Source organism: Mugil cephalus, chromosome 3 (genome assembly GCF_022458985.1).
Source record: "Mugil cephalus isolate CIBA_MC_2020 chromosome 3, CIBA_Mcephalus_1.1, whole genome shotgun sequence".
Lineage (NCBI taxonomy): Eukaryota > Metazoa > Chordata > Actinopteri > Mugiliformes > Mugilidae > Mugil > Mugil cephalus.
The window spans coordinates 19734236-19805171 of NC_061772.1; the positions used below are offsets into that span (position 1 = coordinate 19734236).

Consider the following 70936-nt stretch of genomic DNA (forward strand, 5'->3'; position numbering starts at 1 on the left):
ATTTGTTGAAGCATTATATAAAAGTTGTTACACTAATCGTCACTATTCAACTACATAATGTATGTTTGCAAGTTATTTATAAGCAAAAGTGATGCGTTGCCACCTGTTTGAGCTGCACATCCGTAAAGGCCTGCTGTTATCCATTGGTGGAAATCATAGTAAAACCACACAGAGGAATCTGTGCTGTTGCTGTTTTATCAAAAAAAAAAAGATGCATTTTTCAGCTTTGAAATACTGAGGTACATACTAGACACCAAGTGGTGTAATCCTGAGGTTCACTCCAGCCTGACTTAGGGTTTACATTTTGATTTAATTTATTGGGATTGTATTGTGAGTACAATATTTTAAAGACAGTACTATGTTTTTCATTACATGGGTCTGAACACCCTTGATCTGTAGTAACCAGACCAGACAAACTGGTATGAAACGGCACTCTCTATGATTGATGTCACTGTGGGCACCGTGTTCACACTCAACTCTTATGTTCTTTGCTCTTCAAATCTGCACGGTTTGTTGTAAGGCATTAGATATTCATTGGCTGTCTGAGGATTTTTAAAATGAGTCTCGAGATGTTCTTATAACAACCTTTAAAGCAACACAAGGTTGAGGATTTGCTTCTATCTTTGATAAGCCACAGCGTAGTCTGATATCCTCAAATGGGCCAACGTTATTCAAGTGAGAAATCAGGTCACGCAACCTCAAGGGTAATTTGAAAACTTGTATTGTACATTACGTAGCGTATTATTATATGAAAACTACCCAGCGTATTATAGGAACTCCAGTCCCTACCATTGAGGACGCCCAGAAAAAGCACTTTAAATAATTTGTTTGCACAGTACTATGTACCAAATACGCACGAGTTTAGTAACAGTAGGTAGCTGCTGTTTATTATTTATGCACTGTTTAATTCTCACTTTAACTGTATTTTGTATCGTCTCATTTATCATATAACAGAATACTGATTTATAAGATGGGCACCGTAGACTCTAAGCACTGACTGTGAGATGATACTGTCTCTTTAAATTAAAAAAGGGTCGAAAAAACAAGGAAGTAGTTAACTTCCGTGAGTGTTCCGTCTTCCGGTTTACACCTTCAAAATAAGTTATTTCTTTTTTGCATTTGAAAACCCATTACTGAAAGAGACACTAATGAGATGACGACAAATTTTAATGTGTTCAGTTTTTTTTTCTGTTAAAGTCAAAGTTAAGCTGTTTATATAAAAACACATTATTCAGTAAGAGTAATGCATATGGATACAAATCAGCGATTCTGATTTGGTTCGCTTATTGTGCTTATAAAAAGTACGAATTATTGGCCTTATTAATAAACTAAATGCAAAATATGCGATGGTGGTGGAAAATCAGAAATGCTTGTGATATTAAAGGTGAAACAGAGTTAAAACAACCTCTGATATCTCAAGCATTTTCTGGTTTGCCGTGTCTTGTCATATGTGCTGACGGCTGCAGTAGCTGAGGTCAGTGCGCGTACATTTTGAATTATTTGTTGTTTTTTTGGAAACTATCCATGATAAATATGTGACTGTGTGTAAAACAAGGAAACTTTGCAGGGAATAAACATAGTCATTGCACGTAGAAATGTGTAGAGGGATACTTACAGAGTTCGTTGATATGAATAGTTTTGTTTTAAATGAGGTTTGGATTTTGCTTTATTTTGAGAAACTCAGATCGGAAGTGTGACTGTTGATGCCGATGGCGGAAGACGACAGTCATGTTTGATTCCTGCAGTCAAACAACTGGTCCTTGGCTTCATTTCAGCTAATGTGGCTGCTCCAGTTTTTACCCAGACAGCTGTTGTTCCCTTAACCATGAACAGGACACCGCTGAAGCGGTCCGGTATCTTGTCGATGGCTCTGACCGGCTCCATGGACGGACGCGGAGAGACTTTCATTCTCCGAGCGGTCAGAATAGCGGCGGTGGTTGCTCTGTACTGGTTCGTTTCAATAACAATGGTCTTCCTCAACAATCACCTGCTGGACAATCGGGACTTGGACGCGCCGCTGTTTGTCACTTTCTACCAGTGTCTGGTGACCGTGGGGCTGTGCTGGCTCATGCAGCTGTTGTCCAAAGCGTGCCCGGGACTCATCGACTTCCCTGTGGTCAGATTCGATTTGAAGACGTCCCGGGAAGTCCTGCCTCTGTCCATCGTCTTCATCTGCATGATCACCTTCAACAACCTGTGCTTGAAATACGTCGGGGTGGCTTTCTACACTGTCGGTCGTTCCCTCAGCACCGTTTTCAATGTGCTGTTTTCATATTTTATCCTGAAACAGACCACGTCTTTCAGAGCCCTGGTGTGCTGTGGGATCATACTGGGTAGGTCTGCTTCACTTTTCCAGGACGAGACAATAAGTTGTTAAGACTATCTACGATTTGCACCTGAAAGTTATTCTTGGTATATTTTGTGGAACGGACACTAGAGCCATTACCTCACCTGAGCATCAGCCTCCACACACCTGAGGTTTTGGACCCTGCAGGAATTTGATGCCACAAAAACATTCATGATACTGTACTGAAACATCTCTTTACATAGCTATCTAAAGAATTGTGCAAAAAACAAAACAAAGCAAATGGTCTTATTAACTCTATTTTTTTGAGCACGGTAAAACTTGAGGGCCTTATATTTTATTATTTTGTAGTTTTCATTTAAAAGTAGTCCCACTTAGATTCTTTGATAATGTTTATATACAATTTATATGTAAAGGGGAAAAAAGACATAAGAGGAACTTTAATAGTTATTGAACACAAGTTACGACAAAATTTTGTTTGGCAGCAGTTTCCAGTAGAAACTTGATGTCAGGTGATTTAAAGGTAATAAAATGTATTAAATATAAAATACATTATACAGTCTCTGCCTGAAACAGGAGAGGGGAGGGGAAATCTGAAAAACGCATTTAATATGGCTTTTGGCCATTGTCCAGTAGCAGCAGCTTGACAGATTGTGTCAAAGACGCACAAGTCATGTACACAAAATCCCGGGTGTTTTTGAGGTTCGTGAAGTAGCATCACCTCTAAGTGTGAAAACGCTGTTGCTAGGCAAATGTTGCCACCTGGTTACCATCATGTCCACCAGTTTAGCGAATATTAACATCTGAAAACTCGACAGGACTTGATCATAATATATGAACTTAAACTTAAAACTCTAGAAGACACGTCATCACTACGGAACCGGGAGCTACCATAAGGTGAGCTCATGTTCACAGGCAGACCCCCGGGGCAGCATGTGTTCACAGGAAGTATGTTGTTGGAAGCTGCGTTCACACTATGAGTCCCAAAAGTGTTGTTCGAGCGACTGTTGAGGTTGTTGTTGTCCCTTTAGATGTAAACTGGGGAAACTGGTTGTCAACATTATACATAGACACAGTTGTCTACGTTGAGATATGAGTACTAAAATTCAGTAAACGGTAATGCAAATAATAAAAAAGAGCACTTTTCAAGACAAAATCAACCAAACACAAAACAATACAGAAACAATAAAGGAAAAAAAAAGAAAAAGAACCTCCAAAACAGGTCTGTACTGCACCGTTCTTGACGTATTCTTGCCCCTCAGGTGGTTTCTGGCTCGGCGTGGACCAGGAAGGCATGACCGGCGCCCTGTCCTGGTCAGGCGTCTTCTTTGGGGTCCTCGCTAGCGCCTGTGTCTCCCTCAACGCCATCTACACCAAGAAGGTGATGCCCGCAGTGGACGGAAACATTTGGAAACTGTCCTACTACAACAACATTAACGCCTGCGTCCTCTTCATCCCGCTCATCCTCGTGTTCGGAGAGCTGGGCCGCCTCGTAAGCTTCAGCCGCCTCGCCGACCTCGGCTTCTGGGGGATGATGACGCTCGGAGGGGTGTTCGGTTTCGCCATCGGCTACGTCACAGGCCTCCAGATCAAGTTCACCAGCCCGCTCACGCACAACGTCTCGGGGACGGCCAAGGCCTGTGCGCAGACTGTGATTGCGGTGGTGTACAACTCTTCCAGTAAAAGCCTGCTGTGGTGGACCAGTAACATGTTGGTCCTCGGTGGCTCGTCGGCGTACACTTGGGTCAAAAGTCTAGAAATGCAGAAGTCTCCCCGCAGGGACCCTCAGAACTCGGCCAAGGAGAAACTGCTGCCAGGAGAGCGGAGCAACATGGGGGTGTGAGCTCTGTAACTGGGCAGCTTTTTATCCATATGGCGTGAGAATGTAAAATAATGTAGCATTTATGAGTGCTCAGCTAGTTAAGTTAGAGCTAATTTACATTCTTTGTGGGGCCTTTTTTTTTTTACAGGGATTTTTAAAATGAAGTGTCTTTTATGGTCTCGTCTACAAATGAAGGAAAATGTGTTTTCTCTCCCACGTTTGCTCAGACTGAGGTCAGTGGAGTCATAACGAGATAGAAACCTTTTTAATGCCTTGTCTTTCATTTTGATAATAAGAGACTTATTATAATATTTTAGTTTTCATTTCACTGTTTCAAATCACAGCCGTTTTATAGAGCTAGGTCACTATTTCAATGTTTTACAGGAATCTTCTGGCTTTTAATCATACAAAACCTTGTGTCAGCGGCAAGCTGATATACAGTAGGGCTTTTATCTGCGGAGAAAACACCATTTTTCCTACACCATTTCACAACTATTGCTGCTATCAACTGGATGTTATTTGCTACTGAGTCAGATTATAAATTAAGATCATCCAGCCAGTGACCTCCGGTCTATGAAAATGGATTTGCATTTCAAAGCAAATGTGGGGCAGACTGAAAGCAAGTCCTGTTGGAATATTCATGAAAAGGTCTTTGGTTTCACGTGTTGTTTGTGACGTCGGAGTGGGACTGACAGTTTATGTTTGTGTGTCACAGCAATCTATGACTGCACCTGAGGTCAGGGATGGGAATTAAGGACTGAGCCCAGATGGCATGCATGTTTTGCTTATTTATTTTTTGTGTGTGTGTGTGTGTGTAACAGTGACGCATTTCAGCTCAGACGCATGCAGAGATAAGTCATTCTATCCAATCTGCACCACGTCTTCCATTGGTTTTCGGTGCCATTGCTCAGGTTGAATTTTCAAAATTGAACCAAAATCCAGCGCGATGATTCGATATCACTAAGTTGAAGCAGACTAGTTTTAAATAAACATTTGGCTGAACCAAAAATTCTCTCTTTTTTTTTTTTTTTGGTAAAATGAAAATGACAACGGGTGTTTCCATCATCTTGATGGTGGATGTAGTTGGCTAAGATTCTCCTCACTGATGATGTATGGTGTGATTGCAGCCACCTGCATCCGGCTGTTAATCAAAATGTTAATTTTTATAATTTACCACTTCCAGCCAGTGCATAAACCACAGTCCCCGCGTGTAAATTCTGCCGGGGTAGAGGAAGAAAGGAAGAAATGTTGTGGTTCATCTAAATAAATGCAACAGTAATGCTCATGGTAAGGCTTGTAAAAGGATAAAATCAAATAATATGCTAAAACGTGGTTAAGAACGGGGCTTAAATTTCAGCAATGCCATGTATAACACTACGTTGTTACACATCAGTTACTGAAGATAAATGTTCTGCGCTATGGCGACCGCTTTCAGCGTTCAGGTTTTCTTAGTCAAAGAAAAACATCTGACACTACAAACGTTGAACAGATATTCTCTCATTTCATCCGTTTTTAGCTCCAAATAGACTGTTACTACAGCTCACTCTCGAACTCCCAGCCAGCAATGAACATGATCAGTGAGGCTGAGAACCAGTTCCAAATTAAACATCAATTAAAAAGTCAAGTCACCTTTATTTATAGAGTGCACTGAAAAAGAACAGACGTTCGCCCCAAAGTGCTTTCCATTGAAGACACACAGTGAAGCTTAGGCACACATACGTCTTTTATTACACTTTGTCCAGACTCCAGAGATTTAAATAAAAACTGCTGCGGAAATGTAGAAATTCAGTGTAGCCGTATTTCTTTGACACATAACAGGACTGATAACCAGCATCAATGAAGGCATTAACATCCAGGTAATAACATCTCAACAGTTCCCATACCTTCCTGTCACTGATGGGATGAGAGGGAGGTTTTATGCCGTGGTATAAAATGTTGTTAAATCGTCGCAACACATCGGTTCATCACTTTTTCCTTATCTCTTAAGGAAGGATTGTACTTTTAAGTTTTCATTGTTAAATAGGGAAATTACTGTTTTTGTTTGAATTTATGTGACATTTTGACTTTGTTGTCACAATCTAAAAAAAAAAAAACGTTTTCTGTCAAACTCTAGAGACTGTAGACAATTAATAAAATCCTGAACAAAAGTATCTCAGTCTGAGCTTTACATTATTATGTGTTTCAAACTCCTGGAGAAACTTTCCCAGAAGTTTCCTTACATCCAAATACCTTTGCGGTCAAACATTGTACATTGTTGTGCAGTTTTTCATGTTTTTTCGAGTCGTTTTTAAACAGTTTTTGAGTGTGTGTCTGTGTCTGGGGGTGGTTGCTTTCATCAAGGAGTGTCACTGCTATGGGGTGGGGGTGCCTGGTCTGGTCTAGGTGGGTGGTACATGTTCCACAAGTGTCCCAGCAGAACATTGCATTGTCACCAGATGGTCAATGTTATTTACTTCTCCTGTCAGTGGTTTTAATGATATACGTTCTCTCCATTTTTAGGTCATTTAAGGGGATGAGGTGTGTTTCATTGAGTTCCCTCTTATCTGTTAAAATGTTACCGGGTTGGTGATGGTCACTGGATGGAGGTGTGGTACTTCAGTAGATGTTGGAGCACGTTTGGATGAGACAGTCTCTGGGCTCCAAAGGGAACAGTTCTCTGAGCAACAGTGGAGCTAAAAATAGCTGACGGAGCACTGTGGATAATTACATGAACCAAAAAAAATTAAATAAATAACACACACACCAGGTCTCCGATGTAAAGGGCTCATTCCAAAAGTGAATTTGGCCCTGTGACACCAATAAAAGTTTCATAACTGTGTCCTAATGTGCACTAGATAATCCCCCACCCCTCGTCTTCCTCTCCCATGTCTGGCTGGGTCAGGTTCAACGTGACGGGACGAGGGGAAAAAAATCTTCCGTCGTGATTGACAGTTCAAAGGGTGTAAGTACGAGAAGTAGTCGCTCGTGTTTTCTTGATGTCTGTCAGATCAAAGTGGTGGTCAAAATGTGGGTGTCACTTCATCGATTGGAGAGTTAATTACTGCTGTGATGCTGTCGCTTCAGAACTATGATCACGATATCGTGATCTCGTCCTAAGTAGTTCCTTAGACCTACATTAAGTGGTTTCTCCACTTGAGGAGATCAGAAGAATCTGTAAACACAACCAACACATGCATTCGGCCCTGTTAATATGTCAGTCTCTTCTATTAGATCTTCATTTTTAGTTATTCGCCCTGTTGTGCTTTTCATCATACACAAATTCAGTCATAAAAGTTTACAACATGTATTGTATTTTCTTCTTTTTTTTTTTTTTTTTTTTTTTGCAGCCTATAATTTCCTATTGGTAATTGTTTTTGGTATTTACATAAATCAGAACATTAAAATAAACTATATAAATCAAATAAATGTAAATGCAAAAACAATTTAAAGGTGATAAATTACAATATAGAAAATATAAGTAATTACACCAACATATTATCACCATCACCAACAACATAAATACAGATAAAGACAAGCGTGTGAAGTGAAACATGTACTAATTGAGTGTTATTTTTTTAATCTCAGCACAAAACCAAGCATGTGAATACAGAAACATTGTTCTTTGTCAGCTTCATGTGTAAATAGACATTTATGTTGTCGTATATAGATCCGAATAATACGTTGTATTAGTTCAAGACTGCACAGATAGTTTAACGTCATATAATATAAGGAGCTTTTGAGGAAAAAAGTGAACCCTTCAGTTAATGCTCAATCTGAGGCATATGAGCAAGAAAAAATCTATCCGTCCACTGTACGTTAGTGCCACATAATGTAATGCTTAGTATTAAAATATATGCATAGCAAGGATTATAAAATCTAATTCCTGAAGTCGCTGGGTTGCGTCTTCTACATCTTTCATCGGGGAGCAAAAACAGATGATGAGAACAGGTATCAAACCATGGAAACATCTGAGGTAATGGAAAAGAAATCCTGGACATGAACTGCGTTGTGATGAACCGCCTGCATCATTGCTCCTGGCATATCTGTGGAGACTAACATCATAAAGATTTAATGGCGTCATCGGAGAGGACATCTGTTATCTGTCTTCCAAGACATTGTAAATTTGCCGTGTCCTGTGCGACAGCTGGTGTCCAATGATGTGTCAGTAAACACAGTTTGGCACTGTTGGTGCACATTCAGGTGTGCTTTTTTAGTATATATATATACCTTGTGAAGTTTTTTTTGATATTCTAAAGCGATTTATTTTGAATATCTGCCTTGCAGCTTTGGAGAGATTACTTTCCCTGAACCCTCTCACTAACCTGACAGATGGATTTTCCTCCTCATCACTCGCCTGTTTTTCCCATTAGCATGTCTTTATTTCCGTCCAGTGCATTTTCCACTTCCTTTGCCAGGGTTTTTTCCTCGTTACGGTTTAGCACTCGGCGCAACGGGTGCAGGGAACCAGTTGAGGATCCGGTGCTGATGTGAACTGGACCATCGGAAAGCACACACAGGCTTTCACATAACCTAACGGAAGGAATGGGTTAAAGATCTGTGTCCTTTTTGCTGACACAACAAACAACCCCCCCCCCCCCACACGCGTAGCCATGCTGTGTCTAAAGCAGAGCAGAAGATTGTAGATAACGGCCGAGCTCGTGCTGCTGTCTTGGGAATTCTTTGAAAGTTTCTTGCTGTGGGTTTGGCAGCCAACGTGTTCACTTTTCCCACAAGCAACATGCCCAGGCTCATTCTTCCAGACCCAATACTCCTCTACCTCCTGCTAAACCTCTGCCTCTCTTTACCAGGGTGGGCACATGGTAAGTGATATGCATTTATTGTTTTGTTTATATAATGTTTTTCCTGCCATCATATTTTTATGTCCACGATACGGTAGAGCGACAGTGGAGTCCTGGTGAAAAGGTTTTAACAAATATGCCTGTTGACTTGGTTGCTGACTAACCGTGGAGTTATTCCTCGACGGTGAGTCATTTCTTCTGCCCATTGAGGCTTTTCTCACTTTGTGCCACATGTTCTCAGACACACATTAGACACTGGACACATCAGAGCACATTTAATGCAGTTTGTGTTTTCTTTAGCACAGACGTCTCTGATTGCATCCAAGTAGAATTAAAAGGTGAAAGCAGAAGTCGTTAGGAGCTTCAGCCCGAGGAAACTAGCATGCACTGTGCTCCCTAACGGAGACAATCTGGCATTTTCCGTGGTGTTTTGGGACATTTTCAAATTTGTCTCTTCGTCACAAGCTGCTCAAAACGGTGCATAATTGTGGGTTTTACAAAGTTCACCGTTATTGAGCTGAAGGCCAGATATTCGGTTTTCAGGATTGTATGCATTCCAGCTTGGCTCAGCTCAGTAGCTTCACCTGCCACAAAATAACCTGGCAAGAATAGTTTCACCGCAGCAGCTTGTTCAGTCACGACAAAACGCTGTGAAGTTTAATATGCATCATCAGGTGACATTAATAACCCACGATCAGCACTTTCCACTAAACGTGTTAGTGTCAGCTGCGATTGATACACTGCAATTATTTACAACCTAGGGTGCCAATAGTTTTCTTTTTTCCCGTTATTGAGTTAAAAGCTTTTGCTTTGGTTCTATAGCTCTGACAGGAGGCAACTGCCCGAGCTCTAAGTGGAACGTCATGTGTCGTCCGTGTTGCGAGTACCACCTCATCCAGTGTCGGTGCCCCTCTAAAGGCTCCAGGGTAGGCTACACTGTTCCCTGCTGCCGCAACGCTCTGGATCAGTGTGACCCTTGTATCATTCACCCAGGTACTGCACACGCTCAACTGTAGCTACAGTTCATCCTCTGGTTATGCTCAAAGAGCAGCTGCTGCTTCCATTGAGCAGAAATTGCATAACTTATTGGAAAACCCAGATCAAAATGTTCTGTATAGGCTGAACTGTAAAATAAATGATGTTTCAAATGAGAAAGAGTTGCAAAAGTTCTTAATCTAATGTTGAATTAGTTTAACCTTCTCTCTGCCTTTGTCCTGGCCAGGCTGCAGTCTGTTTGAGAATTGTAAAACCTGCCACAATGGAACATGGAAAGCTAATGATGACTTCTTTGTCGATGGAAAGTATTGCACGGAGTGTCGTCAAGGCTGGAGCGGAGGAGACTGTAAAAGTGAGATTGCTTTAATGCAGCATTGCATCTCGGCCTGATACCGCTACAGAATGAGCCCGATTTTCTGGCTCTTATTGCTGATGAAAAATCATGGATTATATTGAACTGAACAGCTGCACTCCATCATAGCTGAGCGCTGAAGTGTCCTTATATGTGATTTATACAGTCTCTGGCTGAAACCTTGATTGTTGTTGTGTGGAGATTTTAATTTTAGATTGCATTTGTCTGTTATCTACTTAGGCACTGTGTTAAAAAAAAGGAAGAAAGAAAGAAAGAAAATGACACAAAATGAGTTATTTCACAGTGATTAATAGGTCTCTCTTGGAGACTGGCAAACGTGAAGTGTCTTTCTGTATTGTAAAAACAAGGTTTTTTATTTTATCAGTTTTGGACATAATCATCGTGCAATTTAAATTCATGAGGAAATGTATTAATTTATGCAGAAAACATTAAGGGACTTTAATCATAATCAGTTTTCGGCGCCATCCTCTACTTGTAATACATATTCAAGACACTTGGGGGCGACAATGTGTTGTGTGTTATGATCTTTGTGTAGTTCATTTTCACTTGTAGTACTGGTCAATAGCACTGCAACATGAAACCAAAACTGAGGAAACAGGCTTCCCTAGTTGCCTTTATTGTTATTCACTCCTAAGGTATTGTGAGTTTTTTTTTTTTTTTTTTTTTATGGCCCTTGGGAATTGCCCCCGAAACTGTTCTTTTATGCACTGTCAATTGAACATAACACACACCAGAAGGCTTAGCCATAACCTCTTAATAGTGTGTAATAGACAAACAAATTTAAATTAAATTGGATATTTTTATGATTGGATTTTTTTAAAACCTTTGAAATGTAGTGCTTTTAACGAGTAAAGACTCAAATTGGAGCACAGTCAGCCTTTAGTTTTGTTTTTCTTAGTCATCTGAAGAACACATGTCGGCATGTAAACCAGCATGATGCTAATAATTATTATGATTGTAACGGCTGGTTGGTTCCCATCAAGTCATATTTTTGGGGGGATATTATCTTCAAGCACAATGCTGTTACTGCTCCCAACTGTTACTCAGTGATGAATGTGCGTTCACTAAGCCAAAGTAATTACAATTCTCGTGTGGGCAGCATGTGGAGGAGTTATTCACCGAGCTCAGGGTCACATAATCGTGGAGAGCTACCCAACAAACGCCCGATGTGAATGGACTGTGCAAGTGGAGAGGGACAGCAGCGTTGAGCTCAGGTAGGTGACTTTTCCAAGGCACTGAAAATATCGAACAGAAAAGATTTACTGAGTTTGAAAACTTCAGGGGTGATCCATGTGACCTCAAGTAATAATGAGTTATTACAAAAGCTTCAGGTGATAATAATAGTGTCTCAAGCAAGTGTGGGAAATGTTACAGTCTGCTTAGAATTTGTAGCTGAAAGTACCTGGGGCTCAGGATTGACACAGATATATGAGGACAGGGAATTAACCGTAATTATGTTGCACATCAGATTATTTTGCTGATTAGCTTCACTTTTCTATTTGCAACTGAAAACACCTGGTAAAGGGTTTGTGTGGCATACTTTCATTCACACACACGCAGTCTTTATCACATGCATATCATAACAAGACCTGTTTTTCACAAGTACTGTAAAAGAATAATCCTAGATAAATTTATTGTTTCCTCAATGTGCAAGTGATGAAGTGATGGAGATCTATAGAGATCAAGTCCTGAGTGAGGAGACAGCCCTGCATGACTGTCTTTACACTTGGAAGACAACAGTTCTAAAGTACACCAATATTCACGTCGTTTCTGTTTTTGTGACTCTGCAGCTTCTTACAACTCAGTTTGGAGTCTGACCACAGCTGTCGTTACGACTACATCGAGGTACGTGACGGTGACTATCTGGGCTCTCCTGTGATTGGGCGGTTCTGTGGGGACCGGCTGCCTCCTCCAATAAAAAGTTCCGGGAACTCCTTGCACATTCTGTTCTCCTCGGATGGCTACAATAACTTTGATGGATTTGTTCTTGCCTTTCAGGAGATTTCAGGCAGGTATAATTACTGTTATAAATGCAGTCTCCTAATACTCATGCTATTCATTCATGCAGTATGGATGCAAGCTTCGCAATGTAACAGAAGCACCTAACAGTGTAATGCAGTACTCTTGCTCTCGTAGCAGTAGCGCTGTATTATATTTCATTATAATGTGTAGTGTTGCTCTCATTTTGCTGTCACTACAATGTATATGAATGTGTACGGAGAGGGTTCTCTGTGGAAACCTCATACAAAGACTAATAACATATCAGTTGAATATAATCATATTCATGACATTCTGCAAGTGTCTACTTCAAATATCATGAATACATAATATAGATAACACTCTACTTCGCACTATTTGCATTCTGCACATTTGCTCCTGGACCTTTTTCTTTTATTCTTCTGTGCACTGATGTGAGACGGACAGTCAATGACACAGATTTATCATACCGGCTTGTCTCCTCCCCATTTGCTGTCTTTGAAGCAAATTGTGCATGTAGCATGCAGGCCATTCATCCAGTCTTTCGCTTCTTTTGGCACCAACTCTTGCTTACCTGAACATATCTAAGTGGCAAAATGTGAGTGAGGGTTAAGGAAGTCCTCTGCTGTATATGTGTAAAGCAGGACAAGCTTACAGTGTTCCTCAGGGCAGTATCCTGGGGCCCTTACATCTTTTTAAAAGCAGTCTCCTTAAGCGACTTTTTTGTTTATGCAGATGACACTCTATTATAAGTATCACGTAAAAATTCAATTTTAGCCCAAAATACAGTATTAATATTCATGGTCCTGCAAAGATGTTCTTTTTTAAAGCTCAACAGATATAAAAGGTAAACATACGATATTACCCAAATATATAATGCTGTAGGCAAATTACGCCCACAGCCATCAAATGAGCTTTTCAATGTCAAAAAATATTTCCACAGTTTCCACCATCAAGAATGCAGCATGCACACTCCCAGAAAACCCAAGTAATGGATATTTGCTGCCAGTATATGGTCCAAATGAGGAGCTTGTCTTTGTAAACTACTGGTGTCATGCACCTTTCACACTGACGGGTGCCCAGAAGAGGACCTGTCTGTCGAATGGCACATGGAGCGGCTCAACCCCTTCATGTGTAAAAGGTACTTTTTGGTACTGTTTTTTGTTTTGTTTTGTTTTTTGCTGTTTGTCAAAGATAAATGGAGTTGTTTCTGTTCTGTTTCAACCACATACAGGCCAAACAAGCCCAGTTCGGTGTGCCCCTCCAAGGAATTTGCTCCATGGTTACCACAGACCTTTTCCTGACGCAGCTGGAGGTTCACAGACGATAGAGTTTTTCTGTAAAAACTCCTACATTTTAAGTGGAAGCCACCTGAGTACCTGCCTGTCTAATGGATCTTGGAGTAGCAGGCCGCCAAAGTGTGTCAGAGGTAGCTGTTTTCAAAAACACATCAGCGTTGAGATCACGCTGTTAGCCACAAAGTAGCCTGTTTCCAGCTTAATTTCTGTGCGAGGGCAGCGTGGAAAATGATGCCGCTGCTTAAGTGGAAATGTACATATTATGACTTCAGTCAATTAGGGCCCTGTGATGTGTGTATAGGAAACATATTTGAGCAAAGGAGGCTCAGGAAGGCATTCATATGCTCTGACAGTTACATGCTTAATTTTTCCCTACAGCTTGTCAAGAACCCAAAGTGTCTGGACTGGTGCGTCAAACTGTTGTGAAGCCACATCAATTTTCAAGGTATCATTTGTGAAGCTTATGTGTGTGTGTGTGTTTGCCTAATTTTAGTGCAACCACTCTGTAGGTTTTGATTTTGGCATTCTGCCACCTTGTTATTTATTCGGATGTGGGGAGGATTTAGTTTAAAAGAAAAATTTTCCCAAAAACTGATGGATGGATGGATGGATGGATGGATGGATGGATGGGTGGATGGGTGGATGGATGGATGGATGGATGGATGGATGGATGGATGGATGGATGGATGGATGGGCGGTGCCTTTAAAGAACACAGTTTGCGGTGTTTCAGTGCCTCTGGCAGATTGAGGCTTTTGGATAAATAAGTCCAGCATATGCGAAAGAAATATGGCTATCATCACTTGAGAACAGAAGCAATTCATATTCCTGAATGTTTGCCAAAAGATGCATGGATGACAGGATCTGTTTATATGACTGCAATAGATTATGTATTTTTTGTTGTTGTTTTAATAATACAATGCATAATAAATCCCAACAGTTCATCAAATGTCACAAATTTCCTCCTAGGAAATGTTCACTAACACGAGAATCATGCAACACATCTAAAGTTGAGAGTTTCGGAGGATGGGGAAATAAATAACATAAACACAAGCTGCGTCTCTTTCCCACAGAAAGAGTTCAGACCAAAGGCTCCCCCTCTCCTCCAGATACAACGTGCCCGATTTGTTGTCGGCTGGCTTCATTCCGCTGATGCAGGGCAAACAGCCCAAAGAGGAGCGAGACGACATCGCCCCGGAGGCAATTCCTCGAGGCTTACACCCGCTTTTCACGAGCATCGATTACAAGTGTGCTTCGCCTCTCTACCAGCACACAGGAAGTTCCCGACGCACCTGTCTGAAGACTGGCAGGTGGAGCGGGCGCCATGTTTCCTGCTCACCAGGTGAGACCCATTTAAACGTACCTTGCTAAGTGAAAGATGGGAAACAGGTTTGGTTTCCTTCAAGGCAATGTGACATCAAGAATAGTCCTCCTCTAAGAAATAGTAAGCTGCATTCATATACAGTACACGACATTATACTCAAGTGTACGTTAATTGAGTTAACGCAAGTTCCACAATTTAAAATAAAAATTAAATGAAAATATCAACGCTCTTATCTTCTTTCACCTGGTTGTCAACTTCCCGCAGTTTGTGGCAAATTGGACACTTTCAGCCGACACAACCTGTCCGAGACTCAGTGGCCGTGGCACGCGGCCATTTTTATCCGCTCGCCCCCTGATCATACTGCGAGCAGCATGTCCCATGAAGGGACCGTGTTGGGCCAGCAGGGGGCCTCAGAGGAGTCCACATTCTGGTACCTGGCATGCAGCGGGGCTCTGGTTGCCCAGCGGAGGGTCCTGGTTTCAGCTCAGTGTGTGGTGGACGAGGACAAGCCGCTCCACCCCGCCCATGTGAAGGTTGTCATAGGGATGCAGCATCATGCATCCAGGCATCAGTTGAAAAGCCAGCACCATCTCAGGGTAAAGCACTAGTATCAATAACTAAATGTTTTCAGTTAAGATTTGTCATTCTGATATATTTAAGCCTTTATACATCGGGTATCTTTTTGTTGCAGTGATGTATGAGAGTCCATCTACAGAGTGGTATTCATTCTCCAGTATGCACACATTCCTACATTTGTTTTTTACAAATGTCTTTTGCTGGCCAAAGAACATTTATTAAAATGAAATGAAAATGTTTAGCTTGCATATTACTAAAATTGCACTTTTTATAGTCGATGCACAGGTTTTATAGGTTTTTGCTTCCAGGTAATGGAGCACATGAAGGTTTCTCACGATGGCAAAATATACCCAACAGCAGTGACAAAGTATTAAGCAGTGAATCCTCATTAAATCGTCTGGATAGGTTTTTGTTTTTAAATGGCACACAACGAAATCCCTTGGCATCGACCGACAATGAGATATGCACTTAAGACTTAAGGGATACGACTGTATTTAGTTTGAAATATTTGCGCATCTTGACGCATGTCATCCGATCTTGACACCTATTCCAAAATCAACAACGACTCCTTTGAGCGCACTTTGAGTCGAATCTGGCGTTTTTCAGGTGTTTTGAGTTAACTCGCTCTCTTTTTGCACCAACAGGTTTCGGAGATTTTAGTCCATCCGCATTTTTACACGGCGTCGGACTACAATGTGGCCGTGCTCAAGCTGCAAGACAAGGCCAAGATCAGCGAGCGCGTGCTGCCAGTGTGTCTACCCAAAATGCAAGGCGGGGAGGTGACGGCTCAGGAGGCTTACACTGTGAGGTGGAATTTACCCAGCGATCACAGGCAACCCAGGCCCTACGCAGCTCCAAGCCAGACGACACTCGTTGAGCTGAGCGACGTTTCACGATGTGAAAGGGAATTTGCTGGAGGAGGAGCACACGGCACGGTGATCAGTGACAATACGCTGTGTGTCATTACTAAGCCGTCCAGTCCTCAAAGCCCTTGTCCCAGTGTTATTCCAGGCATCACAACCGTGCCAGCTGTGTTTTTATCCACAAGTGGTGCTTTGTCGGGTCACGAGGAGACTCGGGGAGCTTCTAACGCAGGCTGGCAGCTGCTTGGTTTAGAGAGTTTGATCCGCGGGAAAAACAACTGCCACCGGCAGCTTCACACCGTTCAGACACGAATTGCGAACTTTCGCGATTGGATAGAGGAAAACATGAAGTAGACTATTTTCTTCCCATTATTTAAAGCAGCTGTTCAGACATGTCAATATTCATTTCTCTTCAATTTAGTCAGCCACGCAGTTGACAGAAATGGTGTTGAATGGAATGTGGATGCAGCTTCTAGGTTCACCTCTGTGTCAAACAACTCAAACAGCGAGGTGAATAAGAACACCTCCTGATCATTTGTTTTGTTTTCAGAATAAAGCACTTTTTACAGATACCATCTTTGTTTTCCGGTATCTCAGTTCTGCATCCCACATTTAATATATCATTTTCCTCCTATTATACACTAGAAATAATAGTTTGATAATAGTTCTATCCTGTGGAGGTTATTGAATCTCAGCCAGCTTCAGGGACACATTTGTACAAGTGTGCATAATTGTTTTCTGCCTTGCGCGCACAGTTTCAAATTACCCCCCAAAAAACAACAACAACAGCAAAAAAAATGTTTTATTTGGTAAAAGGCGCTGAGGTACAACCAGCTCATTATTTAAAATTCATTGAGAAACAAGCTCCCCCTATTTGCATGCATTTAGAAGCTGTGCATGCTTGCTTCACATGCATGGCAGTACACTGTGTACAGACATCAGCCTCGGCAAATGCCTGTGTGTCTGCTGCGTGTGTGCATGTGAGGTTATGCGTTCGTGAGTTTCTCTGCGGACTGTCCAACATGTGCTGTCATTGAGAAACACCACTGAGAGGATTTGCTAAACTTAGCTCTTACTCCTGAGACGCAGACGCCCGCTGTGCTCTCTGCGGCTTTGTGCAGGACACCTTTTAAGCCCGGCCAATTAAACTGCAAGCAGCTCTGCCGTCGGCCTCTGCAACTTGCGAAGTGAATTGCCAGGAAATAAAAAAATTGGTGACTGGCAGTTCAAGATGCGAGGTTCTGATCACAGATGGAACAAAGGCAGAAGCCAAAACTGAAATCCATTGCACAGTGGATCTGCTGGCCGTTCAAAAGCTGTAGACAGACCCACATGAGCAAACAAATCATGCAACCTAATGCATGTGCATTCACAATCATTTGTGGTTTTTGCATTCGAGTTAACACAATGGGCCCGAGCCTTGATGTTTTGCAAAGGCAGCGGTCCTCACAATGCTAAAAATGTGGCGAAAGTCTCCTAATCTATTACTCTTTAATTCAGGGAACACCCCACCCTCACCTGAGAGAGGCAGGTACTGACATCCCAACTCAAATCCCCACCCGTCTGTGTGCGCATCTACGTGTGCACTGCGCAGTTGCAGAGTGTTCGTTTGGCATTGCTTAGATTTCTATACCATAGACCGGGAGAGACCTGCTGCAGCGAGTAATTTCTCAGTGAAGAAGACTGAAAATCTTATGCTGATTTAATTTTACACTCGCTTACGAGGACAATAATTAGGGAACACCCTCCAGTTTGAAGAAGAGAAGACTTTCACAGGTGAGCACTCATTGTTTAAGAATGCTAGAGGTGAACAGCTTCCTTATGAGAACATATGAGGCTGAATGTCAGGACGGTTGTGATATGCCTGTGAGGGATTTTTACATTGTTAGCGCTGTGACCCAATTCATAGCGCACCTGAATGTAATGCTTGGTTGTGTTTCCACTCTTACTGTGGAGTGAATGGCTCATTGTAGGTCAAGTCAGGATACTGGCACTGTGCCGGTCGCTGAAAATCATCAGTGCACAAAGTCTTGAAATGAGCTGGGTTGGCTCTGATCCACCTAAAATGATAGAAACACATAAGCTGTTAGAGAATTACAAAGTTAATGACTTTACAAGATTAATGGCTATGCATCCCAAGTCAGGGACAAGTCAACTAATGCATTTTATGGACAGTGACAGTTTCGTAAAGTAATGCAAAACTGCCTGCCCAGGGCCACGTGTGCATCATTAAAGATACAGTTCTCTGTGAGATTGTCTCCCACCACGCTCCCCAACTCGAGACAAGTCTGCAAGAAGACGAAGTTCAAAAGGATTGCTTGAAGGGGTTCAGTCTAAATCCTAAGAAAATTAACTAGACGTGCTGCAGAGCAGACAATTTCTTTTTCTGTGCTCCTTGTTCTGGAGCATAACCAGAAGTGACTGACCAGTAAATGGCGCAAGGTCAGTAACCTCCCCAAGCAAATGCTTTTTTAAATATACATATTTTGAAACAATTTTTTATTTTTTTTTTAAATGTCGTTATTAGTGGTGGTTGTGGGATGCTGCACTAGCTTTCTGTTTGTTCACTGGCTCTATGTAGTTCGTTGGTCAGACGCGTAATCGCAAACTGAACATATGTAAACAACCATTTGATGTAAAACCCAAGCACAAAATAATCAATCAGCAGTGGTGATGCTCGTTGTTACTGAACACAGGACCGAATCATCTCTCCTATTTTAGCTAAATCCATCCTCTAACATTGCTTCTAGAAGAGAACTTCGGTAGTATAGAGCTGGATGAAGTCATGCAAATATTTAATTTAATTTTCTATTTACTGAGCATGCATCAGTGCATGTTCCGACTACAGACAGAGAGCCTGAACCTGCCAGGCAAGCTGGGCCCGTTCTTTGCCTCCACTGGTTTTCTGCAAGTCTCCCATCATTTTCCTGTCGTACTCCAAAGACTTTGATTGGCGACCTCGAAACGTGAATGTGAGCGCGAAGGGTCGTCAGTCGCTATGCGTCAGCCCTGTGATTGACTGGCGACCTGTTGTGGCCGATCTCCCGCTTAGTGTCAGCTGGAATTGGCTTTAGCTCCGTGCATAGCTTCTAGAAGGATAACTGAGTACAGCTGAGGAGATGGATGAACAAATATTACAGTTATTTGTTGCATAACAGAAAACAAACAGAACTAGTTTACTTAAATATTAACTGTACTTAAGATTAGAGACAAAGAGCAAAACCTTTGTCTCAAAACTAAAACAAGTGTCCAGATTCAAGCTGCACAAGATTACAAAGTAATGTACACGGCCAGCTTGAGTTTAGCTACGTGGCATCCTGAAATTTCCTAGAAACAAATGGCACGTGTACGGATAATTGGATGATTGTAAATCAGGATTTAAAAGCAAATGCAGCGCTGCTAGCTCCAGTAATTAACCGGCCTATTATTTTTCATTTCATCAGGTGTTGTTTGCAGAGGTGGTGACGAGGAAAAAAAAAAAAAAAAAAAAAAAAAAAAAAAAAACATACATCAGCTTGTTTTTCTTCAGAGAAATCCTCTTTTTTTTGATTTTTCATTACACCTTAAGCATTAATATTCAAAAACAGATTGCAAGATGGAACAACATTATGCATAATTATCAGAACTTCCATTATCATGACGGCATCAACACCTACTTTCAACGTTGGACACATTTCACCCGCAGGTGAAACTTCACTATAGTTAACTGTAATAAAGTGCTAATTATATTCCATATATTGTATGTCTCATAAAGTCTAGGACATGTATACTTGGGCGAAGGGGGGCGGGTATTCTAGCGAGTGAGACAACGAGACTGACTGAATAAATCACATAAAGTTATTGTGAAATATGTCTGTGAATACTCCATTTGCGAACGGGTGAAATTCTTCATTATGCTGTACAATTTAATCAGTGCCTCCTCTCCAATTTGTGTCCATTGAAAATGTTTTTTTTTTTTTTATGACATTCCACATCCATTTGCTAATTCAGGGCCCTGGGCCTGAGGCAAATTATTAACCTTTAAATGTGTAATTAGTCACAGCGGGTAAAGAAAAAAGTCACAGAAGCAACTAGAGGAACCTTGACGTGTCATGTAACTATTTTTTTTTTTTTTTTTTAAACTTTGCAGTAGGTGACAGTCACTGCAAAGACAGATGCCACGTAAAAACTGACGTCACTTTAGAGAACCTATAACCACACTGTATCTGGGATGGGATTTGATTTCTATATATGTAATGAGTCAGTAATACAAAAAAAAAACATAATAAATGCTAAATCTCCTAGCTTCCATAATACAAGATGTAGGTATTGTATTATTAGTGCCATCGATAGTTTCTGCCTCCAGCTAACTTTCTGAAAGGAGCATTTGTTGAAAGCACAGCGATAGAAACCCTCGTTGCTCTTCCTCCCTAGCCCCTGATAGAACAGGAAGCACGCCCGCATAATTTAGCTGACGTCTTGCCTCACTCTCAGTGGGGAAGGACGAGAAGACTTTGTGAAATGAGCCCGAGTGGGAACTGCATTTCCTTCTCTACTTCAATCTAAAGAGGGCATGATGGCAGAGCAAGTGAAGGGCTGCTTATCTGACGTGAAATCTTTTAATTGTACATCTTCTGCATGTGTAAGAGCTGTTAAGGCTCATAATCAGGAGATGGGGTTCAGATCCAAATGAAGTCCTGCTCTTACGAGACAGATGTCATTAAAATCATCGCTGAAACGTCTTCATTAGCCGTGCAGGGTAATTGCAATTCGCGCTTATGCAAAACAGGGTGGGTTGCTATAAACCAGTGGTATGATTTATGGTATGTCATGCTGATAAGTGCACCCACTGTTCCAGTTTTTATATCATAATGGAGGACGGACAGTGTCGGCCTATTGTTGATCTCTGAGCCAGCCATCAAAACTCATTTGGATTACATATTTCAACCCAGAATGTCGAATATAAGCCAAAACTGTAAGAAAAGGGAAAAACTGAACAGTTCATTCGAGCCTTCCCCTCTGCCTGAGTGCGTGTGATTGATTTGTTGATTGGCTGCCTGCCCACACAGGAGCGCTGTGAAGTTTCGATCGACTCATCTCTCTCTTCAAATCAGCAATTAAAGTTTGGTTTAGCGTGAAAGTGTCAGACCCGCTTTCAGAAATATCACAGCGAATCCGTATTTGTGTCTTATTAGTGTGAAAAGTCCAAATTGGTGGCCACATTTTGGCCAAGGAAAACAAACAAACTACAAGATGAAAAGGAAAAACAGTAATGGAAAACCAATGGAGTGATGAAAAACACAAATACTTCGTCACTTGTGCTGGGTCCATAAGAACACTTGGAATAAATATCCCTCAGAATAGAATAAACAGATCCAGCATATCCAGTAATTTCTGCATGGCTGCCGTCAGTGTGATTCATTAATGCGACGTTTAGTCTTGTGTTCTTTTTAAAGACTCATTTGTTTGCCGGTGAAAAATAAATCACTGTTTCCATTAAAGTTAGAGGTTTCCACTCAAAATGAGTATTTTATTATTTGGAAATAAATAGTCTGAGATGAGTAAATCTGTCCAATTTTTTGTGTTTTCCTCACAGATTCTCAACCCTTGATAACATTGATTTAACAGAATAAAGTTTGCAAATAATTGACAGTTTGACAATTTGGCTTCTCCAGAGTTCAGTTAATCCTCATCCCTTCACCCTTCAAGTTTTAGCTCCTAACCAATGCCTGAGTTTTTCCCCCTTTCTCTGCACACTATAATGGACTTTCCTTGTGCACAGCAGCCACAAGCGTATCTTTGAGATGTGTGCATTTGAATTTTTTTTGCAGTCTGTAGAATTTCTAAATGTCTGTGTTGCTACGATTCCACTGGTAGGATATGAACTGCATACAAGAACAAGTGCGAGACTTTGCCCGGTAACGGAGCACAATGAAATTCTGTGCTTCTTCCGTTGTTGATTGGCTTATCCTGACAATCAGATTCTGGTTCTGCATCGAAGGGTGGCCAGTGTGACATGCTAAGGCTGATTTTATGTGTAATTTAGAATTTTGATTGAACTGATAAAGGTTTCGTCTGTCATTGTCTATGTTCATTAACACATTTAAATGACGCTATTTGATATCGCTAAACGTTTCTCTAAAATTGCCTGGTAAAAAAACAGATATACAGACTGTACCAAACTGTCAAGTGTTGGACCAATAATCAGGTGGATACCAAAATAAAGGTAAGAAATGTAGCACATGTCAAATTTCTAAGTAAAGGATGGAAAAATAGTGACACTCCACATGTGAATATGGCATCACAAGAACTACCTTTGTATAAACTTTGTCTGTCTGTCGTGTTGTGAATTGTACCTAGAGAACGTCCCTTCACCGCTCTGATGAAAGCCTTGTGCTAAAATATGAGACAAATCCACTAGTGAACTGCTGCAGTTCCCTACACGTGAATATTTGAGATGTGCTACCTTTCTTATGTTTTTATATTTCTATTATAGTGAGGTAGTAAGCTAATCTTACTGTAGGTAGTAGGAGTAATCTTACTGTACTCTAGATTGGGTATACTGTAAAGTGCTATGTTTTTGCCCACCTTGTGTTTCATTTAAGGATCTTACAGATCTTTCTTTGACCCACGTGAGACCCTTTTACGGTTGACTTCATGTTGATGAGCAGAATTTGCAGGCTTTGGGACTTAGCGCAGAGATGTGTGCAAACATTGCAGCGGTGGAGCAAAGTTTTTTTTTTAACAGACTGTGCATGTTATCGTTAAACCCATATCAGAAGTGGCAACGACAAAGTGATCCCCTATCTTTATCACCAAAAATATGAGACCCTTCGTTTTATAAGTTTGTGGAACATCTTCTAAGGTTTCCCAACGGCAGACTTGTTCTCTGAGTGCGTCTGATCCATTTCAGTGTGTATGTGTGCTGGATTAGGATGGCTCAGAACAGATTAGTTAATTATAGACACCTGCTGTCTAAGCGTGGCGTTGTGCTGTCAGGTGTTGCAGCATGAGGTGGGCTTGTTGCTGAGGGCAGAGAAGGCGGGGCGAGGCCCGGGGAACTGCATGGACAAATGTGTTGCCATGTGCTCTCTTCTCCCCGTTCACGCTCTGTGAGCTGCTCGGTAATTGGAATCTTCACACATCCTTCATGTCACCTACTCGCCACACTCACACCCAGTAACTCCGCAAACTGCAGGGTTAATGGCCTATTTCTTAAAGCAGCTATACGGTCTTATAATAGTACCCTCAGATGACTGGCAATTCTCCTTTGGCACCGCCAAAGTTGATCAAATGTTCCAGTGACATTATATCCACTTTTGTAATCATCTTGTGCGCAACACAGCGTTTGAAAAATGAACGCTGCCATGGCAACGCCACTGTCGCGGCCGCGTGTAAAAAACGGCCATGTCATTCTGAGATACTAAAAGAAGTCGTGGTGACTTCCAGGAAGTGAATAATCACACTACTCAGTGACTAAGCAGCACTAAACAGCTGCACCTCTGCAAATATCTCACATCAGCGCCTGACTGCGGTCGTTGGCGTGCTGAGATTCTGCCGTTTAATTTTGGAACCGGTAGAAAAGATCTTGCGCTGAGAGCAGCAGAAGAAACGTCTTAATTTGCCTTGATTGGCTTTTTATTCGCCTCCAACCGAATCGTCGAGTCAACTGAAGCTATCCAGCGTTGGTTTAAGCCGAGGTGCAGATCTGAGAGAAGCCACTTGCGTGCGTTAATTGATGCGTGATTAAATATTCCAGAGTGAAAACGAAAGGAGACACGCAATCATTTTTTTTTTCATTCTGTTTTGCTCTAATAAACCACTTTTATAATGTTGAACGAGCTCTACTCGAAGCTTTTCGCTGCCTAATTCGGAAGTTACTGTTTACTGTAAATTAATTGAGAACCTGACATGAACCCTTGAATTTCTGCCATTAACCATTTCGTATATTAAGGAAGAATGGCGGTAACATGTGTGAACCCATTTGCGTTCATCACAGGGCTTTTCATTTGCAGATTGCACACAATTATTTTTTTCTATCCAGAATAGGGAGGCAAACGGTTTTAACTGAGACAAATGCACAACAGGAAAAAGGGAAAAAAGTCATCGTGGATCTTTTATTCCGAATCTTTATTGTCTTCCCTTAGATGTACACACGGTCAAACGTTTGCTTCACACACTCTTTATAGTGTAAGTGTAATCTCCTTTCATGACACTTATCAGATGTGCATCACTGGTTGCCACTTCCCCCTGTGATTGTCAGTGAAGGAGACTTGAAATCCTTGGCACCGTTTCAAAGATGTTCTGCAGACCTTCTAGCGGAAGTGTTTGCACATGCCTCTCGCAAGAGCGGCATGTGGACGCTTAAAAATGAGCCGTTAAGACCACGTTTGCATTTCCCCGACGAATTACAAAAAAACAACTCAATCGCTTTGGGAAAAGAGGCAAACCAAACACAACAAAGCGAAAGGCACGAGGATTTTCGCTGCCTCGTTAATCTCGGCAGGTTGACTCCACCCTTCTTGTCTGGGAGCCTTCTGTCAGACTTCCAGGACTGACAGTTCACCTCTGCGCACCTTCCTGCAGCTGAACAAGCAAACGCCAGTGATTGAGGATATACATTCCGAGCTCCAAGCTGAACGAGAACTGATCAGCATATAGTTTTTTTTTTTGTTAAAGGATTGAAGACCTTCCTTTTCTAAAGGCGCAAGATACTTTCTGGAGATTCTGACTGGATTTAAGGATGTATGAGCCATGACTTTCTTAAAAGTTCCTTTAACACCTATGATTGTGTAGTACCTCTCCGCCAAGTAACATTTCAATCTCAAGCAACACACAAAACAACTGGTAAGCGTTATTAGTAGCATGTGGTGGTAGTAGTTCATGAGATGTGTCGTCAGAACAGTGCAACTGAAAAAAAGTGGCACTGAAATGATGTTTTGCAGCTCACGTGTAGTTGTTTCCCCCCTAAACACCCCTAATGCATCAGGTAAATTTCCACCAGTAGCAACTGATATAAAACAGCACAGTAACAACAGCGCTATTTTATATTCATGCATAATTTAAACGTATGCTTATATCAATTTTACATCTATCTTGTTTCCTTGGAGATGCTTTTATGGATGGGTTTATTTTCACCGTTGAAATCTAAAAAGAGTCTGCTTTCTCAGACCTTTGACCCTTTAAAGCAGCATGATGTGATCATGATATATATATATATATGTGTGTGTGTGTGTGTGTGTGTGTGTGTGTGTGTGTGTGTGTGTGTGTGTGTGTATTTGTAAAGAGCATATGGGTTGTCCAGTGTGTTCTTGGAATGTAGGAAAAAACAAAGTGAAAGTTGAAGTTGCTAATCTTTTGCTTTCAGGCTTGTGGTGGTGACACCTTGACTTTTCTTGGGAAGCCCCTTTTCTGTTACATAACTCAATCACTTGTGCAGTGGGGGTGCTAATTATATCCTCTTTAAAAGGCTTAAGCCTCATTAATGCTAGAGCACATTGTATCAGACTGCCGTGATTGACTTGGCAGTTGTTTTGTCCCGACCTTATGTGTCTCCTATTCACTTTGATTTCTTGCACAGAAGCTAATCCAAATACTGAATAATTTAATATGATACTAAAGGTGAAAAGCAGAGCACAATCTGTTTCCGTAGTCGAAGCTTTGTCGCCTCTATCATCTATGAACGTGTCATCTGGAAAGCATTTTTAACGTAGGTCCATTTTACACACAGCCATGGCAAAAAAAGAAAAAAAAAAACACTTATTTTTTTTTTCGCGGTATCAGCTGCCATAGTTTGTTCCAGGTGTGAAAGTCATCAAGGTTGAGGTTATCCGAACGACACGGGCTTTCGTTGTTACATAACGTGTACGTCTGTGCTCTCCGGGGGATTTAAAGGCTGCACAGGGGAGAGTTGATCTTTAAGTCAAAGAGGCTTTATGCCAGACCACAACAAACCTGACACTTGTTACTTCAGAGGCCGATAAAGCACTTAGATGAAGGAGTGACCTCATGATCTGCAATGAACATCCAGGATCTCTGAGCAACGTTTAACCAAGCCCTGAAAAATCCTTCAAAACATTTCAGAGCGGTAACAAAGACAAAAACTAAGGCAGAATCACAGACTTTTTATACTTTGTATGCTGCACAGTTTATCCTCTTAAAAATGTCAGCATGCGGTCCCTTGCTCTCACCTTTGCATGCAAGTGTTCACACTCGTCATTTAGCACACGAATACAAAATCTCAAATTGCCTCAAATAATCATACAAAGACATGCAAGAGAAGCAATGACAGCAGCGGCTAATTATGAATGCATGCATTCACAATGCAATGTATCCATGTATTGTCTAACTTCACTGTAAGAGTTCTTGTTCAAAAACCTCTTTGTACTGATAACATTTCAAGATACTACTTTAATGTGTATGAAGTTCAAATTATTCCCCCAGGCCCTACCACCACCTCTGGGTGCCCTGGTAGCACCTCAGCTGGGAATCAAACCCCAGGACGTTAACAGCAGATGATAGTACCATTGTGGCCTCGCCTTTCTTTTAAACAAGGGTTGTCTTAGCACCAATCGGCTATGCATGAAACTTATTGTTTGCATAACCTCAATTTTCTGTCTCACCAGCAGTTAAACGTGTATTATGTGCGTTAATTCTCTAATTATCGGCCCTCATTAACACCACCTCGTCCGTCTTTGCTCATTTCAGTGCCACCAGAATGCACAAGCAAGTGGAAGTCAGGATGGACGAGAGCCACCTGGAGCCAATAGTGGTTACTCAGGAGAGTATATGTAGCAGCCTCTGTGACAAAATTATGAAGAACATGGTCCTCACTCTCACAATCCTCGGTAAGTTACTTCATCCCTCAACGCACAATACATTTTTATTTTCCATTCCACCATATGCCGTTTTCTCAAGGGCGATGCAGCCTTTTCCCAGCAGGCATTAGGCACCTTGACAATATGTGGCAAAATCTGCAGTTGTCCATGTGAGACACAACGGTTGATTCGGAGACGGAGGCTCATTTGAGACACAGTGCTGGGCAGCAGTGGAACAAAGATAAAAAGTTGCAGAGACAATTAAAGTTTTCCAGCAGCCTTCATAGTCGGCACAGAAACTCACTGATGCTGATTTAGTGTCATCGCACCAATGTACTCAACTTGTCCTCCGTTTCCAGCAGCAGTTGTTTTTATTATGTTCTTCCAAATGGCAGGTGGCTTATTATAATAAGATACAGGTAATCTAATTATCATGATGGCATTTGTGTTCAACAGGCAAACTCTCATGTACGTGAACAGACTTGAATTCGCCACTGTTTACAAAACTGTCAAGGCTTGATTCCTGGTTGGGTTCCTCTCAACCTGAAGAGAGGAATGCATAATAACCTGATTATCCTTTTTAGCCCATCTATATATGTGTAATAGGCTATATTGTTGTGATGTTTCACTTCAAGATACTTGAAAAAAATAATTAGTTCTCGAACTAAGATTTATTTTGGAAAGCAGTCTCTACAAAAAGTCACAATCAACCAAACAACACTTGTGCTATTAACCCTGATAAAGCAAAATAATTCGACTAATAGAATCAAAATGGGGGGGACTCCTGCACCTTCTTGTCTAGATGCATTTTATTTTTTCTCATGCACTAACACCATGCAGCTGTGAAGATGTTAGGCTGTAATGTTGAATGAGTCTCTAACAAGCCCAATATGAGGTTTTATTCATCGTACAGGTGTAGAAATGTTACATGTGTGTATCTGGTGCCTTTAGAGTCACCTGGCTCTGTCCATCATTTGTGTTTTCTCAACGCTTCAGGTGTGTTTCTGGGTTCCATCGCCGGAATGCTCCTACGGCACATATCACCTCTCCCTCCAGATGTTGTCTTGATCATCGCCTTCCCCGGAGAGATCCTAATGAGAATGCTGAAGATGCTCATTTTGCCACTCGTCGTTTCCAGTCTGGTCACAGGTGGGTGAGGCACGGTTACGCTTTTCTGCTGAATGTGCCGTCCTGAAACGAGGTCACACGGAGATACTTGTTGTCACCTGGAAGCCGAGTTGCGACAGCAGAGGTGGCCATGTATGTTTCCTTAGCCAAAACCCCCCCCCCCCCAAAAACTGAACAACGCTTGTTAAAATACTATTTTTGTGTTCGCTGTACAGGCTGTTGTTGTAATGAGTATCCTACACAATACACAAATTAGTTCCTCATACCTTTTCAAGGAAAAAAAAAAACTAGAAGTACAACATGCTAAAAAGTGTGGACACAGTTAAATAAGGATTATCTGCATTGCCAACATAGCCACTACTACATAATTTATGTTATATCTCATCTCATAACTCAACATATTTCTTTTAAACTGTGCTTTGCAAACTTTTTAACTTTGTTAATCAGCTTCAAAATCAGGTTAATTAACATATAAAACAAACTTGACTAGCAAACAATTTTAGCTGCTATGTTTATACATTGTGTATACATACTATTCAGCAACAGATAACACAACAGAATAATCATCTACCAGAGTAGCCCAGTTGATATGACAACGATAAACTGCACAGGTAATATTTCACATTCACTCAAGGACTTGAACACAAACTTGAGATTCCTTTTCTTAATTAATGAAATATACAACCTCCAGGTATAAATATCTGTAGGTTGGACTAAGGTTGGACTAAGAGCTAAGCTAAGAAAAAACGTGCAGGTCTGTTTTCTCTCTGCTGAGTTTGTCCTCACGGACAGAAAAGTCACAACCACAACATAATCTCTTATAAAAGTAGGTAAGCTATAAGTGCCGCGGCTTTACAGTTCCCACGTGGCAAGCTGTTCTGATTGATTGGAAGGACATTGTTCTGTGAGGTTAACTGATCGCACAACAGGAATTAGACTGAAACACTACAAACACTGAAGCTAGGCTCTTTCTTTATACGTGTTGCCAACAGGACTTGCCGGTTTGGATGCCAAATCCAGCGGCCGTTTGGGCACCAGGGCCATGGTGTACTACATGTCGACAACAATCATCGCAGCCATCCTGGGTGTGATCCTGGTGCTGCTAATCCATCCCGGGAACCCGAAGCTGAGGGCTAATCTCGGACAGGGAAAGAAGAACGACGACGTGTCCAGCATGGACGCTCTCTTTGATCTCATCCGAAACCTCTTCCCAGAGAACTTGGTGCAGGCCTGCTTCCAGCAGGTAGGAGTCTCACAGGTTTTCACCCACCACATAAAGTGTGACTCATAAGTCAGTTGCTCCAACAGGTTCTCTTTTCTTTTCTTTTCTTTTCTTTGCTTCTCATCCAGATCCAGACGGTAACCACCAAAGTACCAGTGCCCACTAACAGGACCAAAGCTCCTCCACAGTTCACAGTCAAAAGGTCACTGCAGTTTAAGAGTGGAATGAATGTCCTAGGTAGGTGAAAAGTTTCAAAACACACCCATTGCATAACTGAAATGACCTGATATGAAACAAAAGCTCTTTTTTTTGTTTTGTTTGTTACATAACAGGAAAGAAATACAAACCTCCATAAGCCTACTTTCTACTTTCCTCAGTTTCAAGATGTCTTGCTAAATAAAGCAAACTCTTTGGTCTTTTCCCATTCGCAGTTGAACAGCGTCAATGTGTTGTAGCTGAAAATGCTAGCGGATGCAAATACCCGAATGTTATTTTAGGTTTCACGTTGATTACTACGTCTGAATTATCCCATTGGCAGGGGAATAAACATTCAGTAAGTCAGTCATACATCACGGTAATGAATTAGCATCATTACATTTTGTGTCTTCCAGGTCTGATTGGCTTCTTCGTTGCTTTTGGTGTTATCATGGGGAAAATGGGAGAGAAGGCCAAGCTAATGTTGGAGTTTTTCAACGTCCTGAATGAGATTGTTATGAAGCTCGTCGGCGCAATTATGTGGTAAGTGCAATTCTCCGAAAGCATTTTTCCACATTAACGTAAACTGCCAAAACATTCCCCATGTCCGCTCATGTGAGAAAATGAACATTTTGAACAGTTTGTATTTCTCTCTGGTAGAAACTGAAGCTGTGTGTCTAATTATGTGAGTTTATAACCAAACACACACTGTGTGTATTCTCAGGTACTCCCCTGTTGGTATCGCCTGCCTCATCTGCGGAAAGATCATCTCCATCGCCGACTTGGAGGTGGTCGCGAGGCAGCTGGGGATGTACATGATAACTGTGATAGTGGGGCTCATCATCCACGGAGGCATTTTTCTTCCGTTGATCTATTTTGTGATCGTGAGGGAAAACCCTTTCACGTTCTTTATGGGCATATTCCAGGCTTGGGTCACAGCACTCGGAACAGCTTCCAGGTAAATGAAGTATCCCTGCTTATGTTTGTGTTTTATATTTTGAGCACATCTCTAATTCAGGTTTTAATCCAGTCAAGTGCGCTGCATGTGTTGATGAATACATTTTAAATGGTAACTTTGAAGTATTTTTTGCCAGCAACAACTTCTGACTTTGCCTCCATGTGGGATGTCTTTCCTTCTGTCTATGTTTTAATTAATGATATGACACACACTCCTGAGGCGAGCTCAGCCTTCTGCCTGCTCCCTCCTCCACCGCCTACGAGAAGTGATTTTCAGACAAAACAAACAAAACAATTCCACGAATTTTATGTGTGACTCACTCAAATTAATTCTCAACTATAATTTTAGTAGTGTCCTATTCCTAAGTTGTTTGTGTTGAGTTGGTTTCACAGTTTGCAAACTGATTCTTACTTCATGCTGTTCTGCATGACTGTTGAAATATCTTCCTTTTTTCATTATTATTATTATTTCTTTCTGCAGTGCCGGTACCTTGCCTGTCACGTTCCGATGCTTAGAGGAGAACCTGGGCATCGACAAGAGAGTTACGCGTTTTGTCCTTCCAGTGGGCGCCACCATCAACATGGACGGCACGGCGCTTTACGAGGCCGTGGCTGCCATTTTCATCGCACAGATGAACGGGATTGAGCTCGACTGGGGGCAGATTATGACAGTGAGGTGAGAAAATCGCTGCAGAGAGGAACGCATTTTACAAATACCTAATGTTTTTAAATATCCTGTGTATTATTTGGTGTATTTTACTGAATTTAAGAAACTCTAGCTAACTTAGCTCTAACAATTGTTTAAGAAATGAATAAATCATTTAATTTCTCATCTCTATGTGGCATATTTTTTTTACTTCCCCCTGCTGAGAGTTGATTTTGTCCCCCGTTCAGCATGACAGCCACTTTGGCCAGTGTTGGAGCAGCCAGTATCCCCAGTGCTGGGCTTGTGACCATGCTTCTGATCCTCACAGCAGTGGGGCTGCCCACTCAGGACATCAGCCTCCTGGTCGCTGTCGACTGGCTTTTGTGAGTTCCACATCAACACCGCTATCACAATTGAAAGCACAAGAGGGACACATCACAGACAGATTCCCACGTCATGATGACGAGCCCTGACCAGCATCTAATTTCTCAAATGTATAGTTTTGATCTTATATGATATGACATAAAACTTAAATATTTTAAAATGATAATATAATGATATAATATGTACATTTTGGTGCATTTTCTTTGCGCTTAAGACAAGCACATAGCAGCACAGTAGGTTCACCCACAGAAAATTTACATTTGTACAGTAGTGTTTTTTCTGATGGTATTTATCATATATATTTAAGGTGTAAAACATTTAGAAAATCCTGTCTGTTCGGCTTTGATGAGTTCAGTAAGAAATACCATTTTACATTTCATTACCGTCATTATTCCCACTCAGTGACATTTTCTGCGCTGAGTGTAAAAAGACAAATGGTACTGGCACTGGAATTACTCAGTGAGGAATTAACTGCTTCCACCTACACACATTTTACTTGCATAATTACAGATTACAGATCATATGAAAGGTGTAATTTGCTTTATGACTTTTAACAAATTACTTAACTTAAAATAACATAATCATTCCCACAGAAAGCAGTTTCCTCTTCCCTTTGTATTGTAGGTAGCTAACTCCAAGCTTAGAGACAGGGACGCTATGATGCCATAGTAATCAGTACACTAACAGTGCTAGTAGGCGGTTAATGCTTCGGTGTCTGTTCGACACCGTAGCTACAGTGACACCCAGACCATATGCAGACCCTGACACTGTAACCTGACCTGCACCTCCCCAGAAATGTAACTACGGGTTGAGGCAACACAGACCACAAGAGCTGTGATTGGTCTGTTTGGTAGTAGCATATGTTGCACTCCAGTAGGGGTGCAATTTTTTTTTTTTTTTTTTTGGCAAGTAATATTAATAATTAAGGGAAATAATCATTAATATCTATAAATAGTTACTACAAGAAGTAAACCTTGGGACACCGCCCTGCCTCCAGGGACAAGGAATCAAATTGCCTAATAAATACGCATTCTTAAAAAGAGTTTGAAGTGTAATGAATCCAGTAAATACCACAGCATACAATCACAACAAACAACACAATGCCAGATTAAATTATAAAATAATTTATTACAAGGAGTGATTATCTTTCAATAACATTACTCACTATAAAAACTATTATACTTCAATTATTAATGCTAAAAATTCCTTCTAATGGAACCCTCCAGTAACACAAACCTAGCACGTAAAATCAAAGCATGTGAGCCGTTACATTTTACTTGTTAAACACCACAAGTATACCTCCAGTTTATCTTGTTCACTGTGAAAATGCTAACACAGTGATCATTTTCAGAAATAATCTTCAACATGTTCACAATCCCCAATTCCAGGTGTGTACAATGCTAGCATTAGCTACTTAGCTAAGCACAAACTACAGCTGAGACAAAAGAATTTGATGACAAAATTCAACACAAAACCTTATGTTGACTCTAGAGGGAAAGTCAAGAGATCTCCAGTCCAGGGATTCATAGTCTAATGTTGTGACGAATAAATCAGAAACTCTTGAAACTTTCCAGTGTGAACAGCAAATATGGACTAACACACTTTAAAAGACAAAGTGATTATTTTTATTGCTCCATTGTCTGCGCAGAAATTAATTCATCGTTCATTTTGCTCTCCTCCTCAACACGTAGGGATCGTTTCCGTACTTCAGTTAACGTGGTGGGAGACTCCTACGGAGCAGGCATCGTTTATCACCTTTCCAAAGATGAGCTTGACAGCTTTGACGCACAGCAGACCCGGATGGACGAATTTGAGATGGCAAAGACTCAGTCCTTCTTTGAAAATAACACCAACCAGAATGTATACGCTCACCACAACTCAATCTTGATAGACAACTGCAAGGTACATTTCACGTTAACGGACATAGAGACCTGTATGTAGAGAATCCTCCCCAGCTCTGTGTTCGTCTTTCTTCCTGTGTCCGTGTTTGTGTTACTCATCTTTGTGACTCCCTGTGTTGGTGTATTCGTGTCCATGTGAATATTCACATTGTCATCGGAGAAAATATTTCCAAAAAGTGGTGAAAAAAAGCAGCATAAGTATTTCCACGTTTATTTATTCACCTGTACATCGCATGAAAAAGCAGTTTTTGTGATACCACGTTGACCTAAAGCGAAGTTTGTTTTTCATTTATTTATTTTTTTATCACATTTGATTTTTATTTTCAAAAACTCTGTTTATCTTACATTTAAGCATCAATCATTCCTCGTGCATTTCCTTGTACGCAATTATTTTTGACTTGTATTTTGTTGTGTCCTGATTTCGTAAAGAGACTGTTATTTGTCTATTTAATTGGACATGTATTTGTGGCAGCCCTGACCAAATTACTGTTTCCAGTTATTGGCCATCTTTCCAATTTTTCTTTCTTTTTTTTTTTTGGTATTCATAAAGACTGCTGTTTCACTGTATTTCACCCAAAGTGATGCATGCATATGAAATATGATGAAATACCTCGGATCCTTTCCTAAATTTTGTCTATATTTCATTGCCTGTATAATGATGAATATATAAGTAATTCGGTTGGGGAGAGAATCCATAAAATACATGGCCAATTTTGGAAAACTATGATATGTACATAATCTGACTGTATCATTCTGTCAGTGTATGAAATGATATTCTTTTCAATGCTGGGGATTCACAAACTAAGCTAAGCCCCAAGGTCAATGGCCTGACCTTAATAATGAAAGAATGGCTTCTCTGCTCCCAACCACTGACGATTTTTAAATATTGGTGCCTTGGCCCATAAAGTCAGTTTTTCTTGATAATTGCTTGCAGGTCGCCAAGGGCAAAAATGGCAACTCTCGTGACTTTTCCCTTGTTGAGGAAGAGCCATGGAAATGCGAGTAAAGCAGAATCAGATGCCGCTGCAGTTTCACCAGCTTTTACTTTCTACCGACACAACTGTAAAAACATCAAAAACCAAAAAGTCACAAAAACAGGAAAAGACAAAAAAGAAGGAAACGCAAAGTCAAGGATCAGTGTGCTGCAAGACCAAATGGCCAGTTACCCATCTGGGTGGCTACTGGAGCAGAGCATCACCTTGCACTAACTACACACAGACTGTAAGGAACTTGTGCATTTCGTGCACTTGTAGAGAAGGATCAAATGTTCAGTTGACGACACTCAGGGCCTTACTTGGTGCTGCTGCGAGCTTCCTGTTCTGTCAACGGAAAAAAAAAGAAAAAAAAAACCTTGTGCATCACATCTCATTTTTTTTTTCTTCTTTTGTATTGAAGTATTTTTGTTGTAGCTAAAAGGGCACCGAGAAGAGAAGATGGCCTTGCCAGATAAATTATACACAAGGACCAATTGAGATAATATAAAGCTGGAGTGAGCGGACTCAGGAATACTGGTTAGAGACCAATATATCTGGCAGACTTTATTACTGAAAGGTTGTCATTATTTATTTATGGTGTGTTAAACTGTCTTTGAATTAAATACCGCGGTGAATGTTCAAAATTTTATTTATGACAAAAAAACAACAACAACAAAAAAAAAAAAAAATCAATGAACTGGATCCAACTGTGTTTCTTGTGGCATTATAAAGGAGGTGCAGGATAGTAGGTGCTTTCGGATCGAACAGTTCTGGGGACTCCCTGAGGGTGATAAGAACCCAAGAACTATATACCTTCAAGGGCTTTGTGTATGCATTGTTTGCAGAACCCTGAAGTGACTTAATAGCCAACAGCGGTTTGTGCATTAACGCGATCTATTGTAACTTTACTGTCAGACTTTTTCTACAGCTTTTGTTCCATTTTCAATTCCAGTGTTAAGAGCTGTCGTTTACATGTCCATCGTCAAAGCCCGGATGCCACCGTTGATCCATTTCTCTGCGTTTTTTTATTCAATTTCTTCAGGCTCAACATTTAGAGCTGAATGTTTTCCCGGAATTCGTATGTTGTTTGCCAGCACTGCATTTACGTGTTCACCCAGTCACTGTACACTTACGTCACTCAAGGTAACTCTGGTGATGGGAAAGTTCCATTAAGCACAAACTAAACAAAAAAAAAAAAAAAAGAAGAAGATTTCTGAGAACTGCGATTGTCCTCATTCACTGCAGTGCAGGCGCACAGAGAGGAGGACACTTCTACAGTTATAGTTCCTGTGAGTCCGAAAGCACCTAGTTAGACACTGCCTCACCTTTGACTGTTTGACTTAAGGGATTATGCCCACATGTCACACACATGGTCAAGCCTAAGAAGAGAAGCTTAGGACTTAAGAGGTGCGGCCTCTAAATGTGGCAGCAGACTGTACCTGAACGTGAAGCTGAAAATAGAGAACACCGAAGGTGTCCTCTCTGTTATAATTAATATTACTATTATCATTATCACTATTTTAATTTTTTTTCTATGTGTGTTCTTTACAAGTGAAGCACTGAGTTTCTGTTAGTGGTCAGAAAGTCTGCCTGTGTCCTGGAAATGTTGTTTTTGATGAGTGTTTGTGAGTGGAAGAGAGGAAAATTAACGAGAAAAGAAAGCTGAAAGTTAAGCGAGAGAAAACGAAGGAGGTAGGAGGAGAAGTCTCTCCCAGCTCTCAGCAGGCCAGTGCATTGTTTTGTGTTTTATTTCAAACTGTTTATATCTTTGCTATATGACAACCTTGCCTTGAAGATGTCACCTGCAGAGTGCAGTCAGTATGACGACTACAGCGTCGCTGGATGAAAGTTCCCGCTAATTATTTCAAAAGGATACGGGGACTTGCATTTTTAGCAGAGTAAAAAAAAAAAAAAAAAAGCGGCCCCACCTTCTAACTTTACAACACAGCGAGTGAGGACGGCTGGGACTTCCTCAAAAGAGTTTCTTGGACTTTGCAGAGTTTGGGTTTTAAGCAGCAGATTTAGATATAAATAGCAAACTCGGGATTGTCTAGAGATAATTAGCTATGGCTACATCTGTCTGGCAAGTGCGGGCTTAAGCACTCGCATAAATCTGACGCCGTATCAACAAGGTCATTTGAAGTTGGTTGAAAATGTTCATGTTATTGAGTTTGACCCTGTATAGAAACTCTGTTCAAACTGAACTATTTGTTTCCCTGTCATGTAAGCAACAGCTTATACATTCATGTTTAAAGTGCCTCCTTGCACTTTGTGTATATACTCTCTTTAGATAAATTGTACAAATCAAATGTATAGAACTTGACATTTTTGTCATCATAATTGTTTTTGCTATGCTAAACATTTCTATTAAGACTATATCTATATTCATATATGTATACAGTATATACACAGCAATGTTAGCACTATGTTTTTTTTTTTCTCTTACCAGCCAGTAGGCTGTGAACTTAGAGTTATGATGGTTGTTTATTTACAAAAAAATAAACCAAGTTCATCTGTTTTTATGAGAAACTCCTGACTACTTCCAAAAGTTTTCCAGATTTTCTAGGGAAGGAAGTCCAACCTTTCAACCTTTTCCTTTCTTTTAATCGGACAAATATGGTTACTGATACTCTTCTAGATGTGGTTATTTAACGTTTCTGGGCACATCAAGGCGGTTTTGTGTGCATGAGAACGCTGGTGTTGGCAGCTACAGCATGTCTGCATGTTGCGAGACCTTAGCAAGCCATCTAGTGTTTGACTCAGGCACCACCTTGGAAGAGTGTCTGCTTCCTAAATTATAAGGAGGAGCTTGATCTATGTCAAAATCCCATTATCCATCAATTCGTTAGACCACTTCTCCTTCTGTTTTTATTTGTTATTGTTCTAACTTAGGCTATGTTCTTAGTCGGCTGGAATAGCGTAGCAAGTGTTTGCTATGGAAATGTACTATCTTTAGAAAATGAAATCCATATTTTCTATGCTACTTTTTGATTCTGTGCACACATACTGGTCCGAGAATGTATTAAACCTTTTCCTTCTGTCTGACCTTCCTTATATTGAAAATCTTTCCTGACCTTGACTGACTAAATTCAAGTAGGAGTGAATGGACTCGCACTGAATACACAAACTATTTGTCAGGCAAATGGACTGAAAGTGTGTAAATGTTTTAATACTTGTGTGTAAATATTAATGGAAACAAATAAATGGTTATTGATGAGGGTGCCGTCATGTTTAATTTCTCATATGGGGACAGAGCATGCGAATGTTCACAACAGCTGAAGTTATGTCTAGCAACATGAGTTTGTAGGACGAGCACTGTTGCGCGCCCTGAGCTTCCACCTTGAATGCGGGGAAAACAGCAGAGCATCTTAATATAAGTTACAATCCACAGCACAGTCTGCAATAAGATTAAGACAAATATACAATAATATTACAACAAAAACACTTACACTTTGAACCAAACTGAACATAGAATCAATAGAATCATTTCTTTGTGTCCATTAAGAGACAAGTACAATTATTTACATCGAAGAAAAGAAAAAATAAAAACACTGCAAATGCTTGACTTGAAATATCCGACAATTGTGCATCGTAACGACCCAGCTGACATGGGAATAAATATATCAATGGATACTGCTGTAGCTTCAAAGTTAAAGAGTGCTAAAAGTTTTTGGTTTGGCCCTGTGATGAGACTTGAATCTCCGGAGGGTCTGTTTCTGAACCTCGGTGCTATGAATAATTATCTTGGAGCTCTTCCAGGGGAATGACTCTGTACTCTGCTGCCTTTCCGTTCTCCATCGGCTTGTCTTTTTCCAAAAAAGTCTCCATCTCTAGCTCCATCTGCTGGTTTGTGGAGTTAGTCTTGGTCTCTACCTGGTATGTCTGGTTTGGTGCATTCCACCTGCAAAATAACAGACGGAAATCAATTCTGTGCTCAAAGAAGTTATGTTTAAAGATATAGTTATCCATTCTCTGATATTTAAGTCTCACTTGTCTCTTGTAGCGATGGCGACGCAGACCATTACAAGGGCTCCAACGCCAACTATAAATGCAACAATGATGATCCAGCCTGGACATATGGGAGAGTAGGAGTTACTTAGATGTCTTAAGCCATAGTTAAATCATACAGAACTGTCCTTTCTTTTTTAATAGTATTTTTTTCTGTACTCACCTGGTGTACTGTGTCCTTTGTGTTGTGTATCTACATTGGCAGGATCTGTCAGGCCTTCTTCGTGACAAAAAAAAAAAAAGAACATAAAATCACAGGGTTACTCTTATGCAAGAAAACAATAAAGGTAGCATAATATTAATTATACACAAGACTACTGGTCAGTTATAGGATATTTACCGGGTGTTTTGTTGGGTAAACCAAGAGTTTGTATCAAATTTCTTCCCTTTGGTAACGTCCCATTTGTAGCAGTGGATAATGATGCCGTAGCATTACTTTTTAAGACAAAGCCTTCTTCTGAACCTGGTGCTGATGCAGACATGTCTGTGGAGGCTCTACCCATGAATGTACTGTGAACAGTAGTGGGGGTTGGTGATGTGGCTCTAGTGTTTATGGTGAAGCCTCCATCTCCTGAGTCTAATCCAGTTGTGGCTGCGGTAATATCCGTGAATTTACTTTCAGTAGCAGCAGGGGTTGGAGATGTGAAGCTAGTTTCTATGATGGACACATCTCCTGAGCCCGATCCAGACGTTTCTGGGGTTGAATACAATAATTCACTTGTAGTAGTAGCGGGGGTTGGTGATGTGAAGCTAGTTTCTATGGGGAAGCCATCTCCTGAGCCTAATCCGGATGCGTCTGGGGTCGTATCGATGAATTTACTTTCAGTAGCAGCGGGGGTTGGAGATGTGAAGCTAGTTTCTACAGTGAAGCCATCTCCTGAGCCTAATCCAGATGTGTCTGTGGTCGGATCCATCAATTCACTTTCAGTAGCAGCAGGGGTTGGTGATGTGAAGCTAGATTCTACGGTGAAGCCATCTCCTGAGCCTAATCCAGATGTGTCTGGGGTCAGATCCATCAATTCACTTTCAGTAGCAGCAGGGGTTGGTGATGTGAAGCTAGATTCTATGGTGAAGCCATCTTCAGAGCTGAACAGGTCCGGTACTGCAGCAGTAGTTTCTATGCCGGAAATGTCTTCTGACCCAGATTCTTGCTTTGTGATCACCATTAATGTGTCATGAGGAGCAGGCGAGTTTACTGAAGCTGTGGTATTTTCTGCATTGGAGCTTGGGGTCATACTGGCATCTGTAGGAATATTCTGGTCTAGCTCTTTTCCTTCATCATGCACTAAATCAGAGCTCAGGTTATCACCACTGGAGACATTAGGCTCAGTAGTTTGAGAGACCAAAATGTTTGAGGTGTCCCAGGCTTCATTTACCACCGATGTGACGTCAGGCTGGTGGCTTTGGATTGTAGCTGATTCTACATTGGATTCAGAACTGTCCATTGAGACCTTGTCATTGGGATCTCCGTTGGGATTGCCTTCATTCAAGTCGGTCTCTTTGGAGTCAGAGGGCGGTTGCTGAGATGTTTGGAACGCTGTGTTTGTTTTGGGTGATTGGCTTGTAGATGAAATGACAAGGAAACCATCTGTGATGACCTCCTGGATAACTTCATCCTCAGGTTTTTTTGATGCAGAGACAATGGTGGTGAAACCATCTGTGTTGACCTCGTGGATAACACCGTCCTCACTTGTAGCGGGGCTCTGGCTCACAGCTAGGACTACAAGGGAAAAGAAAAATCCATGAATCACGTATTCAGTGCTCAAGTATTTACCTACCAAGAAGAGTGGGAAGGAAAGTTACCAAAGCTTTTTGATGTGTCACAAAAGCACCACAGAGTGCATATGTGCTCAGCCCCAAATTCTTGTGTTGGCTTGCTTCATTGCCTGCTTTGATAAGGTGTGGTGGAAAACTACAATGATTAACCTGGGTGACTAATCACGTACTAGTGTTAACAAAAGAGAAGCAGCCTCATGAAAGCCTCAGTTTTTAAGTGACACACCCAATGCAAAACATGACGGATCCTTTTCCCAGTTATCGTTGGAAAGAAGCCATTGTCAGGGAGCTGTGTCTTTAAGGAAGGAAGTAAATCAAAGGAGGATAAATCAGGCAGCGAATTTCGCACATTATTTGCTGCAGTTGTTTTCACTCATTTCAGTGCCTGCGTCATAAGATAGTAGACTTATTTCATTGTATTTGCAATGAAATAAGAAGTGGAGAGTCTTTAACATCTGATCCAGATCAGGTTGGTTGTTCTTTACTTGAGAATTTTTGTTTTATGCAACTTTATACTTCACTACATTGCTTGGTTGTTTTTGCTTTTAAGCCCCTTTCATTTCAAAAATTAAACATGGTCAAAAGATGAAAATGCATTTGAGTTTTGTATTTATAATCACAACCCTTTACAGTTAAATGCCCTTAAATGTTTCTTCAGTGCAGTATATGCAGTGTGCAAACTGTTTTAAAGATTAAAAAAAAAAAAGAAAGTTAATTTAAAAAGGCCTAAGAATCGGATCACAGCATGTCCGTTCTGAATTTCTGTCCGGTCACGTTCGGCTCCACGGTTCCCAATGAAGTTACCAGTTTCTCAAACTTGTGTAACAGCTCTCTGCTGCTCTTTGGTTTCACCGTATTCAAGACCAGCGAATTAATGCACCTCCTGGAGCAGCTCAGAACATTTTTACAAAGACGCCTGTGTGTAATGTGGAGGTGCCGGTGAGACTTGCGCGCCAACAAATGAAACATGACTCTTACACATAAAGTAAGACCTGAAACATAAAGAGCATCTAAGGTAGCGGCAGGGGAAGTGCTGACTCACAGGGTGAATAAAAGGACAGCATGGGAATTGAAATTGAAAAAGGTCTGAATAAAACATTTACTGTGCGAGTGAAAACACATTTTATGAGCTGTTAATAAATGTGAAGCTTTGTCTGAATGACATTGTATTGAAAATAAATAAACTAAATTAAATCTGAAATTAAACCACATTCTTAAAAAACATTATTACCAAAAAGAAACAATTTCCCGCTCTGTTAAAATATGGAGTTTTGGTTTAAAATATGAGTTATAAAAACTGTGTTACTAAAAAATACAATAATAATTATAATAATAAGATTGCTTACAGTCAACAGGTGTTGAATGGACAACAGCAAGAAGTCCAAGAGCAGCCACCAAAAGAAGAGTCCTCATTTTCACACCAGAGAAAGGTGACATTGACTGAAGTTCACTCTCAGCAAGTCAGAACTGTTGGTCTAAATTGAAGCAGATGAATCACGCCGTGCCTTTTATACTGAGGGGGCAGGAAGGTGTACATCAGTACAATGGCAAGCGACGCACACACATGAAGGCTGGCACACCTGTCAAACACACCCTGTTTCTCGTTCATTCTCACGCTTTTTTTTCTTCTTCCTTTTTCCTCAGGCACAACATACGTGCACTCATGACTAAAGAAAAAAAAGAAAAAAATCAATTGGTTTTAGAGCCTGCTTCGTTTCCACATAATAATAAACAGCAACGCTTAACAACAGACGAGGCTGCTAATCTCAAAGGCTTAAAAAAGTGTAAATGGCTGTAAAATTGAGTATTGATTGTAAAATCTAATAAAGTCCCTCTCAGAGTTAGACTTTGTATTTGGACGTGACCAGAGTCCGTAGGATGTGAACCATTGTTTGCCTTCAGTTACAACTTTTATGTCAGTATCGGAAAAGATCAAACACTTGAAGGAGTTCCATGTCAACAATATAAAAACAAAATAGTGCATCTGTTTTATGGGTGAGTAGATCAAATGGTCCGTATACAGGTAATTTGTCTGAAATGAGAACAGGCAGAAGATTAGGTATTACAACATTAAATACGCAGTGAGTGATTTGAGGAGAGCTTGATATGATCAGGTAACTGCCGCTGTTTCTAGCAGACTACCCACATGCTTTCACATTCGCACAATTATAGAGGCAATTTTCGTTCTTTAACCAACGTCTTGTGAGATGGCTGTTTTTTTATTTCATACTAAGTAAATGCTAGGATGTAATCTGACACCCGGTCAAAGCTGTTAGGGATGAAAGCACACTAAAAGCACCCATTGTTGTCTTTGTTTGAAAGTGACGTTGGAGAGAAAGATTATAGGACCGCATGTCAGGAAAGACAGGTTAGGAACATGCAAAACGAATCAAGTGAGCATCAGTGATCGCTGGCTTCTTATGTAATGCAGTTCAGGCAGCATTCTGGGGAAAATACCCTGGGCTCTGTGTGAAGCAGCTCACACGGAAGTGAAAAATCTGTTGGCTGATATGTATTGGAAAGTGCTCAAGATCTCAATGATACACATCCTGAGTTATGTGCGGTTTTGGAGATGTATGAAACCGCACACCCTTTTCTCGTCAGAACTTCCTTATCGCTCTATCTTTCGCCATTCCCATGTCTCAGGAGAAGCCAAAGCTTTGAACAAAACCACTACCTGCATTTCTGGCTTTGTCTCAAGTTTTTAATTGGCAAATTTAGACCTCAGTGAAAGAGTGCTCGGCTCAGTATGATCTCCCCCGGAGGCAGTGTGAGTTATACGTAATGATGATAACCGCGTGTGCAGGTATGTGACGGAAACGCTTGCATCTGCGCTGAGCTATAGCTTCAGGTTTTCTGGCACGTTCATGAAAGTTGCGACATGTGTCATGAGTTACTCAGCATGTGTGGGTGAGGTCTCGTCCAGACTTGCAGTCCACGCCCAGTTTGGGTCCTTTTCTGCCACTGTTAAGAATGGAATTTTACTGTATACTCTCTGTGATTCACAACGGTAATAACCGCAGGGCTAACTCACTAATCTCCTCGCTTTCATTGACGTATAGTTCGCTTCCACAGACGAGACGCTGCCAGTGATTCAGCATTCACAGCAAAGGAGCGTACAACGTCATCCCATGATGTATAACGGTCGAGGACTGAAGTAACTGATAGACAGATGGATAGGCAGACGCAGTGCAATGTAACCATGCCGCTGTGTTTCATCATTCTTCAGATTTCTGTGTTTTGCAGTGAACATGAGGTTTCATCAGTCAATAATGGCCGAAGTTCCATCTTGGGCCGCGCTTTTCCTTTACTTTCTGAGATGTTCCGACTCGCAGCGGTATTTCCCTTTGGCTGAACATTTTTTCATCTTTCAAAAGCAGGACTTGAAAAAAGAACATTGGCCCCATGGTCTTGTGTGGGTTTTCTTCAAAATAAATAAATAAATAAAATAAAAAAACAACCACTTGTAAGTCTTGAAATGTGAAAGTCTGAATTTCTGTAAATACATATGAAAAAAAAAACACAACCTGAACAGAAGCGCTGCTGGCCAAACACGTAAGGAGGAAAGTTTAAGGGGATAAATGTTAGATTGCTCTTCTGAAATTGCAGATTTTTCAAGTCTAAAACGCAACACAGGATTTTCACTGTGTTCATGAACAGTGAATATGAATGGTCAAACATTTGCGAAGCAGCATGGGTCTTTCGAGGGCATGCCCACTGGGCCCGTGCGGCCCAATTAGCAGCCATTCTCTCCCTGCCTCCCTCCCTCTGCCTCGCTGTTATCTCATGTTTCATGGCAGCCTCCATTGTTCAGTCTCCAAAATTCCGTGGCAGCCGAGCCCGGTGACCTGTGCACTGCAGCTCTCACACGTTTCACCACCAATACCAAGCAAGGCAAAATACTTCACATGAATGTGCCATCGTTTTTTTTTTTTTTTTTTTTTTTTACATTTTTTGCATCGCATTCTCAAAGGCTTACCACAAATAAAGTTTTGGCGAGGGGGAAACAGAATTATTTAGTGCACGACTGCCATCCAGTTTATGTCTTATGAATGAGATGTGAAGAATTTATAACTCCCAACAGAGAAGAAGACAGATGTTTCAGCTGCATTGGAAGTATTGTTTTCACTGGATTGGTTTTCATGGAGTTGGATGCATCATTGTTCAAATCATGTACAATGTTTCAGCGCATTGTCACCAAACACTTCTGTGTAATTGCCCATTGTTGTCTGACTTGAAGCCATGATTGCACATTTTCATTTCAAGGCACTGAAGTGATTTGTCTTCATTTGTCTTTGCACATTCAAAACCGCCGTGGTGAAAAAATATAAAATGATGGTTGCTCAGTATGAGAACACCATGGGCTTATGCAATGTTTTTCCACATAAAATGAAGTACGTGTATATGTGTTGTATTAAATACATCAGAACTGCAACTATCCAGGCTTGTCACGGAATTGTTATGGCATGCCGGCAAAAAAAAAAACGAAAAAAAAACAGACATTAAAATGAGTTGATTTATAGCTGCTGTTGAAAGGTAACGAAAGGTAAGTGAAAATTTTTGGCACTAAATTAAAATTTACCGTTTATCGATTGTGAGAGCTGCTTTCCTGTTTACTCACTGGTTAGATGCCTGGCAGCAAAGGTAGGGAAAACTATTTAATTGGAAGACAGGTTGCAGGCAGTTTCGCTCGAACTGGTGGGAAAGTGTCGCTGTAAATTTGTAAAACACTATATTAGTGTCCAGCCATCATGACAGAGGTTTGGAGTTTGCAGCCATTATGAACAACTTTTTTACCATTTATTGTTATTTACCTACATGTGGCGCCCAGCTCGTCATTTTGTTAATGTTTTTGAACTAGAATGTGACATTTGGATTCTGGATTTTTTTTTTTCTCACACCCACGAGAAAACTGTGACTACGGTTACTTCCTGAGAAATTCGCCACCAGCTGAACCTGAAATCTGACTTGTCTTCAGTTGAACATGTCATGTGAAAAGGTATATCGAATGATAATTGTTGAATTTGTGGCACACGTGGACAAGGAAACCGTTGACTTTCTTGTGCCTGCGTGTGAAGATGACATACCTGAGAGACAAACACCATTTCATCAGTATTTATTTAATTCAAATTATTATTCCAAATGTAATTTGCAGTTAATTCACATTCAGATTCAGATACTGCAGATTCAGAAAATGAATAGCATGAATATATTATCTCAAGAAGTGTAGAGCCTGCAGAGAAAACACTTGGACGATGGTGGAAAGGAAAATACTTGCAGAACCCAAGTTGGCTTGAAGACAGCAGGAAAAACTACAGGTTTAATACTTGGGACGGACCTTTTATAACTGCCGTTCTCTGCAACTAAAATCATTGAAAAAGCTCCAAAATAGCACATGAACCCTGTTGGATAATCTGACTTAACGGTCGACACAACACAAACGGTTTCATTTCGGTTACAGTTTTATGGGTCAGTGGAACAAAGTACTTTTTGTTTGCAATAAACAGTTTCATGGCTTGTTTAAAGTGAATGTAGCTGTTTCCCCGTGTCCGTGATGCTTGAACAGCATTTCACTCAGAGACACAGCAAATGAGAGACATAGGAAGTGAAAAAATACAATACCTCAAGTTTGTTTTTATCTTATTCGGTGACTTGTCCCATGACTGTTACATGTCAGCGTGTCACTTCTTTTTTTGATGAAGTTTGAATTTGTTTGTGTTTTTTGCAGCTGCCAAGTGTCCCATATCCTTATTAGATATCGCTGTTCACGTTTGTACCATTCTAAAATACTTACAAATCATTTTCTCATTTACATTTAGAATTTGTCCCCTTACAATTAATGTTGATCCAGTTACCGTTGAGACATTCACTCCAAACAACAGCACTAACGAAAGGCGATCTTTTGATGATTCTTAGAAGCCACACGGTCAAAGTTTGGCACTTTTAGTAGTTTGTAAAAGAGCTTTACAGTTATGTCAAGCATTAAACTCAAACACACAGTGAAACTCATGGAGGTGGTCAAAATATAATATTAATATAAAGGCTGCAGGTGTCTTTTCTACAGCCTGCGCTTATCACTGGTATCACTAGTGCAAGTGGAGAATTCGATAGCACTGGACTCCGGCTCGAGCACACTGACAAGAGGCAGACTCACACTGACATCTGCCAGATTAGTGACTGGCCAAAATGGGAGCTTCCACAGAGTACTCACAGGTCTCTTTGAAGTCACACTTTCATTACGCAGTAAGACTTGGAGTCCATTCAGCAGGTAAGCTGAGAAGTCATGAGGAGTGGCGGTATGGAGCAACAGCAAGCAGACCATTCCAAACAGAGATCTTTCAAGCTCACAGACAGCATGTCCAGACTAGATGCACAAATTATTATGAAACAGATTTCTTTCAAATGCTTCACTTGCTACGAATAAAAAACGATGGTTTACGCTTGCAGGTTGCATTTGAAGTAAAGTATTAGATAGTATTATTGGGAAGAAAAGTTGGTTTCGCAATACTCATATGCCGTTTTCAGTATTTAGATAAAATTATTACTTAAAGCAGTGAAAGTTTTAGAAATTGTGCTAATGGTTATTCCAGTTTTGTTTATCCCTTTCCCTACTTTACCACAGCCCTACATTAGGATATCTGTCATGTACATTATTGGGCAATTATTGCTTATAACTAGTGGTTCTATGCTTTCCTTCAAAACAGGAGTCTAGATATATTAAAACTACAGCTGGAGAAAACCTGGATATCCAAATTATCTCGGAGAGAGAAAATGTTTGGGCCTAATGGTGCTCGGAAGGACATTTCTTAGTAAACGATCAGAGTAAATGGGCCCGGGGGAATGGTAGGTGTTAGCTTCATTATTGTTGCAGGCGACATTATTGTAGACAGGTAAAAACAAAACAAAATGCAGCCCGGCATATTCTCATTTTGTTTCTACTTTATATGCTACCGATCACTCTTTAGGGGAAAGCATTGCAATTCACAAACATTGTTATTATATTTACATAATGGAAAAAGCATGGTTGAAATATTCTTAAAAATACATGTCCTCATACAAATGACGATGCAGATTCATCTAATACAGGCTGACCTAAAAGCTCCAATTAGAGTAGTTACTACACAAATTAATAATCATAAAATAATATAATAACACCGATGTGGGCCATAATGAGTACTTTTTATATTTGTAAGAGCAACCATGTTATGATTTATTTATTTTTAAAGCCTTACCTTTCTGGCATTTTTACATTTTTTCCTTTGTAGGGTAACTGAATGTTATGAGGGCATTTTATTTTATACCACATATAGAATTGAATTTTAATTAATTACTGTTTTCACTTTGCGGTCTGAATCTGACCCTGTTACACACCTCTATCTTCACTTTCCCACCGCATGCGTGAGGGGAGGAGGGGAGCTAAAAGGTCAGACAGGGGGAAGCGGGCGGGGAAAGCAGGGAGAAGGGTTGTGCAACATGTCAAAAAGGTAAGAATGTCTTTAATCATATCACTATTATTTGTAAATTAAAATTTTAAAATAAAATATTGCTTCTTTTAGTGAATTAAATATTTTCAGACGTCCGTCATAGATACCTGCATGATATGCATGGTATAAATGCATTAGTGTAAATCATAAATATCCTGAGGTGAAATGTTTGAATAACACCAGTAACTGTATGTTTGTTTGTTTTTTGTTTTTTTGTCTTTTTAATATTTATTTATTTAGCCTTGTTTCGATGTCTGTTCCTAAAAAAAGTATGTATAATGTTTGTTGAATAAAATAAATAAATAAATAAACATTGACTGTACGACAGATTACATCCGGGGACTTGGAGAGGCGACCTGTTTTAGGTGTCGCCCGCTGATGACGTCGTGTTAGCCGTTAGCCGCTAGCCGTTTCTACTCGTGCTTCTTAAACCACTGATTGTATACTGACATCACACCATAAACCAGGCAAGTTGAATAGTTCTGTGTTTATGTGCAAGTGGTTTTACAAGTAGAGGTCTGAACTAGCCACGTCGTGCCACGTTACAATGAGTTTGCGAGCTTAACTAACCAGTTTTCAAAGTTAGTCTAACTGGTGTATGTTAGCGTCGACTGTCAGCTGTCAGCTCTTAGCATGGGATTTAAATCGTGTTTTTATATTATTTTGATGGAGGGGACATCTCAAACCGTTTAGTGCTGCAAAACAGCGTTTTAATGAGCATGAGAAATTAAGTCGAAATGTCAGCGAAATGTTGTGGGGACGAGCGACTTCTCAACGTCAATGTTGTGTTGTGGTTAATGTGAACATAGTTGCCCTCAGTCAAACACTGTACAACTAAAAAGAATCCGTGTCATACTTTAATGGGTCCACTTGTTTCAAGTTGTACCTCAAGTACCACACAAATGTTTGCATTATTGGCTTGAAGCAGCTGTGCAGAGGACGCACTTGTACCACATGGCATTTGTTTACAAGGAAGTAGGATAAACGTGGTGACATGGTGAGAGATCGTAGTTCTTAGTTTTCTTTAAGTTTTCATTCCGGCTTAGACAGATGGCATCATTGATGTAGTTTGAGTTAATAATGAAATAAGCTGCTTATTGCATATTCAAGTAGCTGTGTGGAACTTTGCAAGTCATGGCCAGAGAGTGAAAAGGGACCTTAAATTCAATTCAGTTATTCAGGTGAATGCAGGTCGAGGGAAATTCAAGTTTTACCCATCAGAAGAGAATGACATAGACGATTTTATATATACACAATATAAAGGTAATTTTTCCCATGTGTGTCATATTGGTCAGTTTGTTATTTAATGTTGTAGTTTTGGCTGAATGTTAGTTTTACAGCTGCAACTGGAGAATGTGGTAACACACAACCTATCAGACGTGACATTGTTATGTTATTAGTGCCGTTGCTTTGGCAATCTATGAATTTGGCAGGACGACCTTCTGACATCGAGTGTTTGAGTTCAAATATCAAAGTCTTTCTCAGGAAGAGCACACTCCTCACCTTCAATCAAGTTATATTGCTTTATGATGGATTTTTTATTTCCAATAAAAATTTGCATACACTTGATTAAATGAGTAATGACTCCGGGGTGTGGCTCTTTTGAGTGTGTGTGTGCTGACATGCACAGAGTTATCACTGCAGTTCCAGTGGTAACTGAACAGCAGTTAGCAGCACGAAATGGGTTTCACTTGTATTAATCATGGTAAAACAAGTCGTGGATGGAGATTAAAAACTTGATGCACAACTTTTACACATACAAACATATACATTTAGAATGTTAGGACCAGAACTAACAAATGTTTTCAATTTGTTCATCTGTTTTATTTTACAAAGAGTTCAGAAGGTAAATATCTTCACTTTGCATGGATTTAAAAAGTCAAAAGCAGAAATACTTCCTGCAAGAGTAGAGAAGCTGTAACAGATGAAAGTTTGCCCAAACTACAAATCCACTGTTGAATCATTTAATGTAGATCATTTAAAAAATCCCTACATTAAAACATATTGTAAAGGGAAATATCCATTTTATATGCATTTCATTTTTGCTTATCCTGCTTCTCATGTGTATAAGGACAGGAATTACAATTTGATTACAATTTTTGTGTTTAACTGTGCACGTTGTTCTTTGGTAAGAGCACATATTTTACATGACACTAAAATCTCAGCACAATTAAATAAACAATTCAGAAGCAGGACAGTTACACTAGGATTCTTTTTAGAGTGTTAGTAATTTTGCTAAAGCAGAACGAGAAGTGATGGTGACGACTGCGTAGTAGTAACATGCATTACCAGAATTGTCTATTGTGTAGTAGAGTGAGCAGTTAAATGAAAATACCAGAGAATGGCCACCATACTTATATTGCTACCAGAGAATGACCATCATACTTATATTGCTTCCTTGCGGATTCCGCTTAATTTACTCGTACAGCACTATTTAAAGCATAAGGCCATGTTGTGCACATTTTTCTTGCCTGTTGTCAAAATTACAATTAAGCACTCTTTAGTGGTTGTTGTCTAATCACTTGGTACTTAAAAGCAACAACGATTCATAACACGTATTTGAGATTTATATCTATTTATGTAAATATATATATATAAAATAAAAATAAAACATGCTATTTGCAGCATGTATTAGTCCCTCCTGTTTCCTGTTTGTTAATTCAGATGCTGCAAGCAAAAGTGTCAAATTAAAAATGCCTTCACATTACAGATGGCTAATTTAATGTGAAGGCAAGTTTATTCAAAGTGAATAAATAGTTGGTTAACAAAAAACTCACAACCATCACAAGGCTACAGTCATTAAAAAACTATAAACACTGACTGATGATGCAATTTCAGGAATGACGAAAATACCACTAAACACACTGCACACACACCTCTGCAAATGTCTCCCCAATTACCTGAAGTAACGGTGGCCAGTCCAAAATTTGTAACCAAAAAACCCAACCGTATCCTATAACCTCACATTCACCTTCAGGCAATTTAAGCTTTAGCGTATTCTGAGCTTAGTTAAACCAGACACTGTTTACTGTAAGCTAACAGACATTGTTTGTTAGTTGTCAGTATTCACTGAGAAATCTGCCAAGATGATACCACAAAGAGTCTTTGTAGTTTCCTGCAGCACAACTCATCCATTTAAATCATAGACAGTCACAAATATAAGTGAATGCACAGCCAGTACTAATGTCCCTGCAGCCAACGCGCCCAAAGGAAACCCTTAATGTGAAAGGCTGACTGTCATGGCTTGTTTTGTTGATTGTTTTTCATTTTCATACTGGCAAAAAAAAAAAGGAGGGGGTTTGCCTCCCCTGTGCATGTCCTCATGAAAACTAATGACAGTGCTGTGTATTTAGTATTGGTACGTCTAGGCTGCTCTCCGCTCGACCACACTGAAATGCAATATATCTTTTGTATTTGTTTTCTGGGCTGTGATTTGATTCTAATGTGGCATGGAAAATTCGTGTCACAATGAAAAACGGTTTGTTCGGTTTATAGAGACGAAAGGCCAAATAATTGTCTTTTGAACAAATCTATGTTGTTTACTCATGAGTGAATGCATAGAATTATGCATAAGGCGATGTGTGTTTTATCGGACCATATTTGCCTGTTTGTTTTGTTTTTATTTAGTTGTTTTAAGCCTTCCAGCAGTTTCATTTGACCTTTTTCAGTTTAAAAAACTAAACACACAAAAAAAGAAAGGAGCGGAAAACATGGGGGGAACATGCCATTTGCATGTTTTCCGCATTTGCTTTTATCTGTTCAACTATCTTTTCTTACTTTTTCCTTCCTTATTCATTTAAGGGTGTTGCGTAATCATTTGTATAAACAGGATTCTTTGTAAGTGGTGACAGCTGTTTTTTTTGGAGCTACTCTGCTTATCTTCCCTTCAATCAAAGGGAACTAGGTTTTTCCCCTTAATATACGCATGGTATGAGAACAAGGAAAAAAAATGAGTGGGAATGACTTACCTTTTTTCGTCTGTATTTCCACAGTGTCTGGTTCCTGTTACGTAAATCTAGGGAGACTTCAATAGAATCCTGTTACTTTATTTTTTTTTTCAAGTCATACGTTATTGCCAGCCTTTGCCAGACCTCTTCTCTTTTCACTGTCAAATATCTCAGTTTGGTCGATGGCTTTGTCACAGGAGATGTCGTCCGTGTGCGGCACCAGCAATGGCTGCCCAGATGCGGGTCAAGAGGCCTTGGCGAAACAGGCAAGCATAACACGGCAGATAAACACTTTTGTATGAAATGATGTTGTAGATGTGCACCTGAAACCTGCCAAAGTGAGAAACCTCAAACTATTTAGGAAGCTTTTAGCTCCCTTTTCATTAGCAGTAATTAAGGACACATTGGTCATTGTGAATGCTAATATGTTTCCATGACCGTTTCTATTATAGGTGTAAATATGTGTTGTATGTAGGCCATGTACAAGATAAGATTTAAAATCATCCTGTGTCGCATTTAATTTCTGAAATTTCCCCTAAGACTGCCTCTGAGTACCCATTAGGTTAGTCCTGCTGAATGTATTAATCTAAAACAGGCCCCAAATTTATAGTTTAATATTTTTAATTAAAACAATTAGCACAGTATTTATTTATTTATTTTTGTGCCAATTTTACTCAAATAAGAGTAACTGGTGTTTTTGTTAGCGACTGTTTACATCTGTGGATTACTGCACATTTAGTGTTGAGTTGAGTGTGTGCAGAATTAAGTCTAAATAAAAGAAAGGAACACATTGGCCAGTCCAATGAAATGCCAAAATAGTTTTTAATAGCGTACTAGTCAGACTCCCAGGATTATTGGTAGGATCCGCTCTTTTTCTTAATATGAGAAACATATAGAGCTAATTTTACTGGAGCAGCATTAAATGTAGTGAATTGGTTATACTAGTTTTATTGTACCTATGTAACCCAAATGCCAGCACTTAAATTTTAGATTTACATTTAAGATTAATTCACATTTATTGAGTGTTAAATTTGAGTCTTTATTACTTGCTCAGTGGTCTTGTGTCTCTCACAGGAGAAGGAGCATCCCTGCGTACTCATTCCTGAGTTATGTCGACTCTTCTACCAGCTGGGATGGGTGACGGGGACGGGTGGAGGCATCAGCCTGAAACAAGGGTTTGGACTCAGATATATTTCTCCCACAACAGGGCTTCTACAAGGCCAGCTGTGTACACTCATTGACAGATCTCAATTTTGAAAAATATATATAAAAATAGTACTGTGGAGTTTTCTTTTAAAGAGTAATTGTGTATGGACAGAAGTGCAGTGAGGCTAATTAGAGAAATGTTTCTTTTTGACAGTGTACGCAGATCCAGAGTGAGGACAAAAAGCCCCAGTTCTTCTGTAATGAAACGAAATTCATATTGAAGTCTTTGGCAGGTTATTACAAACATCTCTGAACTATTTATTTCTGGTTGGCAACTACAAAAAAAAACACCCTTTAGTAAATCTCTGGTTAAAGTATGGAATGGCAGACGTTTATTTAAGCCAACAAGGGGAGCTTGATGAAACCGTCACTGAATCTAAATAAGACGCAGTGACTGCTCGTCTATGTACACTCATATTTTAGTCAGTTAGTAAAACAGTGAACCTCTAACATTATTCAAAGAAGTATTTCTTTTCATCTTGTGAAATGATTATACCTTTAGATTCAAGTAGAAAATAAGCCCTTCTAAGCTCCACTGTATCATTCTCCAAAAAGGCTGTGACAGAATGCTAAGTATCCTTGCAGTTTCAACTGGAGATCAAGATACACAATCAAATAACACAATCAGATGTTCTCAAGCAAATACGCAAGAGATAAATCTGTTTGAATCTACAATACGGCTGTGTTGTTAGACGTTTTACACAAAAAGTATATCTTCTTCAGTGAGTGCAGTTCTCCATTGGAATTTGTGAAGCCTTTTTGTCCACAGTTGCTTAGGCTTGACTCAGATATGACTCACAGCCTGAGGCGGCATTGCCAAACCTTGTGCTCAAAATCAATAAGCTGCTTCTTTATCTGGGAATGTTTGTTGGTAGACAAAGCAGAGTTCAGTGCCTTTATCCTTTGCATTCTATGCGAAAAAGTATGAGACTGAAAACATTTAAACAAATGCATGATCGTTGTGAAGCGTTGGAGAGGATTAGCTGAGGTCATCTACACATGCAGTTCTGCTGTTACAGTTTGGTTTATTTTAGCCATTGTAGAGTAGTTCACGTGTCCAAGGCCATAGAATTTTCAGCCTTCAACAACAACAACATGCTCTGTTAAGGCAGTGCTTCTCACACTTTTTTGGTCGCACCCCACTGCAGTAACCCCAGATCTCCAACGCCTCGGCAATAGGTCTCAGCAATTCAAGTCAATGTGTTTCCTATGGTGTGTTTCAGAAGTGGTTGGGCGGCTGTTGTTCAGGCAGGAATTCCATTGTTGGAAAACATAGTGGATCCGGGGTTATTTTCAAGAAAGAAGGCGCTTTAAACTGAATATTTCCTGCCTTGTCCCTGTCACGACTCTGTTCCCCACCAGTGGGGCAGGCCCACACTTTGAGCACTGTGTTAGGGAAATCTGTTATGTTGACATTTAATATCCACATAAATTAGACAGAGCAACAACTGGAAGTTTCAGGTAAATGCTCAATTCGCAACCAAACAAAATATCTGTGGTTAACACACCCAGATCACATATAGATAATTACTTACAATTACTACTTTGATGATTGTGTTGTTTGTTGTTTGTTTCCTGGGTTCTGTCTTACCAGGATCTACTTTAATGTCCTTGTTAATGACGGGCTTATGAGTACCCTTGTGGCCTAGTTATTAGACATATCTTGGTTTGGATCATGGATCATCATATATCATCGTAAATGGAATATGGCGTTTTGGTGGAACAGCACAAAAAATTATTATTCATATCTCTCTAAACATGATGAGTACAAGTAATGAATGAATAATACTGATGTGCCTACGTGCGCTACCTGATTTTAGACATCCTCCTAGAGAAGCTCAGCATTTGTTTCCCAATGAAAGCAGGTATTAACAGCACCAGGAAGCGTTTTTTTTTTTTTTTTACACAATTGTGACCCAGAATTGCTCCACTGTACCTGTTTAAATCCTGTTCCTTGATGACTTGCTTGATTGCAACATACCTTTTTGCTTGCTGTGTTAATCATAGTGATCACATCTACATTGCACCATCAGGCGTCCAGAAAGAGAGAATACAGGTAAGCAGGTTCTTCCCACGGTGTTCTTCTCCTTTGTAGAAATGATGATTCAGATTGAGCAGTGATGAAAATGTCAAGTCATAGCTTTCTAATGGCTTTGTATTTCTCAGCCAGAAGATATGTTTGTGTGTGACATGGAGGAGAAGGACATCAGCTGTCCGCCTGCCTGGAAGAAACTAAAGAAAAGCCAGTGTACACCACTTTTTATGAACGCGTATACTATGAGAGGTTGGTCACTTACACGTCACAGTAACACTTGTTCTAACCACGGTGTGCGGTAGAGGAAAGGATGCATCACTAATTTGAATAATAAAAAGGCAATCCATCGCACAACGAAAGAAAAAAATGTTTTTTGTTAACAGGTCATTTTAATCTAAAAGGCTAAATGCACCTGGAAAAAGTTAGTGCATGTTCCAGGATGCTGTGATTATGGTCACTTAGAGTGGTACGTCATTTTGAAATTATGTTTAAAAAAAGTAGCGATGGAAACTACATTGTGAATTCAACAATTTACAATTCCAAATGGTTTGCTCTGTTTTGTTTGCGCTCTCATTTACCCATTACATTTGACACAAAATTCATTCTGTTAACGTGTGTTTCATAAAATGCCCTGGAAGGTGCTTATTTGAATAAAGCCTGGCTACAGGATTTTTAAAATCCTACCCTGGGATCAGGTGGCATTGCACATTTAAAGATAAATCTATTCTTCTCTCTCTTTACAAATATTCATACACCTTATGTATATAGGGAAAAAAAAATAAACAAATACTGAATGCTAAATTTATGTAGCTGAGAAAGTGTTTGGGCGGTCGGATCGGGGATCTCTCTTCTCCAAAGAGGTGGAGGCGATTTTAACTTGTGTCAACAGCAGCGTGCTAGCCAATGTTTCCTGTGCTTTACCACACCATCAGCTCCTCCGTGTCCTTGTAGATTTGTTACGATTGTTCTGACACACTCATCCTAAAGATCAAACATCGAGACGGCTACGACGAGTCTGCGGACAGTAAACCCTCACATTACCTCTTAATCTGGGCTAAACCTCTGTACAGAGCAAGGTCTGGACTAGATTTTTCCCCCAGTTCCAAGGAGGGATGAATCTGGGGATAAAACAGCCTTCAGCCCGTGAATTCTATGTGGAGCTTAAGTTTACCCTGAAAGAGAAATTATAAATTAAAGACAATGGTATCAGTACATACTTGAATATATACTTGAATACATACTTGAAATTGAAATATATCATACATTTATCAATAAAGGCATTGTAATATATTATCAACTAATTCCTTCCACCCTGGTGTGTTCGTTTGCATCCTTTGCAAATGAGGAGACCTCTGAAACCCCAGGAACAATTTCTAAGAATTTCAAAAGATAATTTCTCATCATCTTTGAGTGGCATGCGTGATTCTTTTTGCTTTGGTACAACTATCATTTCGGAGAGACAATACTATTAGACAGTATTTAAAAAAAAACCCAAATGTGATTTTCCTTTGCTGAAATACAGGGGCCCAGGCAGTCATACACACCCACTCCAAGGCTGCTGTCATGGCAACGCTGCTGTATCCTGGCAAAGAGTTCAGGATAACGCACCAGGAGATGATCAAGGGGATTCGTAAGGGCACCTCAGGCACAAACTATCGGTATGTTATCAAGCAGCGAGGATTAGTGAAGTCCAAAGTGCTTCCAAGTGTTTTTATATCTCAGTCAAGTAGACGGTTGGGAAGTTGCTGTGAAAGCATCTTGGCACTCACAAACTTAAATCCAATGGTTGACACTAGACATGTTAAACTTGGTATAAAATACTAATGCTATGAATTGACAGTGTTTTTCAGTCCCAACTTAACATGCAGCTCATCTGCCAAGCACTATAAAAACAAATGCAAACTTGAAGAACAATTAGTCAGGGCAGGGTACTGGTGTGCTACATGCTTGCATATTCATAGTAGCAGAAATTTCCATCACGTCCTCATATGACAGCAGCCACCTTTTTTAAACAAACATGTTTGTTGTACTGCCATTATGAGGGTTGACCACGGTACACCAAAACTGTGTTACGATTTCATCATAGGTGGTGTTGATTTACACGTAAAACCCACAAGGATGTTTCTCAGCAGTGGTCTCTTTTTACATCAATGTGCCCAGTCTTGCTTTATATTTCTCAAAAGCCCTGATGGTTGGTCTGCGCAAACACAACACGAGCAGAAATGTGGTTCCCTGCCAAACCATATTTGAAAGGTATGGCAGTGAAGTACTTACCCATCCATAACGCTGAGAATGAAGGATATGTTGGAATGCTTTTACTCTGGTTACACAGAGACAGCCAGTGAGGACCCTGCAGGATTAGGGCAGCAACTGGAAGAACTGTCATCAATGATTCTTCTTTTTAAGGGCCTGAGACCTCAACTAGTTTTGTTCTGCTTAGAGTTCAAAACCTAATCATATTTTCTAACACACAAAACAACCTGAATATCCTTATTTGCTTCCTGTTTTAAGTGCTAGGAACTGTTTGACAATCAAAGTGTTACCTCCGTTTGAGGTCTTAATTTGAGGTCTTAATGTTAAAAATGAATGCCTCAAAAAGTTATCAGCCACAGTGTCATCTATTATGCTGTACCCTTTGTATACGCAGATATGATGACACCCTGGTGGTGCCTATTATTGAAAATACACCCGAGGAGAAGGACTTGAAAGACCGGATGGCTCGGGCAATGGAACAATACCCAGATTCGTGCGCGGTTCTCGTCCGCCGCCATGGCGTCTATGTCTGGGGCGAATCATGGGAAAAAGCTAAGACTATGTGAGTATTTTAATCCCAACACTATTAATCTTTTTATATATTTGCATCAGTATAAACATGAAGAAAGCACATGTCGCAAAGGAAATTAAAATCCTTGCATTTTGTAGGTGCGAATGCTACGACTACCTGTTTGACATCGCAGTCCAGATGAAGCAGTGTGGACTCGACCCTTCATCCCTTCCACTGGAAGAAAAGGGAATAGTTTGACATTCGTTGGCTCTTTTTAAAGATACATTTGTTGCAGAAAGGTTGGTGGAGTCCAATCAGGGGAGCAGATTGTAATCATTTGCCTTTCACGCTGGCCCGCTTCCAATTTTATGAAATTCTGTGTTAAGGGAAGGAGCAGGGTTGAAGGAGATTGAATGCCTGTGATGTGGAAGTACCTGGAGGTAAAATGTAAAGCACTGTGGGACAACCCAAGAGTGAGCAGCTGTCAAATCAGTGTCCTCAGGTTCAAATGCTTTTCTATTCAAGTCTCACTGCACTGGAAGCAAGGTCTTGTTGTATGTGAGGCATGAACATACCTTGCATCTAAATTGATCTGCAGGAAGACCTTGGCTTCCTTTGCTTCAATCAAAAATGAGTGATGGGATTTTCTTAGCAAGTTGTGGAAATTGTTTCCCCTTACATGAACCTCCCAGCTGTAGTTAAAATAAACACATTTTCTAAAATAATGACTTTCTCAAGTTCTTATTCTATTCAAACAATGACTCCTGGTGTTTCATGCAAGGTACAAATCATACTTGACATTTTGCAGGTCTGACCATAAATAAGGCATGCACACATGTGGTCGTTTTGTCAAACACCTTTTACCGAAAATAACCTTGTAGTGCATAAAAGGGCTCTTGCTGTGTTCATGGACATCCTTTAATTCCTGGACCAGCATTCAAGCAGCAGGCAAGTGCATTTGGTGCAAACCTCACACAATGCCTTTGTGTAGATCTGTGCGCAGCATGAGTTCAGTTGTCTGCACACTCATTTTTTTATGAAAGCCGGCTTTTAACAACCACTCTGTTGCCACTATCCCGTTGCTTCCACCACTATACTCACACACACAAACACTGTTGAATGTGCCGCCGGGTTATTTAAGTGGTAAAATCAAGATACACATATTGTCATATACAAAAATACGTCAATAAAACAGTATAGAAAATAAAAAAGTTTGCTACGATTTCTCGGTCTTCTAATTAATGAGGATTTCATACAAACTAAACTTAAGTCCATTAACATTAAAATGACACTGTGAATGTCACAATGTAAGACTCAATGTCCCAACTGAAATTACTCCTGATTTTTTTATTTATTTAATTTTTTTTTTGTTTTTATCTTAAATTATTCACATTTAGGTAGAAAACCAAGCAGCGTCAAAGTCAGACTGTAATCTGACGCCAACATTTCGAGAAACTCAAACCTTGCATACCAAAAGTTCTGTATATTATAATTTCCAATATTCATTCCATTGTGCTTTCATATTAATATTCATTAGCTGTCAGCCAGAAAAGTTCAGCAACAGACGCGTTAAGAATAGAATATGAAGACAGACTCGTGTGATAAGAGAGCTCAGAGGAGCGCAGTGGCTCATCATCCATACTGTGGATTGGGGCCAGTTGGGCACAGATACCTTTCTCAAAAATACCTGGCGTCTGTGCACAACTGCTGCAAGTTACAGGATTATTTTGAATAGTGAATGTAGCCCGGCATTATAGTGTGCAGTTGGTCACTTTAGAGATAAGCAGGAATAAATGTTACATTCATTTTCCATGATGTGTTAACTGTAGTGGTCTGTAGGTAGGTTGTCATTCTCTCAACAGTGAAGCCATTTTTTCCCATTATTTTCAACACCAAAGCTTAAACTAATGATAAGTATGGTAATGAGTGGGAAGGAAAACCTACCCGAGCTAATAATGTAGTCTGGAGGTTGGTGAGGAACCTTTTGCTATTTTATTTCTGAGGAGTGTAGAAGCCAATAACGTAACACCTGCTGATAACGTAATAAATATGTCGTTTTTCAAATGTCATTGGCCAATAACCCTAATAACTAGCCAATAACGTAATAAAAGTATTGAACCGATAACGTAATCACTTTTGGCCAATAACGTAATAATTTATTAGATTATTAACTGGTTATTACATAACTGTTCTGGTTAAAAAAAAAAAAATCGTTGCAAATCTAATAACTGAGCCAATAATGTCATAATACATCATTTTATTTAACTCTTGATTAATGGATACAACTGATAAAATCTCACTACGTGTGGAAGCACACATTTGCAAACGTACAGTAGTATGATCTGAAATATGTATGATAAGCGACTTAATTATTAGTTTTATTTATGTCGAGCGTTCAGTCTTGTAAACTCTTGAAGATCGTAATTTTTTTTCAGTTTTTTAATTCCAACAAGATGGCAATGGGGAGACTTTGACTTTCTTCTTCTTTAAACTTCCTTGCTTCCTTTCTAGCACACATGGTACACGGTAATCACTGATGAATTTTCTTAGTTAATTCTGATCAAATTCTTGCATATACCACATACAATCCTATATATTTAGTGCAAGAGGGCATAACATTATTGAGAGTGTACTCAAAACTGACTATTGCTAACTGTAGGCTAGTTATTAGCATTATTAACTATGACAGTTTGATAATATCAAGGGGCATCAACCTTTTTAAAGATAAATGTGCATGCATGTATGTATGTGTTTTAGCACATGACTTCTGGGGAATTTTGTGGAAATTAATGGATTAATATATATGTATAAAAAAACATCCCTCTCATCCTCACGGGGTGGTATCTGTGTTGTTCTCAAGCTTGGGTCCTCTAGTATCTTAGCTGTTTCTAGGACTGTGCTCTTCTGGACTGAGGCTTCAGGTGTTGTTCCTGGGATCAGATGGAGCCACTCTCCCAGTTTGGGGGTCACTGCCCCCAGTGCTCCTGCTAACACGGGGACCACGATCGCCTTAACCTTCCACATCCCTTCCAGCTGCTCTGTCAACTCTTGGTAACTCTCAACCTTTTCGTGTTCAGCTGTCAGCTGGTATCGCCACATCTATCACCACCACCCTTTTGGTTGGTTAGCCGGGACCTGTTTGTCAGTCTGGAAGCTGAAGTCCCACAGAACCTTAGCCCTGTTGTTGTCAACCACATTCTGTGGTGTGGCCCACTGGGACTTGGGTGCTTCTATTTCATACTGGGTACAGACGTTCCTGTACCTTATCCCAGTTAATTGGTTGTGCCTCTCCATGTGCGCTCGCAGCTTACACCCTGCTACTATGTGCTGGACTGTCTCAGGGGCATCTTTGCAGTCTGCCCCTTGGGTCTGATCTACTCCAGTAGGTCCTGGCCTCTATGGCTCTTGTACTTGGGGCCTGTTCTCGTGCTGCCATGATTAGTGCCTCTGTGCTGTCTGTCAGTCCACCGTTTTCCAGCCATTGGTAGGTTTTCTTGATAGTTAGACGGTGGTACATGTCGTGTAGGGGCTTGTCCCTCCAGGTTGTCTGCTCTATCTTATCAATGTTTCATCCTGGACCGTGGCCTGGGTGTTTCTGATTTTCAGATTTTGGCAGCCAAAAATACAGCAAGACCACATTTTCACGGTTGAAAACTTTTGCCTCAAGCTTCTCTCTGTTTTGCTCCCAGCTAACGTCATGACGTCACAGTGACATAGGCCGTGAAGGGGTCTATTAGTTGAGTGTGCCTGCTATAATCTGTTAATAGTAGAAACCACTGTTTCCCGAGTCTCCTTCCTTCATATTTTTGATGCATTTTTCTAATAAAGCTTATTTGAATTTATGTTTTGTTTAGTTTGTTTGTCTTTTTTTACTTCAGAAAAGCTCAAATGTGTGTGCATTTTGTTTCCTGGACAGCCACAAAAACCAATGTTTATCGCCGTTGTTGATCCTCTCTTCCTTTATCACTGTAGCCATTAGCAGCCCTTTTTGAAACACATTATCAGTTGCTTTGCAGGGTATCTCATTATAAACATTACAGAAAATGTTATTTTCCCCAGCCTTTTCAATCAATTGAGGGATGTTTAACAGTTCAAGTGCTGTACTGGCGCCTCTCAACCCATAAATTATGTTCAAGTTATATCAACGTGTTTGGCACCCATGTCTCGGGAGAAAAGGAACACTCATTGCAGCACCATATTTTTTACGATATTGATTAAAGTGTAAATGTGTTTATGATTTTTAGCTTCAGTAAAAGCCTTGTGACAGGCCAAATGGTTATATAAATTAATAATATTGACGTTCAGACAGGAGCACTGTAAGCTTATGTGTATCAGCCACTCATCTCCCATCCAAACAGAAAACACTTGAATCCCACTAATGAGGCTTAGGATAAACATAAAAAAAAAAAAAATCTGCATTTGCATTTTGACATCCTTTGACAGCTCCCTTCTGACATTCTGAGCCTTTTTTTTGGAGTTTTGCCTTGTTTATACAGTCCTAAGACAAAATAGCATACGGAAAGAGGGCAGCCAGTGCATGGTCCCATAGCAGTTTCAGTTCTTAGCGTGGTTCTTGAATGTCGCAAATTGTCACTTTTATTCAATACACTAAAGAATGACATAGAGCACACTGTGTGAGCAGTTTAACATGGTGACCTTTGTCCAGTGATTAACTGACAGCCTATCTGCCACAAAGCAATATGGATCCTCTTTAGGGAACCTTTTCTTGACAGGGGGAGTGATGAAGCAGCGACCACATGTATGCGAATAACCAACACGTGTGCCACTGAGCCCACTTCTAGCACTCACTCTTACATTTGCTTTTTAAAAGTGGCACCAATGCACACAGGCCTTAGTGTACCGTCAAACCGAGGTTTCAGCTTATTCACAACCATTAACAGCCTTAAACCTACGTGCATTCAGCAATACTGCACAGTCTTCATTAATTTGCAAAGATAAGTCCCATAGATCTGATCTGACAGTGTACACACCCAATGTTTAGCCCACTACACGCACGGGTCAACAAACTAAAATTCTACTGATGATACATTTCCACACTTGTTTTACTGTAATTAGCGTTTATAAATAGTCAATGAGTTTTTTTTTTGTTTTTTTTTTAGCTCTTCGGAGACCCGTGAACATTTCATCTGAGGCCACACCGGCTTCGCTGGATACAAAACTGTGAAAAATCTGATCTCATAAATAATCATCGACCCCAAACCCCTCAACCAGTCCACCCAGCACTTCCATCTCATCATTGGTAATTCATCCCTACATCCCTCCTCCCACACCCGCAACCTTGGATTCATTTTCAACACCCACCTCACACTTGAAAAGCACATCAAACAAAGACAGCCTTCCTCCATCTTAGAAACATTGTCTGTCTCTGACCATCTCCCCCCCACATCCCTCCCCCTCCGGCTGATACCCTCATCCATGCTTTCATCAAATCCAGACTGGATCGCTCTAATAGCCTGCTCTATGGTCTACCCTCCAAACTCCCACTGACTCATGGCATTACACGCCGTCTTTATCATTTTTCTAAATAACTGGTTATATTTTGTGATGCCTTATAGTTTTCTAGTTTTCTTATAGAGTATTTTTTTTTTTTTTTTTTTTTCGCCTGATCATCCATGTTAATCTTGGCACAGATGTGACAAATGCTGCCGGGGTATGTAAACTTTATAAGTAACAACATGTCAGGGCTGATACTGAGCCGATGGTACATCAGAGCTAAGTTTCTGTGAGATTGTTTTGAAACGTCTCCACCCCCTGCTGGTTAAAAGCCATTTAAATGTACCCAAGGCATCAGCTTGAACTTTCAGCCATAGTCATTTCTGATGTGTGTCAACGTTTCCGATTTGCACTAATATCTCATTAAAGAGCGGGCGAAGCAGTGAATTAATTAACTTTTGCGTGACATTGGTAAAAGCCACTGCACTTGCCTATTAGTAAGGATAAAGCATGAACTAAAAGCTGCTGCCATTTGCAAGTAAAATCATAGTTTGCGTAGCTTGAGCAAACGTGTACCCGGAAATCCTGTTCTCCAGTCTTAAAATCTAATTATTAATGTTAAAGTAACATATATAGACAAAAGACACTAAATATTATTGCAATGGATCTTAATGAACCATCAATGTTTGATGTTGAAGAATCGTTACTTGTCGTGCAAACACACTAAACTCACAGACATTCTCCTTTCAGACACTAGGTTTATAACTAAACTTAAAAAAGGGACTTGAAGCAAATTTCTGCAACTGGTCTACATTGAAACTTAAGCTGCAAGGTTTAATTTACTGAACAACACTGTCTAATTGATCTTAGTTATCCATATAAATGAGGTGAAGAGACTGCCGGTGCGAGTCTTTGCTATAAAAACAAAAGGTTTCTTGCCACCGTGTGTGCTGCTTCAGGGTTCTAGCTACTGTTTAAGTGAATATGAATCATCTGCTTATTTTTGCTTATATCCTCCTAAGCGGTAATTGTTTGATGTCAAATTCCAATGTGAGCCTTCTCAGGAAACTTATCAGACCGGCAGCAGCCCTTTGCCCTGGGCCTTCTTCCTCTGTTAATCCTTTCAACCAGGCCTCACTTTGTTTTCTTGCTTGCTCTGACTTCGCTGATAGAGATGTAAAGAATGTCAATCCACTTCCCCTCTTGCGCCGCCCGAAATACAACTGAACGTATACGGCATGTTGTTTCAAGTCACGCTGTCGAAAACCACAGAAAGTGGTCAGAAAGTTCTTCTTAAAACTGCATAAATATCACACACGTGTATCTAACCCTTTTATTTTTATGCATATAATTCTTGCAGAAGGAAATTTAAAAGTTCTCGTTTACATTTATGTGTCAGGCTTTAAGACATGTAACAGAAAGAAAAGAGAAGTTACTGAATGATGTTGCCGCTCACGGGCAAAATACATATTTTCAGTTAAGTTAAAGGTTATTCATAATTTTTCTCTGTTTGCGGTATATTATTTTGCGGTGAGAACATATTTAATTTATTCTTACTTTACCTATGCAATATGCATCGTATCCAATGAAAAGCGAATGGGCTGCATTATGGTAAGTTATGCAGTAGACCTCCACAGGCTGTCCATGCACAGCCACTTATGACTAGATCAGGCAAGAGTCTGTGTCATTGCATTTATATTTAGCACCTTTCTAACAAAAACTTACAAAATGAAGCACATCTAATTTTCTGCATTTCCGTCATGTCCAATAAAAGCTCTTCAAGTTCAAATCTTGTGTGGGCTAACGTCGTCCACAGCAGCATCTTTGTAGCCAGACAGCTACAGCTAAAGTCTCTCTGTCTTTGAGCACAGCCTTTTGAAAGGAGGATTTATTATAATAAATAAATAAACTATTATTAGTGATGAATGTTAAAGGTAAAGTGCTATATTTGCAGCTGCGCAATGACATTCTATGTGATATACTACATGGAAACTTAATATTTTGGGGGGTTAATTAAAATTTACAGTGCATTAGAAATATGTATAATAAATTAGTAATTAATTAAAGAGGAATAGGAGATAGGAGGATGATTTCTGACAGGAGAAGTAAGTAATTTTAAACTAAAAATAAAATAGACGTAAATAACATTGGTCATCTTTTGACAGTTCAGTGTTCCGCTGGGAAACTTTCGGACCTGATATTCATGTGGGTGCTGCTTAGACATGTACCACCCACCTAGACCAGACCAGACTAGACCAGACCAGACCAGTGGGTTGAACAAAAAAGATCATCTAAAATGACGTTATAACGTTTCTATTGCTTTCGTGCAAAACCTTAAAGATGTCTTTCATTTTAATTACACATAAGCCGTATGTTTAATCAGGGCATGATCAAACACATATGGAAGAAAGAAGGAGGGCAGATATTACGGGACAGACTGTCCATTGATTGGTAATATTCTCTCTAAATCCCAATTTCATCAGCCAGGCACTGGACAGCCCAAAGTAATGAATGATGATGAGGACAGGCTGAGAATTTCTTTCAGATTCTGAGTCATACACATTTCAAAAAAAAAAAAAAAAAATCATTAAGTAATGATGGTAAATGCATCTGAACCAGACATAACATGTTTACATCAGGAGAAAGCCAAGAAAAGCTATCAAACGCATATGGAGCACACATATATCATGTGCTCGTGTGTCTATGGGTGACATTTGTTCTAAGATATTGCTTCTACTATGAGTAAGAACATTTAGAATAACTATAAGGGTAATTTTTGACTAAATAAAGTAAGGTTTTGTGTTTTCAGCACAGTGATGGAAGACATGAAGTGTGATAAAACCACAAAAAGATCATAATTATTAAACAACAACAATATAACTACGGTTATTGCCAGCAGTGCAGAAAATAAACCACACATTGTTTTAATATTGAACAAAACCTCATTTATAGCTATGTAAGTGGAGACCAGTTATCTTCATTGTGGTATGCCCTATGTAACCATTACTAACCGTTCCCCAAATGCTCCTTAACCGATCATTATCATCTTTCCAGTGACTTATAAATCATCAGCCTGTTTATTTTTTACTGAATATTAGTGACTCCATCTTACGCCAAACTGATTTTAAAGAAGAGGTGGAGCATCAGCTCCTTACAATCTTCGCCCTTTCAGAATATACACATACTGAGTATTGTGTCTCTACGGAGCTGAAATGTGTGAATAGCAAAAAAATGTCTGGAGGAAAAATACCAATCCTTTTAAGTTTTCATCGTCTCCTTGAACAAAACAATGTAAAGGCTTCACCTTGGGTGGTGATAAACCATTAGACTCTTGAAACCTCTGACATTTCATATCAAAGGCAATTCATCAAATTACCGCAGAAATAACAGAGAGATTGACCAGTAATGATTAACTGTTTGTTGTATGTCAACCTCTGCCGTCTATTCATCGGAGGCAGACGACGTTGATTCGTACACACGCGGAGAACAAAGGAGAGCAAACTAAAAATACACAGTAACAAATTATATAGCCAGAGAGTTTGAACCCTGGTCCATCTCGGCACATGTGTGCGCATGTATCTACTGTACACTGTAGAGTAAATCTATTTAGGTATGTCCCAGCTGAATAAACTGCCATTTCAAAATGAGGTATTAGATTTATTAACCAAGTGTATTGTATGTGCGTTGGGAATTCTCCGCCCTGACTCATTTAGCTTTCTGGGCCTGTGCGTCATTCACCTCCCCCTCATCACCTCCCCCAATTGGAGCTCAAGGTTCTGTCATGCAAACTACTTTTTGCCAAATCAAATTTGAATGGATTGGAAGGATGACAACCATTCCCAGTGAATGGATTTGCAAGGGACTTAGTTCCTTCTTGGCACACATCCTTGCTTCGAAGCAGCCACGAGACAGAGTGCCTATGCAGCTGCCGCCACACATCTCAGCTATCACCGTTGAAATACTCTGTATTCTTGCAGTGTATTTCATACATAATGTGATTGGATACATCCAGTGGAGATTTGGCAGACTCGTCCCTAATCTAGTTACCTCCACATCTGGATTAAAAAGGCCGCAAGCCAAATCGATGCTGGATGATGCATTGTTTTACACATATTTTATTAGCAAAGCAGAACCTTGTTTATCTGACATTTGAGGAATGGAAGTTGTTTTCTCTGGTGAAATGATTGGATGACTACATTATTACATTAGTCTTCACTTTGAACCTCAAAGGTGAAGTGATTTATCCTTGCCTGCATGCTCGGAAGTGTGAGTGATTTAAAAACTAGATTACAAGCGGAGAGCGAAATGTGACCACTTCTGAAATGGGCGCTCTCGGGACAGCCAGTGCCATCCAGTTGAGCCCTGCTTGGGTTTGTTCAAGCTAATGGCATCACCAATGTCCTGATGCACGATGTGACAGCAATATGTTAACCCAGTCACATTTAGACCCCGTGAGCATGTGGCTGTCTCATAACAACAGACTTTTTCTTAGATGCCGCCACTGCATGGTTTTTGATTCGGTAAATGTAGCCGTTGGAGGTGGCCTGGGTACCCTTGGCTTGGAGGATGATGAGTAGTCCTCTGTTGTTGCCTATTGCATGTGAAATAGCACCAGGAAGCTTTTATAAAGATAACAAATATTTTTATTCAACCAAATTCTTGTCCAATTAAAAACTGACAGAAAAACACTGGACATCCATGAAGATAAGTCAGTAAGTGGAAAAGCAGAGTGACAAAAATCTTTAATCATCAATCACAGGAATAAACAAAAAATATGTTTTTCAGCTGAGCTCAAATTTTTGTTGTTAATCTTTTTATCCGACGCTCATTCCTTAACTAAGCTGAAATTGAAATGTGCCGTTGCTATAGAGCTGCCCGTTCCTACGAGTGGCATCACAAGACGGATACAGGCAGCCTCTCCTCTCCCCTTTAGGGGTATGCTTCATTGATCACACTGTGTCAGAAAATCATTCTTTGAGTGAATTACAGACACTAAACTCCATGTCTGCTGTGCAGGTCCTTGAATCTGCAGGGCCCAGGTTGACTGAAGGGTGGGCCCGTAGGGGTTGGTTGTGGAGTAATGTAATGTGGGCGTCGTCGGATTAAAGGCAGGGTATGTAAAATTTGATCTGTTTGTCAACAGTAAATTCATTGACATTATTTTCACAGTAGATTTTAAGAAGCTGTGAATAATAATGATGGATCAAATTACAACTTTTACTGTGAAGCCAAGAGAGAAGACAAGTCATTGGTATTGGCAAACTCATTCGTAGCCCTCATCTCTACTGATCTTTTTTAGTGTCTTTTAGCTCACTGTTTTGGTTTGAAGTGTGTTTTGTGGAGGGTTTGTTTCTCTGTTGCAAGCTTAAAGTTATAGTTCAGGACTTTTATGTGTATTTCACGGTATGCCGGTGTTTTAAGCCTGGTTTCTATGGTGAGATTAAAGCGTTGGCCACTCCACAACCCATTATTTACGAACATGCAACCTGTCCAAGGGAAGTAAGGTAAAGTCTGCAGGCCTTTACCTGTGTCTACCCTCATTCTATCCCCTTCTTTCACTGCTCTCCCACGAGAAAAAGCCACAGTGCAACTGATTCTGTATGTGTTTCAAATGATTCCACTACCCCACCCCTGGGAGGTGCTCTGGTGCATAGTCAAGTGGGCCGATGATGCATTTTTCACAGAAGCTACCTAATGTCAAAGCTCTTATCCTAGCTGACCTATCAGAGGAGGGCTCAGCTGCTACAGCAGCGGTGATTACAGTGTCGACACTTGTCAGCATTATTAACACGATGTTTGTGTGATTACAGTTACTGCCAGCAGGGGGAGAAAAAAAGTCTTGCATTATGGCAAGAGCGTCAAAGTCATTTTACTTCGGGGGCCACATTCAGTCCAATTTGATCTCGAGTGAGCCAGACCAGTAACCTAACGGCATAACAACCTATAACGAAACACAACCCCCAGGCCTTTCAGTGCAAAGAAGAGCAAGTGAATTGGGAGAATGTTTACATTTTCAAAAAAAAGTGAAATTTCTTAAGAAAAATAAGTGCAATTTGGGCTCATTGCTGTCCTGGGTCTCAGTGTTCTGTCCACTTCTCTTGTTGTCAAACTCAATCAGAGAGGGGGGCCATGTTAAGGCCGTGTTAAGGCCGCATTGAATATGCTGCTGTCCTTTGGCTGATGGACTCTTTCAGTGTGTCTGTATGTTAGTATGCATGTTAATCACAGAGAAGTGGTGTTGTCATTTATATTTTAGTACGTTTTCTGTTTGCCCTGTGTGTTACCGTGGAACAGTAGGCTAACCGATACAGCATTACTACGTCTTTGTGTAGGAATCACCGTTAGCATATTTAACATAGTGTTTCATTTTCTAATGCACTATTTAGTGACATGTGCTCATGGTTTGAGCTTTTATCGAGCATCTGGGCCAGATGTGGCCCGCAGGCCTAGAGTCTGACACATCTGCGTTGCTGAATGTTTTCCTCAGGTGTGAGGGTGAAGTGAACGGCTAATGGGGTTTGTGAAGACGCACAGAGAAGAGGGCCCACTGATTTTAATCCGAAACTATCATTTTGTACCAAAACGAACAAGTGTCTCTTCAATGGTAGGTAAATAAAAAAAAAAAAAGCTTTTTAAAAAGCCTGCTGCGAGACAATAGAGACATGTTCAGTGCTGTGCCTTCATTAGCCTGTCTGAACCTCAGTGTGGGTAATTAATGAGAGTAGTAACAGAGAAGACTAAGACAGCGAGTCATAGCATAGATTCAGCACAAAGGAGTGTGGGGGTGAGAGACATCTCTATATCACGCCTTTAATGAAAGAAAGTGCAGCCTCTGTTTCTCTCGCACAGCCAGTCTTTCACAGATTTGCGTCCGATCTCTTGCATAACACGTCATTGTAGTGAACTCTTATCTTCCACATCTTGCGTGAAAAAATTACTTGTTTGGAAGAATGGGTGCTTAAAACAATTCGAGAGACTGTGGCTTGTATTGCACTCTGTTGTGAGATTGTTTGCAGAAAGTTCAACTGCAGCTGTGCCATGGGACTGCACAGAAGCTGCACTTCCTACAACAATAAATTCGTGTTGCCGTTTTGTTTGCAAATATATGCAAATTCTGTTGGCACTATATATTTGTGTAACTTCTGCACAAATGAATGAGTCCACTTTGTTGTGTTTTGAAGTGCATTGTTTGCCCTACTTTCCCTTACACCAACTTGGCACGTCGAAGCTTCCACTCAGCACTGGCCCACAGTCTCTGGCAGATACGTGTGTCTAGTTCATACGCCCGTGTTCACCCTCGCCGGTTCCACTCTAGGGCCTCTGCCAAACATAGAGGGATGGGGCCCTTGCTATCCAAACTCACAGCAAGAGGGTCTGCCTGCAGGGAGCAGATCACACTCCGTGCATGTTTTTTTTTTTTTTTTTTTAAACTCTTGAATTAATGAGCATGCAGCAGGATTCATCATTAGGGCTTGTTTGTGTCAAGTATTTTATAATGGCAGTGTTCGCTTGAGACCAGCTGTTCAACGGGTATGAAAATTAGTTTCACATACAAATTCTTCACGTACAAAATCCATCGTGAAATGCAACTTTGCAAGTGAAAACTCATGCTTACATATTCCACGGAAGTCGGAGCTGGAATAAAAAAAAATCGATGACTTATTGATAGACCTGAGATTCCACTGCACCTGAAAAGGAACCAGTGTAAAGCCACTGACATTAACACTTTAACATCACTATGCACACAAG

General features: G+C 40.3%; 5 protein-coding genes across 7 annotated transcripts; 4 read left to right on the forward strand and 1 right to left on the reverse strand.

The window, feature by feature from the left end:
• Positions 1-1705: 1705 nt before the first annotated feature.
• LOC125005984 (GDP-fucose transporter 1-like) lies at positions 1706-5136 on the forward strand. Its single transcript, XM_047581703.1, has 2 exons — positions 1706-2333; positions 3568-5136. Exons 1-2 carry the CDS (start codon positions 1826-1828, stop codon positions 4146-4148), a joined length of 1089 nt encoding a protein of 362 aa, XP_047437659.1. The 5' UTR covers positions 1706-1825; the 3' UTR covers positions 4149-5136.
• Positions 5137-8718: 3582 nt separating this feature from the next.
• On the forward strand, positions 8719-16882 carry pamr1a (peptidase domain containing associated with muscle regeneration 1a). The gene is made up of 11 exons (XM_047580958.1): positions 8719-8926; positions 9728-9898; positions 10128-10253; positions 11374-11488; positions 12065-12282; positions 13195-13392; positions 13486-13680; positions 13928-13994; positions 14621-14889; positions 15136-15467; positions 16092-16882. The coding sequence occupies exons 1-11, from the start codon at positions 8845-8847 to the stop codon at positions 16662-16664; spliced, it is 2346 nt and encodes a 781-aa protein (XP_047436914.1). The 5' UTR covers positions 8719-8844; the 3' UTR covers positions 16665-16882.
• Positions 16883-17839: 957 nt separating this feature from the next.
• LOC125005735 (excitatory amino acid transporter 2-like) lies at positions 17840-37730 on the forward strand. Of its 2 annotated transcripts, none has more exons than XM_047581285.1 (11): positions 17840-18086; positions 26997-27136; positions 28103-28255; positions 29227-29477; positions 29585-29693; positions 30068-30194; positions 30376-30609; positions 31090-31284; positions 31503-31637; positions 33330-33540; positions 34474-37730. In XM_047581285.1, exons 2-11 carry the CDS (start codon positions 27007-27009, stop codon positions 34543-34545), a joined length of 1617 nt encoding a protein of 538 aa, XP_047437241.1. In that variant the 5' UTR covers positions 17840-18086; positions 26997-27006; the 3' UTR covers positions 34546-37730. The 2 variants fall into 2 exon arrangements, with proteins under 2 accessions (XP_047437241.1, XP_047437240.1); XM_047581284.1 differs by lacking the exon at positions 17840-18086 and adding an exon at positions 24861-25136.
• LOC125005734 (mucin-12-like) lies at positions 37728-41807 on the reverse strand. 2 transcript variants are annotated; one of them, XM_047581283.1, is made up of 5 exons: positions 41644-41807; positions 38862-40241; positions 38685-38738; positions 38504-38582; positions 37728-38414 (listed from the first exon to the last, which is right to left on the reverse strand). In XM_047581283.1, the coding sequence occupies exons 1-5, from the start codon at positions 41732-41734 to the stop codon at positions 38243-38245; spliced, it is 1776 nt and encodes a 591-aa protein (XP_047437239.1). In that variant the 5' UTR covers positions 41735-41807; the 3' UTR covers positions 37728-38242. The 2 variants fall into 2 exon arrangements, with proteins under 2 accessions (XP_047437239.1, XP_047437238.1); XM_047581282.1 differs by having other exon boundaries at positions 38685-38741.
• Positions 41808-48113: 6306 nt separating this feature from the next.
• On the forward strand, positions 48114-58458 carry LOC125005878 (APAF1 interacting protein). Its single transcript, XM_047581515.1, has 8 exons — positions 48114-48248; positions 51926-51994; positions 52803-52903; positions 54942-54990; positions 55101-55218; positions 56492-56627; positions 57617-57784; positions 57892-58458. Exons 2-8 carry the CDS (start codon positions 51929-51931, stop codon positions 57989-57991), a joined length of 738 nt encoding a protein of 245 aa, XP_047437471.1. The 5' UTR covers positions 48114-48248; positions 51926-51928; the 3' UTR covers positions 57992-58458.
• Positions 58459-70936: the final 12478 nt, after the last annotated feature.

Excerpts from the sequence above, each read along its gene's own strand:
- LOC125005984 (XM_047581703.1), top strand. The coding sequence starts at position 1,826 with ATGAACAGGACACCGCTGAAGCGGTCCGGTATCTTGTCGATGGCTCTG. Across the intron at positions 2,334-3,567 it reads GTGCTGTGGGATCATACTGG|GTGGTTTCTGGCTCGGCGTG; the intron begins GTAGGTCTGCTT and ends CTTGCCCCTCAG.
- pamr1a (XM_047580958.1), top strand. The coding sequence starts at position 8,845 with ATGCCCAGGCTCATTCTTCCAGACCCAATACTCCTCTACCTCCTGCTA. Across the intron at positions 9,899-10,127 it reads CCCTTGTATCATTCACCCAG|GCTGCAGTCTGTTTGAGAAT; the intron begins GTACTGCACACG and ends TGTCCTGGCCAG. Across the intron at positions 13,995-14,620 it reads AAGCCACATCAATTTTCAAG|AAAGAGTTCAGACCAAAGGC; the intron begins GTATCATTTGTG and ends TCTTTCCCACAG.
- LOC125005735 (XM_047581285.1), top strand. The coding sequence starts at position 27,007 with ATGCACAAGCAAGTGGAAGTCAGGATGGACGAGAGCCACCTGGAGCCA. Across the intron at positions 29,694-30,067 it reads GAGTGGAATGAATGTCCTAG|GTCTGATTGGCTTCTTCGTT; the intron begins GTAGGTGAAAAG and ends TGTGTCTTCCAG. Across the intron at positions 30,610-31,089 it reads GCACTCGGAACAGCTTCCAG|TGCCGGTACCTTGCCTGTCA; the intron begins GTAAATGAAGTA and ends TTCTTTCTGCAG.
- LOC125005734 (XM_047581282.1), bottom strand. The coding sequence starts at position 41,734 with ATGTCACCTTTCTCTGGTGTGAAAATGAGGACTCTTCTTTTGGTGGCT. Across the intron at positions 38,742-38,861 it reads TTTACCCAACAAAACACCCG|AAGGCCTGACAGATCCTGCC; the intron begins GTAAATATCCTA and ends TTTGTCACGAAG. Across the intron at positions 38,583-38,684 it reads CAAAGGACACAGTACACCAG|GCTGGATCATCATTGTTGCA; the intron begins GTGAGTACAGAA and ends CCATATGTCCAG.
- LOC125005878 (XM_047581515.1), top strand. The coding sequence starts at position 51,929 with ATGTCGTCCGTGTGCGGCACCAGCAATGGCTGCCCAGATGCGGGTCAA. Across the intron at positions 55,219-56,491 it reads GAACGCGTATACTATGAGAG|GGGCCCAGGCAGTCATACAC; the intron begins GTTGGTCACTTA and ends GCTGAAATACAG. Across the intron at positions 57,785-57,891 it reads TGGGAAAAAGCTAAGACTAT|GTGCGAATGCTACGACTACC; the intron begins GTGAGTATTTTA and ends TGCATTTTGTAG.